Consider the following 72,089-nt stretch of genomic DNA (forward strand, 5'->3'; position numbering starts at 1 on the left):
AGAATCATCAGCCTTTAGTTAAGCGACACCACTTCAGCAGACCCTTGTGTCTTCAGGAGTACAACAGCAGGTCAACTCAAAGGCAACACCACTTCTGATCTCTTCTGATGCACTTCTGACCTTCACCTTCCTTTTTCCTGCTCCAGGGCCCTTGTCTTCCTTTTTGCACTTCCAACCCCTTTATGTCAGTACAGTGTACAGACCATCTCAAAAATACCACACTTCTGTAATATTATCTTCACAATCGTTGGACACAATTTTAAACAACTGAATTCCCATTTTACAGATAAGGAGATTGGAAAATACCTGGGAAGTCAGATAAGAGAAGGAAAGTACCTGCCTGAGGATCACAGCTGGGATGTGAACTCAGGACATTTGACTCTTATGTCTATGCACTGAACTATATTATACACTTCCTTTCACACACATATAAGTCGACTAAAAACTGTATTTCCACATGATGTCATATAAAAAAAAATGTGACTGTATGGTAAAGACAGCTGAGTACCACCTGTGGGCCTTTAAAATAAACATTTATTTTGTATCCTCATACTTTAGAAAAAGGAAAATATTATAAAAGTTATACAATAAAGGAGATGACCAACCTCCCTTCCTTCTTAATAGATTCATTCATATGCTTGGGGGTAAATATGGTTCTGTAAGTCATGCTACATGTCTGATACTAATTATATGGATAATATTATTATCATGCTTTCCATGATAATATCTGACAGCAAAGGAGCATGTTACTGTGAACATTTATATTAATAGATCTGAACATTCTTAATGGAAAGAAAACTGCTTTTAACACAAAAGTCTCCCTGGATTGCCAAAACTGAAAATTGCTAGTCCTCATTAGTTGCCTTCTGCCTAATAACCTCAAAATGAAGATCCTCTCTTTTCCCTCACCTAAAATCCTCCTCTTCCCTTTTGCTAATAACAGCAATAACAAAGGGTCCTTTTGTGGACTCCAATAATTCCACTAGATGGAACTAAATACACACACATACACACAAGCACCCTCTCTTCTATCACATTTTTCTCTTAAGAATGTTAGATTATCAAAAAATGAATAAACTGCCTAATGAAATGTGTCAATATTCACTTAAATTTCTTTCAAACAAATCACCTGATTTATTTATTATTATGATTTACTATTGGTGGCTCAGTGGTAAAGAATCTACCTGCAATGCAGGAGACCCAAGAAACACATTACCCTGGAGGAGGAAATGGAAACCTGCTCCAGTATTCCTGCCTAAAAAATTCCATGGACAGAGAAGCCTGGTGGGCTACAGTCCATGGGGTCACAAAGAGTCAGACACAACTGAGTGTTATGAGCATATATACACACACACGATTTACTATTAAAGAAACAATCATTTCTTTTCCGCTAATAGTAGCTCTACCTAATGACTCAGACAGTAAAGAATCTGCCTGCAATGCAGGAGACCCAAGTTCTATCCCTGGGTCAGGAAGATATCCTGGAGAAAGGAATGGCAACCCATTCCAATATTTTTGCCTGGAAAATACCATGGACAGAGGAGCTTGGCAGGCTACAGTCCACGGGGTCACAAAGAGTTGGATACGACTGAGCAACCCACACTTTCACTTCACTTTCACTATTAGCTTGTATACATGGCAATGCTTTTAACTCTCAAATTTTAATTCTGAAATAATCATCTAGTTACAGGAAGTAGAAAACATATATATATATATATATACACACACACATACACAGGGAGGTCCTGTGCATTCTTCATCTATCCTCCCACCATGGTAACATCTTACATAACTATAGTACAGGACCAAAATAAGGAAACTGACCCTGAGACAATCCATAGAGCTTATTCAGATTTTACCAGTTTTACAAACATATGTGTATGTATATGCATGTGTGTGTGTGCACACACCTGTCTGTGCTATTTTATCACCTATGTAGTTTCATGTGATCACCACAATCAAACCACAGAACTCTTCCATCATCATAGCTCCCATGTGCAATCTCAGTATAGCCATACCCAACATCCACACATACCCTCATCACTAAACACTGACAATCACTAAGCCATTCTCTTTATAAATGTGTTGTTTCAAGAATCTGTATAAATGGAATGACACAATTTATAACCTTTTGAGATTGACTCTTTTCACTCAGCATAATTCCCCTGAAATCCATCCAAGTTGTGTGCATCAAACAGTTCATTCCCTTTTATTGATGAATATCCCATGGTATGAATGTACAAGTTTGTTTACAAGCAAAAATTTTTGATTTTGTAAAAAATACCTGTTTTTCCCTAACAAAATCTTACATGAAAATCAAAAATCTAAATAAAAATGAAGTTGCTAGCTTGACGCATGAGTTGGGACAAGCAGAGCTAGGTCTTCTTGGCCTCCTCCCCCATGTGCCCAAGACACCATTAAAGCCTAAAAAACAGGCAGGAGAATGCATGGGAATGAATCCAATAAAATTTTTATATCTGCTCACAACAGTGAAAGTAGCAGTAAAACTCAGGCTGCTTTAAGGGAATCTACAGGAGTATACCCCATCATCTTAACTGTAACCCTATGTGATTAGAGGGGGGAAGGGAAACTGCCTGTTTCTACATCAGAGAAAGTACTGTCTGTTAACAACTACTTAATGAAATGAATTTTAAAGATGAGACTATCAGTTAGCCATTGCCAATAATACCACATAAGAAACCACTCCAAAACTCAATAGCTTAACAATAATCATTTATTCTTATACTTGGCATTAACAGTTATTTAGAGTGACACTGCTTCAGATGTTCCATTCTGAGCCCAGTTGAGGAGGCAGAGACTACCAAGGGCATTTCTCTCTGTGGCGAAAATAGAAAGACAGGAACACAAGCGCAAATAAGCAAAGGCATTTTAATCTTCTTACATATCCACTAACAACTCACTGCCAAAGCAAGGCACAGCCAAGTCCAAAGTTAAGGACCAAAGAAATACACTCCATCACCATGAGGACTGGGGAAATAGAAGGCTATTTATTACCTACATAGGGATTAAGAATTGTAACCAACACTTCAATCTACCACACCCAGAAGACTTGCTATCTCCCAAAATGTTTCCTCCATCTGACTGCGTCTTTGCTTAAGCCTTTGGTCCCTAACAAAAATGAAAATACTCCCAGGGTTAACACTTTACTCCATAACTATTTATCCATCCCTTACTATGAGTATCACACCATTTCCTATGAAGAGAGAGAAAAGGCCAATGTGACTAGGGAAGGCAAAGAATAAGGGACTGGGGAAACAACCCCAAACAAACTTTTGCAATATACAAATTTGCTGAGGATCAGAATCTATGTATTCTTACAAAATGAAAGGCAAAATGTTACAGAAATACAGTCACACATGTAGAAAACAAATGTATAGTTACCAGGCGGAAAGGTGGGGGTAGAGGGGTAGGGATAAACTGGGAGACTGAGACTGACATATACACATTACTATACATAAAACAGATAACTAAAAGACCTACTGGATAGCACGGGGAACTCCACTCAATACTCGGTAATGGCCTATGCGGGAAAAGAATCTAAAAAGAGTTTATATGTATAACTGATTCACTTTGCCATATAACTGACACTAACACAACACTATAACTATTCTCCAATTAAAAAGGAAAGGCAAAATGCCAAAATAGAACTCTACAATCAGAACACAGATATTTTTAAGATCCTCTCTGAAACACAGAATTCCACATCCCTGGCTATTCATAGTGTCACCATCCCAGGAATCTCTCTCATAACACTCTGCAGAGACTTCTACAGCACTCATTTATGTGGACACTCTAGAATCCAGATGAACATGGATTTATCTCAGCCTCTGTCAAGCAGCCTGCGCGTCAACATTATTTCTGATCTAAATGCATAAACAAAGGAGAACTATCAGACATACTTAATACTTCCTGAATACAGCCCAATAATTTATCCTTTTGACTAAAGGCTACCTTCTCTGAGTAGGTCATCTGTACATCTCTGTCCACATGACCATTGACAAATACCATTTGTGCCGTTATATACAATAAAGTACCCCGAAGGAAGAAAACTATTTACTGTGTGTAGCACTTAACAGTTTGTGATACTAGATCAGACTTCTGTGGTTAACTAATTATAATCAGTACTACTCAAATAAAATTTATCAAGCTTAGAATTAGATGTAGGTTTTAAGTAAAATGAAGTCTTGACCAACATAAATAACTCTCCCTACAAATCCCATTTACTGCCTCTCTAACACCATTCAGATCTGCTTGATTTCTTATTTCATGGGCAGACTCATAAGTAATTACTTAAAACTATGCCCATTTTTTAAAATACTGACTTCAATCAAATCATACTACTACCTACCTGAAGACTATGCACTGCACTCGTGTTGCCTTAAATAAAGACTAATTAGAAAAGTCTAGTTAGAGACACAAGTACATATAAAAACAGTAGCGATAACTTAGGAGGCATCTAAAAACTAAGGAGAGGTGATAACTGCCCTAGAAGTTCAACACACAGATCACTGTGGACGGGGCCCAACTTACGTCCAGAAAACACTAAGTGAAAAGAGAAAACGGGTCAATCATTAAGAACAGTAAGATTTTAAGAGACGCTCCTAAAAATTGTACCACACAGTATCATTCTGGAAAGGACTTTTTGTAACGCGTCCTGAGATTCTTATATGCTCTTTGACAGCAATTTCCTTCCTAAGAAAATAATGAGCAAAACAAAGATAGTTATAAGCAAAAAAATGTGGCAACAACCAACTTTAGAGGTAGGATAATTAAATGTTGGCATATCAATCTACCTACTGTCTAATGCTGTGCAACAAGAGCAAACACTAAGTGGCATGTAAGCTTATTGCTCACATGCCAAGTTACTTGAGGCTGGTTCACCAGTTCTGCTGTTCTTAGCTGGGTTTGTTCAATGTATGAGGTTGGCTGGCTTCATACAGGGTAACTAGGGCAACCTGGTCTGTGCCATCTCTTCCTCCAACACTCATCATTAAGACAGAGGCACAAGCCTCCTGAGCCCTGAACTCAGAACCTCATTCTAATCACCAAACCCAAAGAGTAGAAAGGCCCTACAAAGTTACATCAGAGGTCAACAAACTATAGACTACAGGCAAAATCTGATCCACTACCTGTTTTTTTAAATAAAGCTTTATTAGAATATAGACACTTCATTTATATATTTCCCATGGATTTTTTACACTATAACAGCAGTGTAGTAGTAACAGAGACCATTGAACCTAAAAATCCTTAAATGTTTATTATTTGGTCTTATTGTGAATTACAAGATAAAGAGAATGGACACAGGGAAGAGTAAAGAATTAGGACTATTTTTGTAATCCACCAGTGGAATATGTTTTATTAAACATGTTTTAAAAATTTTAATGGTTTAGAAAGATTTATAAAAGAATGTTAATGTTAAAGAGAAAGGAAGGTACAAAAATATACAGACAGTATGATCTCACCTTTACATAATTATATATAAGTAAATACAAATATCACAACTAATTCATGTATATAATCTTCATATAAATATTTAAAGGCAAGCCACAGACAAAAATATTTTCAAAATACATAACTGATAAAGGACCTTTATACAAAATACACGAAGAATTTTTAAAACTCAAGAATATAATTAACACTGTTGTATGTTATATATAAAAGAGTATAAATCCTAAGAATTCTCATCACAAGGAAAATTATTTTTTTCCACGCATTTAATTCTGAATCTACATGAAATAACAGTGTTCACTAAACTTATTGTGATAATCATTTCCTGATGTATATCATTATACTGAATACCTTAAACATATATAATGCTGCATGTCAATTATATCTCAATAAAACTGGAAAAAAAAAACAATTTAAAAATGGGCCGCCAAAGACAAATATCATATGATATCCTTTATATGTGGAATCTAAAACAAAAATGATACAAGCGAACTTACATACAAAACAGAAATAGACCCACAGACATAAAAAACAAACTAATGGTTATCAAAGAGGACGGGGGATAAATTAAGTGTTTGGGATTAATATATACACACTACAGTATCTAAAATTGATAACCAAAAAGGACCTATTGTATAGTACAAGGAAGTATACTCAATATTTTGTAATAACCTACAAGGGAAAAAAAATCTGAAAAAAAGATACATATGTGTATATAACTGAATCACTTTGTTGTACACCTGAAATGCACACACTGTAAATAAACTATACTTTCATTAAAAAATAGGCCAAAGATCTGAACAGACACCTCATTATATACAGAAGATATACCAGATGGCAAATAACCAATATGAAAAGACACTCATCATCCTTTTATCAACGGGGAATTGCAAATTACAACCATAAAATGCCACCATGCACCCATTAGAATAACTAAAATCCAAAAAGCGAACAAAACCAAATGCTGGCAAGGATGTAAAGCAGCAAGAACTCTCATACATTGCTAGTGGGAATGTAGAATGCCACTTTGAAAGACAGTTTGGTAATCTCTTCCAAAGCTAAACACAGTGTTACCATAACAGCCAGCATTCTTGCTCTTAGGTATTCATCCAATTGACTTGAAAACCTTTATCAACACAAAAATCTGCATACAAAAGTTTACAGCAGATGTATTCATAATAACCAAAAGCTGGTAAACAAGATATTTTGACAGGCGAATGAATAAAGTATGGTACCTCTATACTAAGGAATATTATTCAACAATAAAATACATGCACTAACAAGGCACAAAAGACAGAATAACATTAAAGACATATTGCTAAGTAAAGCCAGTATGTAAAAGGCTATACATGATTGCAATTACATGACACTCTGGAAAGGCTAAACTATACAGAGAGTAAAATGATTAGTGGCTGCCAAAGGTATCGGGTTCAGGATGAATAGGTGAAGTACAGAGGACTTTTAGAGCAGTAAAACTATTCTGCATCATACTATAATGGTGACTAGAAGACATTATGCATTTATAAAAACCCATAAAACTTTATAGCACAAAATGAACCTTAATCTAAGAAAATTTTCTAAAATCATTTAGGAAGTCAGGGGATTAAATGCAGACTGTGACAAGAGATTCTACCTGAATTACCAATATACAGAAACTTCACTGAAGATGAGTTGTGTGTTCAGTCCCATGTCCATCTCTTTCCAACCCCATGGACTGTAGCCCACCAGGCTCCTCTGTCCATGGGATTCTCCAGGCAAGAACACTGGAGTGGGTTGCCATTTCCTACTCCAGGGGATTGTCCCAACCCAGGGTCTGACATTGAGTCTCTTGCATCTCCTGTGTTGGCAGGCAGATTCTTTACCACTGGGTGAGCCACCTGGGAAGCCTATACATGTATACCGGAACTGAATAATTAGATAAATGAATGGCAGATGAGAGGACCAGAGTTTTAGGGTTTTTTTTTTTTTTTTTACTGTTGGAGTGGGAGTTTACAGATAAACAATGGAAGTCAGACGGATCCATGAGGTAAAGAATTAAAAGCTGGAGATAATATGAACTCATATTTAGCTTAATACAGATATAAATAAGTGTAAATATTAATACATAGGTTACTATAAAAGCATTTTTTTCAGTCACTCAAGGCCTGAAAGAAATGATACCCAGTAGCAACAAGCATACCTTGTGCCTATATACTGACAGGCCTTTAAAACCATTCTCCAATATATGGAACCAGTATTTCTTGGCAAAATGGCTGATTCTAAAGCAGTAAATATACAAAATGAGTCTGCAGCACCATAATTATGGTGACAGAGAAGGGGAATATGAAAGGGGAGGGAGACAAGGAATGGGGAAAGGAGAAGTAGAGAGGGAAGGAGGAGAATGGAGAGGAAAAGGAAAAAAAAACACATATACAAGCCCAATGGGGTTGTGTCAAAGGAAGACCAATCAAAAGAGCTACAAACAGCTGAAGCTAGAACATGGTGGGGTCGCTAAGAGTTGGACACGACTGAGCAACTTCACTTTTCACTTTCATGCACTGGAGAAGGAAATGGCAACCCACTCCAGTGTTCTTGCCTGGAGAATCCCAGGGATAGGGGAGCCTGGTGGGCTGCCGTCTATGGGGTCGCACAGAGTCGGACAAGACTGAAGCAACTTAGTAGCAGCAGAACAACTCAAACAGCAAAGAACAGCAGTATTAGCTAATAACCTCAATATAAACTAAGTACTTATGAGTCCATGTTGCTCAAAACAAATGACTGATCTAGTACAGATGTCCCTGGGAATCTGCAAAGGATTAGTTCCAGGACACCCCAGAGGCTCCAAAATACAAGGATAAAGGGCATAATATTTGCACATTGCTTCAAATCATTTCTAGATTTATTTAAAATACTTAATACAATGTAAAGTGAAGGTGTTAGTCACTCAGTCATGTCCAGCTCTTAGCGACCCCATGAACTATGGCCCACTGGGCTCCTCCTTCCACAGATTTTTCCAGGCAAGAACACTGGAGTGGGTTGCCATTTCCTTCTCCAGATCTTCCTGATCCAGGGATCAAACCTGGTTTAGACTCTTTACCATCTGAGCCACCAGTGAAGCCCAATACAATGTAAATGCTATATAAATCACTGTAACTTTTCCCCAAATATTTTTTTAAGAAATTTTTTAAAAGTGAAGTTTAGTTGATTTACAATGAAACACTATACTGAAGGGAAAAACAGAATGGTTGTATGGATACAGAATGACCTTAAGTTTATAGATGGTTTACCCTCATTGCTGACTTGGAGCTATGCTCAATGCCACTGATCAACAGCACAAGAGTATTGTATTGCATATTTCTAGCCCCACAAAAGATCAAAATTCTAAACACAGTTTCTACTGAATACACATCATTTTCGCACCATCATAAAGTTGAACAATTCTAAATTGAACCATCATAAATCAGTGACCATCTTTACAAGTAGAATTGCTATAGAAACACAGTGACTGTCAAACCTACTTCTAATAAGTTTGAAATATTATAGATCTTGTTTTACCAGAAGGAATCCTCCAACATGTCTCTTACCAAGGCAATAAGGCAGCTATTTCAAAATGTATCAAACTGATTATTCTCCTTAAACTACTTTTAAGTACAGAGAGATAGTGAGACTGATTTCTTGCTTTCATCAAGGCTCACCACCTTACTGCTCAAGTTAGTTTAACATGTGACAGAATTGATAAACTGAGAATGAACAGCCTACATCTGTGCTTTTTATGACACCATTTCCTGATTCCTTAATTCCTAGGATGACTCAACTGAGGCTGACCTATTTTTAAGTAAATTGGTCTATTTTTAGGAAAATTTGCCCCTATCATGAAAACAAGCCAAAAGCAGACTGCACAAAGGCCCTGAATAAGGGAAACCCAAAACTTGCTCAAAGAGTTACATTATCGGCATCCATGAATAAAATCAAATATATAGAGAACATGTGAAAAGCACACAGGAGCCAGACTGATGGCACACCCACTAGCCAATTACAGGACATGAACATCAAAAGAAAAAACTAACTCAACAAAAAGAAAATAAACAATCTGATTTTTTAAAGTAGGCAAAGGTTTTGAACAGCGATTTTATCAGTTGAAAATATACATATAACAAGCATATGAAAAGATGCTCAACATAATAAGCCATTTTGTGTGTCTGTGTGTGCCTGCTCAGTCATATCCAACTCTGTGACTCCATCAGGAAAATACAAAGCACACTATTTACTATCTATCAAAATGGTTAAAAAAAAAAAGACATCAAGTGATAGTGAGGATACACAGTAACTGAGATGCTGACACACTGCTGGTGGGAAAGCATGTGTGACTGCTCAAGTCCCTTCAGTAGTGTGACCCCAAGGACTATAGCCCACCAGGTTCCTCTGTCCACGGGGATTCTCCAGGCAAGAATCCTGGAGTGGGTTGCTATTCCCTTTGCCAGAGGATCTTCCCAACCCAGGGATCGAACCCACAGCTCCTGCACCTTCTGCAGTGCAGATGAACTCTTTACTTCTGAACCACCAGGGAAGCCTGGTGGGAAACTTTCAAAAAGGCACAAATCAACTGGAAAACAGTTAAATACACAATACTACAAAGATCCAACAATCAGATCCCTAGTTATTTATCCCAGTAAAATGAAAACCTATACAAAAATGTTCACAAGAGCTTTACTCCTAATCATCAAAACCTGGAAATTCAAATGTGTCTCAACAGGGGAATGGATAAACTGTGGTACAACCAATGTAACAGTATTCAAAATAAAAAGTAACAAACTCTTGATATATACCACACCTTAGTCAAATCTCAACTGCACCATGCTATTTGAAAAGAAGCAGACTTAAGTGGCTACATACTGTATGATTTCATATTACATATTTTGGAAAAAGCAAACCCTAAGGTTAAAAAACAGACTGAAAGTTGGCAAGGGTGAAGGATAGGTGAACAGTTTGAAAACAAAGGGGTAGGGTAGCAAAGGGAATTCAGGGGAGCTGGGGAGGATGACAGGCTTTTTTTTTAAACTGTAGTGGCAATTATAAGGATCTACACATGCTAAAATTCAAAGAACTGTAAATCAAAGCATACGCTTTACCATTTAAAAATTAATGAGTTTAAAAAGAAAAATAAAGTTAAAATAACACCTGCAAAGGATAAAGTCTTTTAATCCCTTCAAACAGAAAACTAACTTAAAATAACCCAAGGTCTGATAAGGATTTATACATGTTAAAATTCAAAGAACTGTAAATCAAAGTATATGCTTTACCATTTAAAAATTAATGAATTTAAAAAAAAATCAAGTTAAAATAACAACTGCAAAGGATCAAGTCTTTTAATCCCTTCAAAGAGAAAACCAACTTAAAATAACCCAAGGTCTGAAAACACCTGGGCTAATCAACACCATACATTTCCTGATGCAATGCAATGCAATGAGAATTGACCACTATATCTCAGGTAATCCTGCTAAAAGAGCTTAACATAACTGTGAGGAAATATCAGACAAGGCTAAATTGAGGCATTCTGCAAAAACAACTGGTTTGGACTCCTCAAAAATGCCAATTACACCTTTAAAAAAACTCAGGAACAGGTTCAGATCAAAAAAGTCCAGTAAGAGAACTCCACACAACACAATCTTAGATAAGGACTTTATTATAGACTGGATAACTGACAAAATTTCAGTGTGGTCCACTGATTAGATAACAATATTGTGTCAATGTTAATTCTCTGATATTGATTATTGCACTGTGATTATATAAGAAAATTCCTTTCTTTGAAGAGGAAAAAAAACAAGTAATTAGGGTGTTACTCATAAATGGCTCAGGAAAAAAAAAATTTTAAAAGACAAAGAAAAAAAATAAGGTTGTGTTTACATTTGGCAAACCTGAGTAAGGGTTTCCAGGAATTCTTTTTACTATTTTGCAACTTTTGTCTGAAATTAGGTCAAAATTCAATTATTTTTTAAAATAAACATCCTTCAGGCTAAAAATAACAGATCCAGTTATCTAAAGGTAAGAATCACCATGAACACATTTAATAAAATTAAGAGTCACGGGAATGCTCTTAGTACTTACTTCAAAACTGACCAGAGATTGGTGTCCCAGCACAAAGCCTGGAATTCTGGGTTCTACTGTGGCAAGGAACTAGCTTGACGCTGTTAACCATCTTAACTACTGAAGCAACTCTCTCCCCTTGACTGCTTCCCTGTTCATCAAGGGCCTTTTGCCTATAAAATAGTGACTTGACATGCAGATCTAGCTATAAAAAAATTATCATATTGCCTTAGAAATTATTCATATTTATAAACTGGGTTATAAACCAGGTTTCTGTGTTTCTGATTAATACCAGCACTTCTCAAATTATATCAACTCTGGGACATCAACAAGAGTATTTTGGGACCCATAAGCCTGGGAACTATCCTCTAAAATGGCAGATTCAGCAAGGCAGTGTAACTGTGCACACTCTCGGCTAACATCTTTGCTTTTAGCTATATTCCCTCATCTTGTCACAGCCTTCTTTCAACCAACAGATTTCATTACTCATAAAGACACAACATCAAAACAAGTAAGAAACACTAACTCTATCTCAGAAAACTGCAAGAAACTAAAATATGACACAAACATAATCACTTCAAGGACACAAAAAAGGGGGAGATTGTTTTTATTTTCATGCTTTTTGAAGTCCTGACATAGAAGAGATACAGACAGACCACAGGTAAAAATTTTAAATATGCGGACAGAAAAGAAGTCACTTTAGAAAGAACAAGGCTTTATTCATAACTTCAGGATTAAGGAGTCAAATCTTAAATAGGAAAGTGTTCCATTCAGCACTTACTCGGTTTCCTTATTTAGTGATGTATATAGAATTTATGAGTTGGCTCTTAGTTCTGGCATGCTCAGTTATCTTACTTATAGAAATAGGATCTTAAAACTTCATTTTCGGAACACTTTAAAAACCAAACCAATGCTTTCCCTTCAAGGATATGAAAGGTATTTCCTATTTAAATCTGATTCATGGTTTTATAAAGCAAGAAGATCACTTATATTATTTCGTCATCCATATGCTGGATTCTACCATTCTTTTTGATGGTGATGTGTTCAATGAAACAAACTTATAAAGACAGAATTCCTTCTCAATTTGTAAACCAAAATTTTAAAAGCAAAACCCTTGTAGAGACACGAAGACATTTTTATAACATAAGCAGCTACAACACTAAGCTGCTGGCACAGACCAAAACAATTAAGGGATAAATTATTATTTAACCTTTCAATACTCTGTTTGCTATATAATTTGTTAATATTTTAAATATACCTTCTTCTGCAACAAAAAGTAAGATTATCCCCAGCTTAACAGCTTTTGAAGATGTAAATATTATAAATAAAAAAAGGCAACTTTCCTACTGAATGTCCAATTATAAACTGAACCCCCAATTTTCCTATCCCAAGGATATAAAAATGATCTAAAGTAGATTAAAGTGCCCTATAAGTTCATACTAAAAATGACTTTTCATATGCTCTTCCACTAAACCAATCAATATAAAAAGAATGTAAAAGCATGTTTAGTGCTTGAAGGTTCAGGTAACCTCCAAGGAATCACAACTCGCAAGCTTTTAAAGCCAGAGCTATACAATATATGAAAATACTAATGTCTCATAAAAAAGGCAAGCCAATAAACTTCTATTTGTTAATGGCCTAAATTTCAGTAATAATTCCATTCTCCATAATTTTTTATCTAAAACTTCAAAGCCATCAACTTTTTAGTTCTTCAAGTGAGCAACTGAAATAGTTGCATTTACTCAGGTTTAAAACTAAATTTCTCTTCTGTCAATGTGAAGGCATAGACAGAACGGACAGTGAAAGTATTCTGTCCAACATCCTGACCCTACAGATGTGGAAACCACATACAACGTGATCTCAGGTCATCATCGATTCACCCTCACCACCAGTGGCATCTTGAGAAATGTGAAGGTCTTCAAGCATCTCAGCCAGACTAACTCGAGGTGCTCCTTCATCATCTGTGTCACTTTCCACAGGAATGGTTGAATCTATGACAAAATATAAAGAGAACTTCAAATAAATACAAATATGGAAATACGCAAATACTTGCCCTCCCCATCATTACTACTATTTAACCATATTATATCTGTAGCACTTATATCACATCCAGAGCAGGCACTTAAATATGCACTGAATGACTGAACTTGCATAAATGTATGAATAAATACCCATTTGCATAGGGGACAGCAAATTGAGGGATCATGCTAGGATGCAAACTATATAAATGTAGCAAAGTAAACAATATTTTACTGTTGCGAAAGTTTGGGATTTTTTTTTAGGGGGAAGATGGGTAAATGTTTAGAGTAGTTTTAGAACATACAATAAAAGTCGTTTATGGAATCGAAGTTTAAGATATCAAGATATTCATACTGCAGTAATTATTTATTTACAGAAGATACAACTTATATACTCCTTATTCACCAACCTCTATAAATGTTCACATTTTTTCTAATTGCTTCATCTTCTTCAAGATCTTCAAGGAAATCTTGGTATTGCCTACAGAAGGAAAAAGAAACATTTAAGTATCTCTCCTTTACCAAAAAGTATGAAGTTAATGTCTTCTTCATTTTCAGTATTACAAGGTTAAGTGTGTTCCAAGTATTAAAATTTTTAAAAATAATAACTGCAGGTCAAATATGGATCTTAAGTAAGTACTGACAGGTTTTGAAAAATATTTTCCTTCAAAATTACCTGATTAATAATAAACAATACACACTTGAATATAAGTGAAAGTTAGTCATGTCTGACTCTTTGTGACCCCAATCACTATACAGGCCATGAAATTCTCCAGGCCAGAATACTGGAGTGGGTAGCCATTCTCTTCTGCAGATCTTCCCAACCCAGGGATCGAACCCAGGTCTCCCATATTCCAGGTAGATTCTTCACCAGCTAAGCCACAAGGGAAGCCCAAGAATACTGGAGTAGGTAGCCTGTCCCTTCTCCAGCAGATCTTCCTGACCCAGGAATCAACCAGGGTCTTCTGTATTGCATGCAGATTCTTTACCAACTAAACTATCAGGGAAGCCACACTTGAATATAAGGGGACATTAAATATAAGGCAATGAGAAGACCCCTTCATACTTTACCCTCTCCCCCAAAAAATGTATAGCCAAGTTGAAACACAACCATTTTTAAGATTATAGATGAAAGTCAAATATGTACTTAAAATATTTACTTAATATATTTATACATACATACTTATTTTAAATTACACTATGAGACTATATTTTATAAATACTGCTATCTCCCACTCACATTTCAAGACACAACTTTATTTAAACTTTTCATTTTCGTAGATACCAATATTATTAATGTCATCATTAAGGCCACTCTTTCAATCATACAATAAATTTTTCTAGAACATCTTCATTTCTCCTTAAATTAAAAACCAGCATATTTGGTATCAAAGAGCTGTTTTCTTTCACACTAAGTCATAAGTACTCATTTGCTCTCTGTGATATCCACAAGGTTATCATTATACCTTGTGGATTACACTGTGGACCCACAAGAACTCATTATATTTTCAAATGAATCATCCATAACAACATTGCAATCGTCAGGTCACAAATCAGGAAAAAATAACTAGATCTGTGGTAAAGGTTATTATATCTGTTCATCCTGATCCAAACAACATATTGATAAGAAAATTAATAATGAGTGCAAGAAGCAACCGTGTGGTAACTATTTCTTGATGATATAAAAACCATAAAGATTTATCAAAAGGATTAAAGACAACATAAAAAGTATAAATGAAGTGGGACCTTTCATCGTCTGTATCCACGTTTTCTCTATCTCTTGCAAGCTCTTTCAGTTTCCAGTTCCTACGACGCTGACGTTTGGTACGGTCATAGCTCTTCTTGATTAATACCTAAAGAAATATTTGCAAAATTACAAAAAATGGGAACTAAGTAACAGGACCTCAAAAGCCAATAAAATTTTTTAAATGAAACGTTATGGAAATGTCAGAAAGACTGCCAACTGATGATAGTGATTATACCTCAAAGGAAAGGAGTAGAGATCAAGAAGTAGTGTCAGAACTTTCAACATTTTTATTAATGCACTTAATAATTTATGAGAATGCATTTAGCCTTATGTGTATAACTGCTAAATTTACTAACTGAAATCTTCCAGTGACTGAGATTTTTTATATTAAAAATTTCATGTTTCTGGTGGTTTCTTCCTTCTGTTACATCAAAGTTCAGTTTTCCGCTACCATTCATGTAAGTCATTCTGAAACATTATCAAAGGAAGACAATTTTTCTCCCTCATATTCTTAGTGACAAATACTTATAGGCTACATATATATATTCACAACTATATGTCCTAGAACAATTTAATAAAGTGGGGATAAAATAATTTCACAAATTCTTGTAAGACCATTTTAATCTTCTCTTTATGACCTCTTTGAGAAATACCAATTTAGACTTACACCTAAAACCATGTTTCTATTTCCTAATTTATTAATTAATAAAAGCACAATTGGGTGATGAGGAGGGGAGTCCTTCTTATGCCATGACTTGATTTCTGCCCACAGCTAAAGAGATTAATATTTATTTTAAAACATTAAGTTAAGCAAGCAGGAGATAGCCTTTCACATTTCACATTCACTGTTGCTCCTGATTCTTATAAACTCATGTTAAAAATTACCATTTTTTTTCCCCAGAAGTAATATCCTTTCTCTTAAGACTTAATATTGTGAAGATTATTTTCAACTAATAATTATATTCAAACCTGAATCATGGTGTTAACTTTAAATGCCTTCTTAACAATACATGAGGGACTTTCCTGGCAGTGGTTAAGACTCCACGCTTCCACTGTAGGAAGCACGGGCTCGATCACCAGTCAAGGAACTAATAAGATCTATCTGAGCTTCCACCAAAAAAATGAAGAAAAAAGGCATGAAATAAACTGAGCCTAAAAGAATGAACAGAATAAAGGTCATCATTTTTAGCTGTAGATTTATTTTTGCTCTATAGATACTATCAAGCAATTTGACAGAACGAAAATTTGGTAAGAGAAAACAAAAAACTCAATAAATCTTGGATTTTGAGATTATCAAAGAATAATCTTACATAAAGATTTTGCTATTATAACTGCAATTTTAAAAGAAATCTCCAAGTTTATTATTTTCAGAAAATGAGAACTCGTGCATCTTCCCCATAACAGTTACATTAATCCCCATCAACACAAGAAAAAGGGAAAAATCTAAAGCCTTACCACATCTGGGACTCTATCTGATTTCATTTTGTTGACATGCTCATCATTTAAGTTACAGTTGACCAAATCAAACCTGAAATGAAAACAATGAAACAATGACACACTTGCTCTTTCCGTGTTGTTTTATAAATGATCGCCTAACAGTTCCTCCTAAGATCAAGCATCTAATATGCTTTCCCACTTCAGAAGCTGTGCAGTAAATAGGCTTCTACAGATCACAGTAAAGATAATAATGCATTCTATCTCTGAGTTTCACAAGTCATCCACTATTGCCCATCCTACCATACTCTTGTAAAAGAACAAAACAGATATATATCAGTCTAAGGTAAGGATTCAGTTAGATGGCTCCATTTCATTTATAAACAACAAAAACAAAACACCCTTCATTCTCCAGTAAAAAGAACTGAAACCCCAAGAGCAAAAGTAATGTCTAAGGCAAGCTTATTACGTTCTGCATCAGAATGGGCTATCCTAAGCCCAAAAAGACTCCTTACATATATAGCTGCCATATTTTAACAGTGAAATTTATTTTAACAACAGCATATGCCTAACAAAAAACCACTTGCTCCCCAAAAAACTATACAGATAATCTTATCATACAATTTCAGGGATCAATTACTCAATATCTTGTAACAAGTGACTCTAAGATAATGGCCAAAATGGAATAATTATAAGCTTCTGTCCAATGAATAATTTATTCATCAATAATAAAGTGAGCTATATAGCTCCTAAGAACTCTTAAGTTCTTTTTAGGATAAACAACTTTATTTTAGATAGCTCTGCTGGCTCCCAGAGAAAATCTGCAATACTAGTAGGCAGTTTAAAATAATATAAAATAATACAAACCCCAACACCAGGTCTCCAGGATTTAGAAGATGTCCCAAATGAGTGCGACAAAAATACTGTTTATCTGTATTCATTTCAGATGTTTTCTGTACCCAGACTTCCCCGAGGGTATGCTTAACAGGGAAGAAAATGAACTCTTCAATAATCTAGGCATAACTTAAAAAGCATCTCATAGAAAAGTTAAATACAATGTTGATTTTGGTTTCTGATTTTCATTTTAAATTAAAAGTGTCTGACTTTCCAGATCTCTGAAACACTGTCAAAATTAACCAATTACTATGAGTAGAGAAAAACTCATAAGTAATTTATAAAATAAATATTTTTGTTAAGATTTTATTCAAGGCTTCTAGAAAACATTAACATTGTCACCTAAAAGCAGACACATATATAGAACTTTCAAAAGAAATGTATTCACAGGGAGATCACTCAACAAAGACTGAGCAGAAAGAATAAAGTCCGTGCGTCCACGCGTGTGCTCAGTCACGTACAACTCTTTGCGATCCCAGCGACTGTAGCCTGCCAGGCTCCACTGTCCATGGGATGGCCAGGCAAGAATACTGGAGCGGGGTGCCACTTCCTTCTCCAGGAAATTTTCCCAACCCTACATCTCCTGCATTGGCAGGTAGATTCTTTACCACTGCACACCTGGGAAGCCACCTACTAAAAATGCAGGGGAATCTTCATTTAAATACAGCAAATATCTTAAGTAACACCTCTGTTTTACACATACCGTTAAAAACACCAGAGTTCATAGAAAATAATCTAACAATTCCAGCAGCACCACTGCCACAACAGCATCCAAATCTTCATCAAATTAATTTTCTGAATGTCTACTATTTTGAGGCACAACTTTTTAAAAAAACTATCATGGAAACATCCTCTCAAGTTTGAACTTTTTAAGCAAAAAACCACTAAAGGCCCTTTCCAACATGGAATTTTATAAGCAACTGTAAATGACATTTCAAATTTCCTGGCTGAATTAAATACAGCCATGCCAATACCTTTTACTAACAAAAACAAACCCAAGTAAAATGGGCTTCAGAGCAAAACACTAAGAATTATAGGTAGAATTAATGAATCTCAATGAGGCAAAAAGAAGAGGTAAAGATAGAGGAAAAAACTGAAGTTACAGACAGGTTCCAGATTTATGGGAAAACTGGGGGAGGGGGGGAGAAAAAAAACCAAATTACCAGGGAAAGACTAAATTCTAATAATGTCTTTTCTGAAAACAAAAAAAAACCATATATCTAGCTTTATATACGCTGGAGAAGAAGTGGTGGTGTTTAAATGGTAAGTGTTTGCTCTTAAATACTACTTTCAAAGTAGAAGAAATAGGACTGACATGCTTGAAGAAATATCTGATTTCAGATACTGGGTAAGAACTACACAATGTGATTTTAGAACACCTAAATGTTGTGGTGTTATCCCAAAATGTAGGGATGCTTTCAAAGACTAGTAAAGAAAGTCATGTCAAAGGATATAAGAATACGCCTACAGCTATTAAGAAACTGAGTCAATAATTAATAATCTTTCAAAACAGAAAGCATCAGGCCCTGATGGATTCACTGGTGAATTCTAGCAAATATTTACGGGAGATATACCATTCCTCTAGAATCTTCTCCAGAAGGCAGAAGCAAAGGGAACACTTCCTAACTCATTGACAAGCCCAACATTACCATAAAATCAATACGAGACAAAAACATTACAAGGAAAGTAAACTATATTTAAGTAACATAGATTTAAAACTCCTCAACAAAATATAAAAGAACTGTATGTACCATTATCAAGCGGAATTTAACATATGTATGCAAGGCTAGTTCAATATTTGAAAATCAAGTTGATGGAGCTCATCAGCCATTAACAACAGGCTAAAAATAAAACAAAAATCACACAATGATATCAATAGATAAAAAGCATTTGACAAAATCCAACACTTATTCATGATAAAAACTCTCAGTAAACTAGAAATAGAGGGGAAACTTCCTTCACTTGATAAGGAGTATCTATTTAAAAATTACAACTAACATTATACTTAATGGTCAGAAACTGGGAGCTTTCCCTCTAAGTCCCCTCTCACTACTCATTTGCAATATCCTACTGGAAACCCACAAAAGATAAGGAAATGAAAGGTATATAGACCAGGAAGGTGAAAATAAAATGATCTTTGCAGATGACACAGTCATCTACACAGAAAACTTAAAGGGACCAAAAAGCTCCTGAATATATCAGCAAGGTTACAGGATACAAGGTTATAAATGAAAGTCATTTTCCTGTTTACCAATACAAAAAATGATACTTGAAATGTTAAAACACCATTTACATTGGCACCCAAAAATGAGATACTTAAGTCTAACAAACTATGTATAAGATCTGTATGCAGAAAACTACAAAACTCTCATGAACAAAATCAAAGAACTAAAACACAAAGATGTTACATGTTCACAGACAGGAAAACTCAATTTTGTCAAAATTTAAGTTCTGCCCAATCTGACCTACAGATTTATGCAATTCTGATCAAAATCCCATGTTAAGCCACACAGGTATAATACACAACATAAAGAAAACAGTCAGTCATACTGTAATACCTTCCTATGGTGACAGATGATAACTAGACTTACCATGGTGATCATTTCACAACATTATGCAAATATCAAATCACTTGTACATAGAAAATAAACTACTGTACATCAACTACATTTCAATTTTTTAAAGATCCCAATAGGATTTTTTTGTGGGTATCAACAACTGATTTTAAAGTTTAAATAGATAAGCAAAAGATCCTGAATAGTCAACAAGATTTTGAAGGAGAATAAAGTTGTAGGAATGATACTACCTAACTTTAAGACTTATTATACTGCTACAGTAATCAAGGCAGTGTGGTACTGACAAAAGAATAAACAAATAGATCAGTGGAACAAAATAGAGTCCAGAAGTGTACCCACATAAACACAGTCAACTGATCTTTGACAAGGGAGCAAAGGCAATACAATGGAGCAAAGACAGTCTTTTCAACAAATGGCCCTTGATCAAGTGGATGCGTGCATGCAAGATGCTTTAGTCATATCCGACTCTTCGCAACCCTATGGACCATAGCCCGCCAGGCTCCTCTCTCCACAGGATTCTCCAGGCAAGAATGCTGGAGTGGGGTGCCATGCCCTCCTCCAGGGGATCTTCCCGACCCAGGGATCAAACTCATGTCTCCTGCAACTCTCGCACTGCAGGGAGATTCTTTACTGCTGAGTCACCAGGAAAGCCCGATCAACTGAATATTGGCATGCAAAACAAAAAGTCAATCTAGACACAAACCTTACACCTTCCACAAAAACTAACTCAAAATGGATCATAGACCTAAGTGGAAAACACACAACTATAAAACTCCTAGAAGATAACGAAAGAAAAAAATCTAGCTGACCTTGGGTTTGGCAATGACTTTGTAAGTAAAACAAAGGCAGGATCCATGAAAGAACAGTTAATAACCTGAACTTCATTGAATTAGAAACTTCTGCTCTATGAAAGACAATGTCAAGAGAATAAGAAGATAAATTGTACTGGGAGAAAATATTTCCAGAAAACACATCTAACAAAGGACATCATCCAAAATACACAAATAACTCTTTAAACTCAAAAATAAGAAAAAAACAATCTGATTTTAAAAAATGGGCCAAAGACATTAACAGACAACTCACAAAAGAAGACATACAGAGAGCAGATAAGCATGAGCAAATACTCCTCATCATGCATTATCAGGGAAATATAAATTGACAATGAGATACTATCACATACCTATTAGGATGGCCCAAATCCTAAACACGGATAAATCCAAAATCCTGACACCACCAAATGTTGGTGAAGATGTGGAGTAACAGGAACTCTCATACACTGCTAGTGGGAGTGCAAAATGATACCATCACTCTGGAAGGCACTTCAGTGGTTTCTTACAGAATTAATTATGTTCCTTGGTATTTACCCAAAGAAGCTGAAAACCCACGTCCACACAAAAACATGCCAAGGAATGTTTACAGTAACTTACTCATAACTGCCAAAACTTGGAAGCAACCAATATGTCCTTCAGTAGGTGAATGAGTAAACTGTGGGATATCAAGATAACACTTTGCGCTTAAGAAAAAAAGCTATTAAGCCAAGACATGGAGGAACCTTAAACACACATTACTAAGTGAAAATCCAATATAAAAAGACTATACAAGTCCAATAGGAGAAGACTATATGACATTCTGGAAAAGGCAAAACTATAGAGACAGTATTTAAAAAAAAAAAAAAAAAAAAAGTGATTGCCAGGGGTTAGGAGGGAGTACAAAATGCATAGTCAGAGCACAGCACGTTCTAAGGGGAATGAAAATATCCTGCATGATACTATAATGATGGATACACATTTGTCCAAACTCATAGACAGTACAATACTAAGAGTGAATTGCAGTGTCAAATATGTAATCATTTTGTGTGATTATAACATGTCAATGTGTCCATAAATTGTAACAAATGTACCACTCTTTTGGTGGGAGAAAGGCAATGACAATGGAGGAGGCTACCAATGTGTGGAGGCAAGGGGTATACAGGAAATCTTTCATCTCCCCTTAATTTTGATATGAACCTAAAACTGCTCTAAATAAAATCCTTCTCCAGGCTATCTCGACCAAGGGATTGAACCCTGGTCTCCTGCATTGCAGGTGGATCCTTTATCATCTGAGGTACCTGGAAAGCCCCCCCAACCCCCCAAAAAAGTAAAAGTTATTAAAAAAAAAAAACTTTTTTAAAGGACAGAAACCATTCTGAAGAGGCTCCTACTGGCTACATTTGAAGCAATCTGAGTAGAAGGGAGGAAGGCAGTGAGGGAAGGAAGGAGGGAGAAGGCAGGAGCAAAGGGAAAAAATTTAAAAATTTCAACAGAGATACCTGGCTATCAAACAATCAAACATTACTTGCCTCTTGATATATCACAAAAGGTACATATCATCACCTCTGAAATGTTGTGACAAAATAAAAAAATTAACCTAAATTTAAATGAGACTTCAGATCCACTTTTAAAGGAAATACAAGAGATTACGAAGCAAGTTAAATAACATCATGAGGAAATGAGAATATAAATCCACAAAATAAATGGCCTAGTTGCCTTAGAAAGTTGGTATCATTAAAAAAAAAATTAGAAAAAGAGAGCGGGTACTATTATTAATATTTAAGAGGTACAATATTCAAATTTAATGTACAGTCAGTCCCCAGATGGGTACTGGTTTGAACAAACCATAAAAGACACTTTGGGACAAATGAAGAAATTTGGCAAGCTATATAGTTGATATGTATGATAATACTTTGATTATGTAGCAAATGTTTCTAGGTTTTACAGATGCATATTGAAGCATTCAGTAGTGATAATATATATACATTTAATTCAAAATGTTTGAAATTTTTTAAAAAGTGAAAGAGGGTTAAGCTTCTCATTTGCTCCTTCTATACAAAAAGTAAAATAAATACTTTTTCATAATAACATTTTAATATTAAAGAGAAAGAATTAACTTACCAGACAGTGTAAATCTAATAGTTTTCACCACAATCACCACATGTTAAAAGCAAATAGCATACAAACACAAAACGCAGTTTTAACTGAATGTGGTGTTAGCTTATTTGGAACCACATTTTGGAATTACTATCAAATTAAAAAAAAAAAGTGAGAGAGGGAAACTAAAACAGTAAGTTAGGATTAGGGCAAGGTGAACAGGATGGAACTTACCTTTTTTGATATCATTCCAGCACCTGCACTGCGTTTTATATCTCGGACTACGCTGCATTCCATAACAATAAACTCCTCCAGTTGTTTGGGATGGCATAAACTATTGAAAGGGTGACTCCAGAAAGTGTTCCCATCGATATCTGCAACTAAGAGGAAACACAGAACATTAAAGAATGAAAGAACTGAAGTATTTCAAAAGCCATCAAATGTGTTAACTAGGAAGAAGTTGATACGCTGAAATGGGAATCATCAGGTCAACAGAAACCAGAATGGTAACTCACAGTGCAGGGGACATCAACCCCAAATTTCCCAGAGAGTAAGAGAAATACCAGGTGTCAAAAATATCTTACGTAGCTACTAACATGTACCTTTAAAATAAGATCAGATCCAATCAGCTGTATAGCTATTTCATGTGCTGGCATTTTATTTGACACATTATCAGCCATCTTAGGTGTTTAGTTTATGGGAAATAAATTTCTACCTGACAGATGTTCATCCCAATACTGCAAACAGAATTTTGACTGAGAATTCTAATTGATAAGGATAATAAATGACTTTCTAGAAAATATCAAAATAAATTCAATGTTTTACAAAAGAAAACTTGTATTACAGTAAACATATGAAAAAGCTCAAGTAGGTGATGCAACCAAGTACTGAGAGACACCTATCCATATAGGGTCTTCTTTTAAGTCAAATGTTCCAAACTTTAAAACATACGCTCTACACTAAAATTTGATAATGAACTTAAATAATTAGTCATAAAAAATAAAAGAGGTAAATAAGTCCAGTTCAGTAAAAATAATGGGATAAGACTAATAAAAACTTAAAAATTCAAAGAAATTTTTCTTCAGAAAAAAAAAAAAATACAAGGGCAATTTACCAAAAGTGTTAAAAAATTCCAGTGTTTTAAACACCATACAGTATTAATTTTAACTAATTTTTTAAAACAATATTACTGAGAATACTTAATATTACTGAGAATACTTGATAAAATTAACATTAACAAATTATTACTGCTTTTTAAATACAAGTGTCAAGGCAGTTTCTAAAGCTTACCTTGTAGGGTATTTGGATCTATGAGGTGGATGACACTCGTTACTCGAATACACACACAAATCTGGTTCATGTTTCCCAGACTTTGTGCCAGTTTTGGAGACAGACAAACAACATTATCCTAGGAATAAGAACTAACATTTAGTGTGAAGCAAATTTTAAGTAGGAGTCTTTGATAAACACCATCAATGTAAACCTGATCAAAGTGAATTTGATCAAACCAAAATGTCATTTTTAATTCTATGCATCAACAAATGGCTTAAGAGAATCAGACCTTTCAGAAACAGAAAATAAGCTATACCTTCTTAAGATGGAGATAACTGTCTTAATAAAATGGCTTTTAAAAGTATTTTAAAGATTCTAGTCACCAAGCTGTTTAGTTCATTTCAATTTTACTGAAGTGTGAATGCTTGCTTATTATTCTATGTTAATATAGTGTGACTTCATTTACTCTCCATAAAAATTTCAGAGGAGCCGTATGTTCCTCCTTCTTGTCTACACATGTAGACATACAATGGTACATTGGTACATACCAATGTGTAATCAAAGATCTAATGTCCCCCCAAGAGCACATATGCCTATGTGTGCACCAGGACATACTAACACCAATGTGGCTATCTGTTTTTAAGCTGTTACTGAAATATAAAAGGGATCTAGATTATATTTTAAGCTGTATCTATTCACAATCATAGGCTCCCTCACTGAAAGGACATTATGTACATCCTTACTGGCACCTAGCTCAGTCCTTTTTTCTTCCCTGAAACTTACTAAGATTCTCTAAAGATTAATGGAAAAACTTCTTTACACTCTGTATTCATTCAGATACCTATATGAATCACTGAAAGCACTTAATACACAAGGCCTAATATGTCCTCTCACCTAGATTCACTGTTTTATTTAAACTGGGGGTCTGCAAAATAAGACCCTGAGGCAAATATTTGTAAATAAAGTTTTGCTGGAACACAGCCTTAGCCCTTCATTTACCTATTATCTATGGCCAATTTTGTGCAACAACAGCACAGCTGAGTAGTTGCAAAACAGACTATATAACCTAAAAACTGCAACTATTTACTATCTGGCTGTTTACAAAAAAATTTGCTGACTCTGTTTAAGCCATCATTTCATGGTACTGTACTAAATCATAATTAGTGATTACAGATTTAAAGCCTCAGAGTCACAGACCTAGGTACAAATCCTGGCTTCCTTTTGTTGTTAACTTTGGGCAAATCATCTAACCTCCCCAAGCATCAGTTTACTCATCTTCAGAATGATGGTATGATTTACTCCAGTTGTAATGAGACTAAACAGGTGAAATATACTTAAGTACTCAGAAAGCACCTTTATGTAGAATGCTCACAATAAATTATAGCACTTATCATTATTAGTGATTTAAACATGGACATGTAAGTTCCTATGGAGCAGAGACATCTAGGACACAGTCCTTAATAACAGTCTTCTATACAACAGATCCCCAATAACTTTTTGTTGAATTTTAATTCATTTATATTTTTTGAAGCAAAGTTTTACCTTAGTACAGCTAATGAAATGACAATTTTTGTCTTTAGAAAAAGAGATCAGATTTGCAACTACCAGAAGTGGTGGGGGTGTGGGTAAGGGGAAAGAGGAATTGGATTACCGTAGTCAAAAGACACAAACTTCCAGTTACAAGATCAATGACGATGAAGGATATAATGTACAACATGATAAATATAATTAACACATCCTTATGTTATATATGAAAGTTGTGAAGAGAGTAAATCCTAAGTTCTTATGAGGAGAAAAATATTTCGTTTCTAATTTAATTTTATATCTATATAAAATAATGGATGGACATTAAAATAATGATAATCTATACCTTAAGTATTATTCAGATATTTTTAAAATCACAAAAATAACTCAATGCTCTCCTTCCATAATATTCTTTAATTTTATCATGCCAAAATCCAGTTTGCACACATTCCACAAAGTTGCTCACTGATAAGTAATTTCCTATATTCAAAGTTTCATAGAATTATCACGTGTCCACTAGGACTGCAAAGTTTAAGGAATATATGCCTTAAAAACTGCAATGAGGCCTTTTAATTAGTACACCAAAAATTTATAATTTTAAGCATGATTACTCTTAAATCTTTTTAACCTGACTAAAATGTGTCAGAAATCATTAAGAAGTTATTTCTAAATGTTTAACCAATCCCAGAAGGAAATCAGGAGCTAATAATTACATATAAACCAATTAAGGACATGGATTAATTAAATGAGAAAAAGTACCTTGCATATTGGAACAATTTCCACAGAAAAAGTGCTTTTGTAATTGTATGTATTACTATGGATATCCTGAGAGATCAGTCTCTGTGAGGCTTTGTATCTGTTAAGAGAAAAAGTTAACCATTATAAAAAGGCAAAGGTCTTTATTTGTCTAATCTTGGGAATATAAATTTTCATTAAATCATCACTGTCCAAGGTCTGAAACAGCTTCCTGATGCCTGTTAGGGTGAAGTCTCAATTCATCCACTTTATTTATAAACCGTCACCAGTCTGACTGTACTGTTTTCCAGTTTATCTACTGAAAACCTTCAAAACATGCCCATGGTTTAGACCAAGCAAGTCTACATCTATCATCCATTAAAAGCCACACTAATGTCCACTCCCAGTCACTGTTCACACTAATCTCACCCTTCAGCACAAACTTTACTTTTGAAAATTCCCCATTTTAGGAGCTTAAGTTCTTCCGACTCCATAAGGTTTCTCCCCAAAGTCCTTTAACCCTGTTCTTTTTTCTTATTTAAATACATTGAATCAATGGTTCAGGACTACAGTGCTTACTATCACAGACTGAGTCTAGCTCCCCAGAGATTCTTAATGCTCTTTGGCTAACACTTCTGTTAAAAGTAGTTTATCCAACAAATGCTTACTAATTGTGTAAGTAATCCTACTATAGTTTTACATATTTTAAGGTAAGTTGCCTAAGCCTGAAGAATGGATGTCATCTACGTTCATTCCCTGTTGCCTGGATTTAATCACATGTAGGTTTCAGAACATACCTAGTGGGGACGGTACACTGAAGAAATTCTACCATCTTCTGAGCATGTTGTTTTGAGGAATAATAGAAATCCAGACCATCTTTTAAAGAAAAAAGCCATATTAAAGTAATACTGCAAAATTTTCTTCTACTAATATGACTATATCACAAATTAAATGCATGTTAAATAATTAAATTATAATTTTCTTGCCATAGCACACTAGGAATGCCGTATCACTTGACTTGTCTGACAAAAGGTCAGATAAATCAGACAAATGCAAACAAAACAAAACAAGATTCATAACTTAAACTTCAGACAAAATTCAAGGTCAAAGGGAAAAGAAAAATATTAAACAGAACAAAAAAGGGTATTTTATGTAATACATGGACAATCCGCCACGAAAACAACAGAAATGCATCTAATAGCACAGTGCTGAGATACGGAAATCATAAACTACTAAAAAGAAAAAACTGACAAATGTTAAAACATGCAATCACTGAGAGAGACTAGTATAAGACTAACAAAACCAAAATGATCAAAAAATGAAATGTGCTGTGCCAAATCACTCAGTCATGTCCAGCTCTTTGCAACCCCATGGTCTTGTGGCCCACCAGGCTCCTCTGTCCATGGAGACTCCCCAGGCAAGAATACTGGAGTGGGTTGCCATGCCCTCCTCCAAGGGATCATCCCAACCCAGAGATCAAACTCAGGTCTCCCGCACTGCAGGCAGAATCTTTGCCACCTAAGCCACCACAGAAGCCCAAACTGACTCAAAATAGGAAGGGTACACAGAACTTGAAGAAACAACTATCAAGGTTGATTTAACTGAGATTATAGAATGTGGTCCAAGAAAGAATACCTATTATTTTCAAAAAATTGATAGAATATTCATAAAATATAACATACGAAGATTAAATTTTAAAACTTTCATGATTCAGAAAACATTATTATAAGTAGGCACCACATAGCCTAACTTCAAAACATATTACAAAGTTACAGTCATCAAAACAGTGTGGTATAGACAAAAAGGCAAGTCTACAGAATCAATCCACACATACATAGTCAATTGATCGTGAACAAGTGTGCCAAGAATACACAGTGGGAAAGTGATAATATCTTCAACAAATGGCATTGGGAAAACTGGATATCCACATGCAAAGGAATGAACTGAACTCTTATCTTATATCATTAACAAAAATCAACTCAAAACAGATTAAAAAGACTCAAACTAGGACCTGAAACTGTAGAACTTCTAGAAGAAAATATGGAAAAAGCTTCATGACATCAGTCTTAGAAATGATTTCATGGATGACATGAAAAGAAAAATAAACAACTGAGGCTACATCACACTAAAAAAGCTCACACACAGCAAAAGAAACAATCACCACATTAAAAGGGCAACCTGCTGCTGCTGCTAAGTCACTTCAGTTGTGTCCGACTATGTGTGACCCGAGAGACGGCAGCCCTCCAGGATCCTCCATCCCTGGGACTGATTCTCCAAGCAAGAACACTGGAGTGGGCTACCATTTCCTTCTCCAATGCATAAAAGTGAAAAGTGAAAGTGAAAGTCGCTCAGTCATGTCCGACTCTTAGTGACCCCATGGACTGCAGCCTACCAGGCTCCTCCACCCATGGGATTTTCCAGGCAAGAGTACTGAAGTGGGTCACCAGTGCCTACAGAATGGGAAAAAATATTTGCAAACCATGTATCTGAAAAGTGGTTAATCTCCAGAATCTATCAGGAATTCATATGACTCATCAACAACAACAACAAAAAACCTGATAAGCCAGTAAGAAATGGGAATGGAATAAAACATTTCTCAAAAAAAGATGTACAAATGGCACAGATATATGAAAAAAGCTCAATGTTGCTAATCATCAAGGAAATGCAAATCAAAACCACAATGAGTTTACATTTCACTGCTTTCAGGATGGCTATTATCAAGGAAAAAAAAGACACATACTAGTGAGAATATGGAGATATTGGAACCCTTGTACACTACTACCAAGGCAAATATAAAGTACAGTCACTATGGAAGACAGTGCAGATATTCTTCATAAACTTAAAATCAGAACTATCAAATGATACAGTAATCCTTCTTCTAGGTATTTATCCACAAGACGTGAAATCAAGATCTCCTGTGTCTATTGAGGTATTATTCACTATAGCTAAGAAGATGGACATTTAGGTTGTTTCCACAACAGATGAATGGATAAACTGTGATATATACCTCCAATGGAATATTATTCAGCCTTAAGAAGGAGGGAAATTCTACAACGTGCAACAATATGGATGAACATTGAGAACATTGTGCTAAGTGAAATAAGCCAGTCACAGAAAAACAAATACTGCATGATTCTATTTATATGAGGTACCTAAAACAGTCAAAAGCACAGGGTAAGAGTGGAACTATGGTTGCCAGAGAGAAAGGAGAAATGAGGAGTGACTAGTTAATGGGCATAAAATTTCAAACAAGATGATTCAGCTAGAGATCTGCTATATAACACTATACTTACCCAACTATAAGGTATTATACAGTATCATACACTTAAAATTTTAAGAGGGTAGTTTTCATGTTGTGTTCTTATCATAATTTTTTAAAAAAGAGAAAGAACCCATTAAGAAAATGAAAATACAGCCCAGGAGAAAATATTAACAAATCTTATGTGAAAAGGGGCTTATATCTACTGTGTATTTTAATAAATCTTACAACTTAAGACAAACAACACAATCAAAACTGGCAAAAATTTAAACTGCTATTTTACCAAACAAGATACAGAAATGATAATAAGGTCATGAAAAGACAATTAAGATTAATTAAGTCATTAGCAAAAAGCAAATTAAAACCACAATGAGATACCACTTCATCCCCTAAAATAGCTATTTATACAAAGAAACAATATCAAGTGATATCAAGATGTAGAAACTGGAACTCTCAAAGACTGTTGTCAGGAATATAAAATGGTACCGCCACTTTGCAAATGGCAGCTTCTTAAAAAGATAAATACAAATTTACCATATGACTCAGCAATTCTACACCTAGGTAGGCACTCAAGAAAATAAAATAGCTTAATGTTTGCTGAGAAAAAAATGGGAAAATATAGCTTTAAGTACCAGCTACAGAACCAATATGATACTCAGAAGAAAATTTATTAACTTTAAATCTATATATTAAAACTTAAAATAAGCTAAGCTTTCAATTAATTTAAATAAAAAATACTAAAGAATGTAGAAGGGAAAAAAATTGTATAGCTATGTATGGTAATACATAAATATGCAATCAGTATGTTGTATACCTGAAATTAATATAATGTTTTATGTGAATTTTACAATTCTATTTCAATAAAAAAACTTTAAGTAGGAGGAGTTAGTAATAAAAACAAAAATTAAGTAGAAAGTAATCTTTGATAAAACTAAAGCTAACTCTAGAAAAAACTACTATAATAGACAAAAGTCTGGCAAATCTGATCTGAGTGGGGAGAGAGAGGAAGTGAAAGATGAGAAAAGACAAATATTAGCAAAAATGAAGAAAATATAACGATGAGTTATGGATGAGATTTAAGACCACAATACACAAACACACACACAGACCATGTTGAATTCTATACACACACAGACACACACACACACAGACACACACACCCCCACACACACAACCCCCCCCATGTTGAATTCTATGCCAAGTATGTGAAAAGCCAAATGACATGTATTTCCTTGGAAAATGCTATTAAAATTGATTCAAGAAGCAGTATAATACCTGAAAAAAATTAACATCCTAACTAAAGGATTTGAAAAGGTTCTCCTTCCTCCCTCTCCTCATACCAAACTGAATGGCTTAATGGGCTGGTACTTATTAAACTTAAAGATGTTGATTAACACCACGCAGAAAGATAAAAAACTCTGATTGCTTCTGTATCACTAACATAACTACTAGCAAGATCAGAGAGAAAATTATGTATGCAAATGAACCAAATACAAATCTCAACAAATATTCTATTTAGGGGTGAAACACAAACAGACAATAATCGCTGTTACATTACCACTCAACGCTATTCTCCACTCCTAGACACAGGGGAAAAAAAGAGAGGGGAGAAAAAGAGGGAATAATACCGTAAAGGAAGAAATAAAACTATCACTGTATACAAGTAATAATTTACCTAGTAAACCAAGAGTATTATGTAAATGACACAAGAATATAAACCATTAGTGATATTAAGAAATTTCAGAAAGATCAACCTATAAAATCAAGAGCTTCCCGAAAATATTAGCAATAATGACAGAAAATGTAGTAAAAACCACCATCCCCAATGACTAAAAGTATAGAATAGTCTGGAAAAAAAAGTGAGAATCATTCAAAATTTTGATGAGGAAAACTATGTTAAAGAAATACAGAAAAGAACTGAAAAAAACATGAGTATGCACCAGGTCACCTAGGGTCACACAGCAAAAACATGGTGGGAAAGAGATTCAAATTCACAAAATCTGGTTCCACAATTAATGCTCTTACTATCAACCAAGTTTAACAAAAGAATTAACAAGAGGGTAATATTATGAAGTATAATCCTATATATTGTGATAAAAGCAATGAGACAAAATAAACTAGAACTGTGGGATGTGTATAGAGGAATTTAGTATATACAAGAAAGGAGGTATTTTAAATCAGTGAGTAAAGAAGAGACTACTTGGTAGGTAAGTATCGAGACAACGCAAGTCAACTTTTTGGGAAAAAGTCATACCAGGTAAGATTAAAGATCCAAAAGTAAAACAAAAATCTACTTTAAAAAAAATCTTGAGAGTACAAAGATAGAAAAATTAAAGAAAGATAGAAAGATTCTATCCTATGTAAGATACAAAGTCATAAGCCATAGCTATAAGACCAAAATGGGATTCCCTAGTAGCTGTATGACTAAAATGGGCTTCCATAGTAACTCAGTTGGTAAGAATCCGCCTGCAATGCAGGAGACCCCAGTTGGATTCCTGGGTTGGGAAGATCCACTGGAGAAGGGATACGCTACCCACTCCAGTATTCTTGGGCTTCCCTTGTGGCTCTCAGCAGGTAAAGAATCTACCTGCAATGAGGGAGACCCAGGTTCGATCCCTGAGTTGAGAAGATCCCCTGAAGAAGGGAATGGCTACCCACTCCAGTGTTCTGGCCTAGAGAATTCCACGGACTGTAAAGTCATGATCAAAAAAAGCCAGACACAACTGAGTGACTTTCACATGTCTTCACATTGACTAAAATATGAACAGCTTAGATAAGAGAAGACATGAGACATTAAGTATCTGCTCTCTCAGCTCACACTCAAGGGCACGCTCTGCATGCTTCTCTCTGTATATAAATACACATAATGAGATTGATACCCTCTATAACAGGAAATAAATAAGGAAAAATTAGATATATAAAGAATAATTTACATTAGATAAACAGCCAATACATATGAAAATGTTAACCCTCATTAGTAATCAAGGAAATGAAAATAAGAACAAGATGCCATTACTTTCTTCATTATAACAGCAAAAATTAGAAAGCCCAATACAATCTTATACAGTACTGGCAAGTGTTTGGTAAAACAGAAATTCTCACAAGTGATAGGACTATAAACTGGTACTATTTTGGAAAACAATCTAGTTGCACATGTAAAAATTTAACATTTGCAAACTCTTGTCCAGTAATTTCAATTCTTGAACTCAGTCCCAAAGAAAAATTACTAGCTATGCACAAACATAAAGATGTTTGCTACAGTATTGCTTGTAGTAGCAAAAAACTGGAACATCTTGTAAGCCAATTAATACAAAACAACTAAATAATTAAAAACACAATGATTAACAAATACACAACCACAGAGTTAAAAATAATTAAACAGGATTATATGCAATGATGTGGAAAGGTTTCTAAATATAGTAAGATGGCAAGTCACAGAATGTTACAGAACCATCTCAAATATGAGGAGAAACCAATGTTATCACAATTGATATATAGAATAAACACTGTAATATCCTGTTTTAAGGGGCTATATCTGGGAATAACAACTGGATAAATGGGGCAGAGGTCCTTTATTTATAGAAGCTTGTTTTCTTTATAATTTTTGTAATTTTTAGAATTTTAAATTTAAAATTTTATGAAATTTTATAATTATGATTTTAAAAACACAGTTACAAGCAAACTAACAAAACATTAATTTACATCAAACCAAGAACAAGTAGGAAAAACAGATTTAATTCTGGATGAAAAAAAGGATTGTTACACTTCCAGATTTTTGGTTTTGAAAATGACTGCAAAAGTATGTCTCAGAATGTATCCAAGTCTTTTGCTACAAAATTTCAGTGAGGATATTTCTGCCATGGTGATGAACAATAATCAGAGTTTTCTGTTTTCTTTGCTAGCGTATTTGGATCCCAATTCCCAACTTACTCAAAGTTACTCAGAACAAAAGTGCATTTTTGCCAGATGGCTAGCCACAAATAGTAGACATCGTGTTAAACAGGTAGCAAAGTACTTTACCTACAATAAGTATTCAGTAAGCTACATTCCACAGATTTCGACTATTAACCTTATGTCTACTGGTAATGCACTCAAATCACATACAAAGTTTAAGAGGTTCTCCAGGTGACAAAACTGATATTTCCCCCCGCCCCCCTATTTAAGAGACCCCAAACCACACTTCTAAGTACTTTCTTCAAGACTTATGAACAACACATCAGTAAGTAAAAGAGGAACTTACACTTTTAAAATAAGTAGCACAAGGGTGAACTCCAGGAGTTGGCGATGGACAGGGGGGCTTGGCGTGCCGTGGTTCATGGGGTTGCAAAGACCCGGACACGACTGAGTGTCTGAACTGAACTGAATCATAATGCCTGGATTGCTTGCTGATTATTTTAAGCTTGATTTTTCCTACAGTGTCAATCTACTGTTGGAATGTTGGCTAGTGTTCAATAAACATATTTGTAATTTAACTAGATGACACACAGTCAGATTTTATAGTGACTCAAAGTATATCTTTTTAAGTATGGTGTTACTTTGAAAATAATTTGTTAAGCCATTGTTAAAACTGTTATTTTGAGAATTAAAAAGAATTTGGCCTAATGATTGTTTAAGCAAATTCCTGTGCTAATAACATTCTACCATTGTAAATATCAGCTCTGAATGACATTACATATTTCAGTAAAAATAACCCCCTGGTAAAAAATAAAATAAAATAAAATAAGTAGCACAAGAATTTGGTTATTCCTTCAAAAAACGCTATCTCTAAACCCGTACTGTAACAACTAGGAAAACTATGTACATGTCCTACAACTAAAAACATTCACTTTTAGCAAGAGACTGAAGTATTTGCTAAAGAATACTTATATTTTCTATTATGAAAGAAATATTCATCCATCAACTAGCATATTTAAGTATGCTACACTAATAGTAAATGCTAAGACAGAACACACTCTGAGGAGCCATTATGAAACTATGCAAATATTTTAAAATTCCATCTTCAAGAAATCTAATTATATCATTTGTATATCACTGTTTATTATTGCTGAGTTTACCCTTCTGATTCAATGTATGCATCACAAATGCCACTAGGCATACGAAAAACAAAAATATTACAACTAACAGATCTCAAAAATAATTTCCTTTCAATAAGAAACTGAATTCGGCATAAAACAAGCTTTTGATAAATTTCTACCACTTTACATTCTGTTAATGCAGTTACTGGTTTACTCATTTTGTAACCATTTAGTGTAAATATAAACTAAAATAGAAAAAAATTAAAATTTATTTAAAAAACTAAATTAAAAAATTAATCACATTTCAAATATTCAACAGCTACTTATGGCTAGTGGCTACCATATTAGTAGGATAATGTAGAAAAAGAAATAAGATTTTTATTCTTCCTAACAGAAAGTTCTTTTGGACAGTCCTATTCTAGATACTTGGAGAAGGAAATGGCAACCCACTCCTGTGTTCTTGCCTGGAGAATCCCAGGGACTGGGGAGCCTGGTGGGCTGCCGTCTATGGGGTCACACAGAGTCGGACACGACTGAAGTGACTTAGCATTCTAGATATTATCAGTAATGATAAAAGACTCCTTATTAAGATAGTTAAAATAAAATCTGAAATCATTTCAAATGCTTTAAATTTTAACTCACCATGAATCTCTTTGATACGAAGTGTATTCTGGTGCATCCCATACTTCAAAATCAACTGTTCCAGATAGTAGAAAGTTTTTTTGTGCAAAGTCTAAACATAAATGAGTCACTAGATTAACAGATGAAATACAAAAAAAAAAAAAAAAAAAGGCACTTACAGACACAGCACACTAATTTGTTTTAATTTTTATTGGAGCATAGTTGCTTCACAATGTTGTGTTAATTTCCACTGTACAGCAAAGTGAATCCACTATATGCATACATGTATCCCTTTTTTTCTTTTCAGATTTCTTTTCCATGTAGGACAGCACAATAATTTTTAAAACAAAAACAATCTAAAGATTATCTAAAGTGTGGCAGTGATCTGCTTCTAAAGGTGAATGTCCCAAAGACCTAGACTATTCTTGGTGCCTGAACTACTTGGAAAGAAGGGAAAGGAGAAGGCTTTACCCACTATTTATAATGGACAAAGGCAAAATACAGATGGAGGACTCACACATCATCTTTCTCTCATTACCTTTTGCCTGACTTGAACCACAGCCTTCCAGAAATCCTTAGCTTCCACTCTATGGCAATCACCACACATCTGGGGCTGAACAACATAATCCACCACAAACACTTGCTGAAGGATGGCACCATTCATCACCTGACAAAGAAAACAACCCACTCCTTCATTCTTTCCTTTATCAAAAGAAGATCCTTTAATATTTAACTTAAAATCTTTTTCTATGAATGCTCTGAGGACATTAGTAATAAATAAGTTATAATTAAAGTCGTTAAGTTATACTATTTCCAGAAACGTATATAGGTTTAATTCACAGGATTTATCAGATTAACATTTCAAATTTACCTTTCAGCTGAAGTGGTTGTAAGATATTCTTTCAAGATTTTTTATAGCTATCTATACGTATATATGCATGTGTGTGTGTATAAAATTCATCCTTAGGAGACAAAGAAAACTCTCAAAGAAAGAGGTCATTCCTTAATTGTTCCCAAACTTGACCAATCATCAGAAATCACCTGGGAAGCTTTATAGATTCTGAGTCTTATATCCAGGTGAATCCAGTTTGAATCAGTCACTGTGAGACATAATCATCAGCCAAGTTTGAGAAGCACTGCCTTAGCTCATGTTTTTACTTCAATCTTATTTCAAATAAAAATGACTTTGAGAAAGTTAACTTAGCCCACTAATCATGAACAAAGGCTGGTCTTACTAGTGACCTGATCATTTCTGCAGATGATCCAAAAGAAAACAAAAATTAAAATTAAGAATGTTATTTGTTTCTCTTTAAGCTGTCAAGTCATAATGTACCAATAGCCTCATATTTTCACTACCTACACTTTAACCATGCCGAAAAAATTATGTATAGCTTACCTCTTTCTGAATAGTCAGTTTAACTTTAAGTCTCTTAGAATGAGGCTCAGTCCAAACAAAGCTTGCATCTACAAGCCGTACCTTCAATAAAACACAAACAAAAAGAAACATCAGTTACCTTCGGAAGAGAAAAAAGATGAAAGAATAACTCAAAATAAAAAGATTTCAAGATGCTTATGCAATCCCGTGACTAATCTACCCAACATGACCAATTAAAAAAAAAAAAAAAAAGCCATGAGACGTATGGCAACAAAAACAGCAAGTAAAGTGAATATCTAATGACTATATTAAAGCAACTGGTATAATTCAAGCAAAAATTAAAACGGAAAACTCCTTTCCCCTAAAAACAGTAGTTTTTCTATTTCAAAGTACATTTTTTAGGAGAAAACAAAGACCTGATGACTTCATCATCTACTAGAAATCTCATGAACAAAGGTTTCTACTTTTATTATTCTCTCTATAGTAAATTTGTGGCTTAAAAAATATATATGGACATTCATTCTTCGGAGGGAGTCTCATGCACTGAATACTGAATCCACAACGGTAACACACTGCTAAATCAGCAGAGTCAGCAGAGGCCAAAAACAGTTTGCCCTAAGTGACAAACTCAATGCAGCTCATATGGCTAAAATGAGTGTTTTAAGAAAGGAGGTTGGAGAACAAAAAATAGAGGTTGTTTCATTAATCTGAGCAGGAGTTTAGGAAACCTGAACTGAGGGGCTAGAAATAGCAGCAGCAGAAGGATCTAAGCCGAGAGATATTTGGGAAATAAAATCTATAGCATTTAATAACAAATAGATATGGGAAGATTTCAGAATGATAGTCAAGGATCCAGCTTGGACACCAAGGTAATACTATTTTTCTGACACAAATAAAAAAGAGATTAAATGCAGAGGAATGTGCTATATTTGGTTTCAGACACTTAAGTTCAAGAGGATTTATCTGAGATATCCAAGTGAAGCTGTTCAGGAGATAGTGAGACATACACATTTGGTCTGGTGTTCTATGGAGAAATCTGAGTTAAAGATAACAGGTTTGAGAGACATCAGCAGGCAGATAATAATTTTATCAAGACCTGTCTGGCGAGAAGTAGATAAGCTAGTGTAGATACAGCAGTCCAGAATAAAACCATCCTCATATGACTGGCTCCCTTAAACCAAAGCTTAGTAGCCAGTAGACAAGTCACCAGGTACAAAGGGTGACAGAGAGCTGTTTATTCCCTCAGTCTCCATCTGCGGCAGTCCAAGGAAGCTCCATGGGCCTGTATAAGACTGCCCTTTCCTCAGCCTCCAATCTCCATCTGTAGGAGGGGAGAGAGAAACAGATCTACTTCACCACTCCCCAGCTCAGTCTCACCACACTATCTGTCCTCAGACAACCAGGACTAATCCAACTTACTGAGCCCTTTAACCTTCTTTACCATTACCTCAGCCACCTGCTCATCTCACACACTCCAATCTCCACGTGTAACACATACGCCCTCTTCTGTCCCATCCAACACTCCTCCCCAAATCCTGAAAACCTTTTTATTGTGGCCTCTGGAATTCAACATTCACTAACAATAAAACCTTCTAAATCCTGAATCTCTTTCCTGAACATCCCCTTCACCTCCTAGATCTCCTGATTATCTACATATATAGCTCTCCCTACAGCTAATGAGGCCGCGATGGCACAGAAGCGGCGGCTATGGTTTTTCCAGTGGATGTGAGAGTTGGACTGACTATAAAGAAGGCTGAGTGCCGAAGAATTGATGCTTTTGAACTGTGGTATTGGAGAAGACTCTTGAGAGTCCCTTGGACTGCAAGGAGATCCAACCAGTCCATCCTAACGATCAGTCCTGGGTGTTCATTGGAAGGACTGATGTTGAAGCTGAAACTCCAATATTTTGGCCACCTGATGTGAAGAGCTGACTCACTGGAAAAGACCCCGATGCTGGGAGAGATTGAGGGTAGGAGAAGCGGATGACAAAGGATGAGATGGTTGGATGGCCTCACTGACTCAAAGGACATGGGTTTGGGTGGACTCCAGGAGTTGGTGATGGACAGGGAGGCCTGGTGTGCTGCAGTTCATGGGGTCGCAGGGAGTCAGACACGACTGAGCGACTGAACTGAAATGAGAAGTAATGACTGATTTTTTTTCTCATCTTCTCAAACTTTTATCATCAAAGGATCCCAGGATTCAGTCCTCAAATTTCTCCTTCTCTAAACTCCCTAGGAAAGCTCATCCAATTTCATAGCTTTAAATACCATATACATCCCCAAATTCATTATCTTCAGTCTAGACCATGCCCTTGCTTATTCATCCAGCTCCCCACTATTTCTGCTTCCATGTCTAATGAACAGCTAAGTACCACCTGAGATGAGTTTTGATTTCTCCCACCTGACCTCCTCCTTTTGAAGTCTTTCCTACTTCACTAATAGCAACTTCCTCCTGGTTGCTCAAGAACCACAGAAGTCACCCTTGACCCTTTCAACTCATAAGCATACATCCAGCTTCATCAATAAAGCCTACTGACTACCTTCAACAACAGAGCCAGAATCAATCCACTTCTCGCTACCTCTACTACTGATTCAAATATCATTTCTCATGATTACTACAATTGCTTCCTAAAGGCCCACATCCCCCTCATATCTATTCTAAACATATGAAATTCTCCAGGCAAGAATATCCAAGTGGGTTGACATTCCCTTCTCCAGGGAATCTTCCCGACTCAGTGATCGAACCCAGGTCACCTGCATTGCAGGCAGATTCTTTACCAGACATCTAAGCCACCAAGGGAGCCCTACTCAGAGTAAAAACCAGTCCTCAAAAGGGCCCATAGGCCTGACCTACTTAGACTTTCCATGTCTTCCCTAGTTCACCCCCAAGTACTTTGTCCTCCCAGTTCCACTCTAACCATACAGGTTTGCTCCTGTCCCTGGCCTCTACACTTGTTTTGCTACCCATAGTGCTCTTCTCTAAACTGTGGCCTCCTCCCTTACTTTTAATGTTTATTCTAGTGTCACCTTCAGAGATAGCAATGGCACCCCACTCCCGTACTCTTGCCTGGAAAATCCCATGGATGGAGGAGCCTGGTGGGCTGCAGTCCACGGGGTCACTAGGAGTCAGACACAACTGAGCGACTTCACTTTCACTTTTCACTTTCATGCACTGGAGAAGGATATGGCAACCCACTCCAGTGTTCTTGCCTGGAGAATCCCAGGGATGGGGGAGCCTGGTGGGCTGCCGTCTATATGGCTGCACAGAGTCGAACATGACTGAAGCCACTTAGCAGCAGCAGGATCACCTTATCAACGAGGTCTCCTCTAAGCACTCTATTTTGAATTGCACCTCTTCCTGAGCAGTTTTTATCCCCTTCCTCAATTTTTCCTCCACAGAATTTATACCTTTTAATATACTTATATATTTTGCTTACTACCCACTCCACACCCTCCTCTTCAACCAAAATAAAAGGTCTCCAAGACAGAGATTTTCCTCCCTCATTCACTGCCATATTTCTGACACCACAAGCAGACTGGCACAAGGCTGACACTTAATAAACATCTGTGAAATGCTAATGAATTAGTAATGAACATTTGATAAAAGCCTGAGGAATCAAAGCAAAAGACCAAGTTACACAAAAAAACTGACTCCAGGGGAAAAAACAAGAAAAACTTGAGACAAATCAGGGAACAGAAGGAAAGTATAAAAACAACAATTAAACTTTCAGAAATATTCAACAGACTGAATCAAGAACATTAAAAATTCTAAACTTAAACTACTAGTACTGAAAAAAATTCATACAAAAATTGGAAGATAAAAGAAACTGCCAGGAACACATGGAAAAAAAGGATTAAAGACAACACAAGGGCAAAAAGGCATTTCACAAAGTTTTAAGCTGGTAGGGCCAACATTAGACAAATGAGAATTCCAGGGAGAAAGAAACAGGAAAATAAAGAGAGAAACTTCAAAGAACTACTACACGAAATTTTTTCAGAGGCTAAGAGAATCTGAAGGCCTTCAAACCAAAAGAGTCCATTTCAATTAAAAACATAGCTGGTGGAAATAATTAATAAAGTTCAGCACAAAGAAAACTGAAAGTGTTACGTAGAGAAACTAGACTAACAAACCCTGTTTGGTTTTTGGAGATGTTTATGTACTGACTTTAAATAATTAGTACAGGTATCTTCCTTCCAGAGAGTAATGAAAATTTTTTAAAAAACTGACAACCATAACCCTAATATTATTATAGTCTCAAAAATTATGTTTAGTGATGGTCGTATATATTTTTTTTTTCATTAAAGATTACTGCACAAAAGGGGTTCTCAAATGATCACCTAAAAAGTTTGATTCTATACTAAATCTTTTAAAGCAAAAGGACTTTCATTTCCATTAAAGAATATATACAGACTGGTTCCAAATAGGAAAAGGAGTACCTCAAGGCTGTGTATTGTCACCCTGCTTATTTAACTTATATGCAGAGTACATCATGAGAAACACTGGCTGGAAGAAGCACAAGGTGGACTCAAGATTGCCGGGAGAAATATCAATAACCTCAGATATGCAGATGACACCACCCTTAAGGCAGAAAGTGAAGAGGAACTAAAAAGCCTCTTAATGAAAGTGAAAGAGGAGAGTGAAAAAGTTGGCTTAAAGCTCAACATTCAGAAAACGAAGATCATGGCATCTGGTCCCATCACTTCATGGGAAATAGATAGGGAAACAGTGGCTGACTTTATTTTTTTGTACTCCAAAATCACTGCAGATGGTGACTGCAGCCATGAAATTAAAAGACGATTACTCCTTGGAAGGAAAGTTATGACCAACCTAGATAGCATATTGAAAAGCAGAGACATTACTTTGCCAACAAAGGTCCGTCTAGTTAAGGCTATGGTTTTTCCAGTGGTCATGTATGGATGTGAGAGTTGGACTGTGAAGAAGGCTGAGCACTGAAGAATTGATGCTTTTGAACTGTGGTGTTGGAGAAGACTCTTGAGAGTCCCTTGGACTGCAAGGAGATCCAACCAGTCCATTCTGAAGGAGATCAGCCCTGGGATTTCTTTGGAAGGAATAATGCTAAAGCTGAAACATCAATACTTTGGCCACCTCATGCGAAGAGTTGACTCATTGGAAAAGACTCTAATGCTGGGAGGGATTGGGGGCAGGAGGAGAAGGGGACGACAGAGAATGAGATGGCTGGATGGTATCACAGACTTGATGGACATGAGTTTGGGTGGACTCCAGGAGTTGGTGATGGACAGGGAGGCCTGGCGTGCTGCGATTCATGGGGTCGCAAAGAGTCAGACACGACTGAGCGACTGAACTGAAAGATGAAAACAGCATGTGTAGTAGTGTGCTTATCAACAGCAGCATTTAACAGTTATTTTGTAAAATCTACTCATACAAAGATTATCTAAAAATGAGACATTAAATCACACTCACACCCACACCCACATATACCTACAAAAACTGATTTTAGCTATTTTACCTACCTTACTCAGAGGGGCTTTGATTTTTTTCAAACACAAAGCAAGAAGATCCCTGGATTCTAATGCACACTGTACCCAAGTTGCTGGTGGCTGGAAATACCTGGGAAAAAGGTACCATATTGAAACTAAGTATCTCTCAGCAAAAAAAAAAAATCACTTAAATATGAAGACACAACAACAATTATTAACCAGATATACTACTACTCAAGGTTGATCTGAGGCACTTAACCCAAATATATTTTAATAGGTTCAGAAACTTTCAATTAGACCAGTAGTTTAGTTAAAAAGGTGAAATTATGAGTATTTGAGAAAGTCAATCTGTAATAACTTATTAAAAGGTCTTATTACTTCAAGCACCAGTAAGAATTACAACGATGACAAAATGCTTAGGATTTCCTGGTGCTATGTTCTGAAACATGGATAAAAATTCATCTCACAATAGCATTAAAATGGTTTATAGTGAACAAATAAAATGCTTAGGAACTGCTTGTTTCTCACACGCACAAAAAATGTAAATTAGTACCTAATACTATGTATAAATAAGAGCTCAAGACTACTCACGCACTTCAAATCCCTTTTCAGGCTTCCCTGATGGCTCAGACACTACAGAGACTGCCTGCAATGCAGGAGACCCAGGTTTGATCCCTGGGTAGGGATGATCCTTGGAGAAGGGAACGGCAACCCACTCCAGTATTCTTGCCTAGGAAATCCCTTGTACAGAGGAACATGGTGGGCTACTGGCCATAGGTTCACAAAGAGTCAGACATGACTGAGCAACTAACACACGAATCTTAATTTTAATTTTCAAATTTCAAATTGTAAAATTTAAAGTCTTATATAAAACATGACTAAATTAAAATCTTTTATATATGTACTTGAAGTCTTATAGCCCAACCAGGCAAGGAGTTAGGGCAGTGCTTAGCATATAGTAAATGCTCAACAAATGTTTGTTAAATACATAATACTTCTAAATGTATTATGTGAATGCTTTGTTCATACTCGTTAAGTAAATATTCTGATTTTCACTTTTAAAGGTTCACTGATAAACCTTACTTACACAGGTCCCTTTGTTGTAAGCCAAGTTTTTAGATTTAGAAAATGTTTCATATGTAATCTATTAAAGCCCCTTCATTATGAGGAGGAAATTACGGCGTTAGAGAAGTTATATGGCCAAGTTTCAGAGACCTAGTTCATGAGGAATCTAGTGTTTTTCTCACTCCACATCACTATAGAGAATAACAGATTAAGATTATAAACTATAATCTCCCTGAAACAGAATACAAGTTTCCTGTTTTTATATTTATGTACATGTTTTATGTATTTTTCCGGAAAAATGCAGCTTTTAAATTCTTAACGGGATTCATGAACCCCTCCCTCCCAAAAAAGTTACTCACCACTAGAGTCCTAACCCACTTGGGAAGTCACAGACATACCATGTTATGGGTAGCTTCAATGGGCAGTTTTGTATTACTCAATAGCAGACTAGACATAAGCTATTTATGCAACAGCTAAAGAATGTAAAAAACAGTAACTTAAGTTTGCCTTCAAATTTTTGACCATGCTAGACATGATATACTGAGCTTCTTCCCCATTAGCCATAGTCATTTTAGTTACACAGGAACATTAATATAGGATTTTTAAAACACACTGCCAAATTACTTTTAAATATAAGGTGCTTTTTATCATATATGGCTTTGAATGACTGAAGGGAAAAACAAAAACTTCATGGTAATTGGAACAGTTATGTCTTTAAAATCTGCTCTCACTCCTGAAAACATTAACTTTTATGTATTAATTATACATATCAAACCTTTTAATCCCGTAACAGAAAAAAAGCAGATTCTATCCCTTTATACTAACTTCACCACATTAGCAGGGAAAACTAGAAAACTACATTACAAAATCGCAAATTCTATAATCTCTAGCTTTGACACCATAAATAAAACTTAAATCTCAGTTACATGCACTTTCATATATGTATCTTAATCTCACTATATTCTAGTGGCTCTCTTATATATGAATTTCAACTTTAAGTAGGATAAAAAAGTATCACACTATACCTTTGGCACTGTTTGCAGAAAGATATAAAGACTTGTTTCGGAATGCCTTGGCTGATGTCTACTTTGCTTCGCAGACAAGCCACACAAATGTTAGCAGGATTTGGACTAATTGGGACACCACAATCGCAGCACAAGCTTAAATAAAGCATACATTTTTTCAAGTTACATTTCATAAGTGTACTAGTTAGATTTAAAAACTATCAAACAGGGATTAGCAGATACAAACTACTATATATAAAATGAACAAGGTCCTACTGTATAGCACAGGGAACTATAATCAATATCCTATAATAAACCATAATGGAAAAGAATATGAAATATATATATATATACAACTGAATCACAGTTATATATATAAAACTAAATCACACTGCTGTACAGCAGAAACTAACACAACATTGAAAAATCAACTATACTTCAATAAAAAATAGTAATAAAATTAACAAACCAACCAAAGTCTTCAAGTTAGGCCATAGTATCTCTGCCCTTTTTAAAAACCTGACTTTGAGCAATCTTCAAAGATGCACTAGATTTTTAAAAGTCTTAGATTATTGACGGAAAAAACAAATATGGCCACAATTCCAAAAAGCCTCAAAATATGACTGATATACAAAAGGTTAAAAAAGGTCTAGAGAATCTAAATAACTGCTAATAGTAATCATTAGACAGCTTTATAGACCAAAGGCAAAAAATTTTTTAAAGCCTCAATATAGCACCGGGACTCCCAAAATGTAAAAAGGATGGAAGAGTATCAGTATAACTGATGGCAGTGTCATAACTCTAGGTGTATTGAGAACAGAAAGTATTTAAAAATCATTGAGCTATCCAAAATAAGAGTTCTATAAGCATTAATGTCCACTGTGGTAGCCACCAGGCATATGTGACTACTGAGGATTCGAAATGTGGGTAATGGAAGAAGTGAATACTTAGTTTTATTACATTTTAATTACTTGAAATTTAAAAAGCCACATATGGCCAATGGTTGATGCCAATCTAGAAGAATGTACAGAGACTATTTTAATACTTTTAAAACAGTATTTACCACAAAAAACTTTCTAGAGAAAAAGGACCTCGTTTTTTCCAGGAAACAAGGCTTTTCATTTTTTCCACTTAAGACAAATCCCCCTAAAAGAAAAGCTTTCCCCATAGTAAATTTTAAAGACTCATTTTAACGTTTTTAAATGTAATGGGGATAGGGGAAAAGGGACGCGACTCACATATGTCCAGGTGTGTGCTTGACGGGTTCCGTCATATACTCCATTTTTCTGTACACCTTGATTTCAAGGACAGAGAACAGTGAAATTTAGACATTTTTCTATTCACTCTTTTATACAAATCATCCTTCTGCCTCTTCTGTATAAGACAGCCAAGCCTCGTACAGCCGCAAATAAGAAAAACTCATTCCACCTGCAATCTCTGGAAGAAGTAATTTCCTTAATAACAGAAGGAAGCGACTGGAGGAGGATCCCATATGCAAGACCCTCGGAGCCACGAAACTGGGCGCTGACCTCAGGTGTCACTTGGGCGCCAACCCTGGCGAACTCAAAAAGGGGCCAGAAACGGCCAGGGCCGTTCCGGACACCACCAGGCCCAAACCCTGCTGCCGACGCGCCTAGAACCCACTGCAGAAGTCCGCGGGCGGTGTCACCGGGCCTGCAGGCCACCCACCCCGACCTGACCCCGCACCCCGCGGATAAGACCTCATGCAAGCTCCTGCTGGCGGCGCACACGCCGCGCCCAAGCGGCCCGAAGTCGGCCCACGACCAGGGAGTTCGTCCCGGTCTCTTCTTAGAGACCCCCGAGACTGCAGCGCCGGACTCGGCCACCAGAACTTACTTAACACCACTGGGCCTGACCCAAACGTGCTCAAAAATCTACAGCGAAACCAGCTTCAGTAGCCCGGGGCGTAGCCGCCAGAGCTGACGCCAGCACAGCGCAGATCACGCGAGAGAAGAGTTCGAAATCCCGCGAGTCGCGAGACGAGACTCACAGCTGCGAGTCGGGGCGGAGGAAGGGGAGGGCGCTGGAGAAAGTTGGGCGGAGCGGAGGCCGAACGGGTGGGATGGATCCAAGAGAGAAGATAGGGGGCTCTCTCGTCCTATGGCTCCTGAGATTTAACAGACTTTACAACTCTCCTATTGGGTTATCATCCTTCCTTGGCCAGAACTCACTCAAAGCCACTCTTTAGATATTCCTATTGGGAACTTGCTTCTTGGTTAAATGATTATATAAAAGTTATCCGTTCACGGCACCACATTACACAAAGAAATTAGAGTAACTTACATTGAGGGCAGTGCCTTTTGTCCCTTTTGCTCACCGTTGTATGCCTAATGCCTGTCACATCATAACTGCTCCAATGAATATTTGTTGAATAGATGAGAAAGAAATGCAAGAAGTAACTGTGAAGTCTATGTTACTTTAAGACCACTTATTATTAGAAAATGCTCCCCAATAGTGCACTTAATGACTTTATACCTTGATCCTAGAGCAGCTCAGAAAGAATATAATCACTCTTTCTTATGACAGAATTTCAAATATTTGAAGAGGGCAACCATATTTTTTTTTCTGTCTTCTCACCCCAAATTTCAAGGAATAAGCAAGGTTACCTTGTGATCAGAGAAGGCCTCCCATGTCTTGTGTAGGGAACTTAAGTAGTCCCCCTGCTGCTGCTGCTGCTGCTGCTGCTGCTGCTGCTGCTGCTGCTGCTGCTGCTGCTGCTGCTGCTAAGTCGCTTCAGTCGTGTCCGACTCTGTGCGACCCCGTAGACGGCAGCCCACCAGGCTCCCCAGTCCCTGGGATTCTCCAGGCAAGAACACTGGAGTGGGTTGCCATTTCCTTCTCCAATGCATGAAAGTGAAAAGTGAAAGTGAAGTCGCTCAGCCGTATCCGACTCTTAGCGACCCCATGGACTGCAGCCTACCAGACTCCTCTGTCCATGGGAGTTTTCAGGCAAGAGTACTGGAGTTGGGTGCCATTGCCTTCTCCGAAGTAGTCCCCCATTCCTTCTTATTTCCACACCCCATCCTTCCAAGGTATAAGTTTAATCTTGTTATATTCCCCTGCTTTTAATCCTTTGACGGTCTTTCCTCTGGATTATTACCTATATGGAAAATTCAAATTTCTCTGCATAGAAAAAAGGCTCTTCAGGATCTGGCCTGGACGTAACCTGTCACATTCCTAAGCACACAGCCTTACAAGCCAACTGGCAGATCTTGCAGGAACTAATCCTTTTCTGGCCGATCTGTGAGTACGAGCCATGTTCTGAATGTCTGGGGCTGTTCCTTTTTTCTTTGTCAATACAGTGCTTCTACACTATGTATGATTTGTCACCAAGTGCCATAGTGCCAGGTTTGCTAGGCATTAGATCAACTCAGACATGGTTCCTGCCCTCATGGAGCTTATGTTTTACAGGTGAGGCTGATAATTCCAAACAACTAGGTAATTTGCTGAGAGTTCCGTAGCAAGCAAGTGGCAGAACCACGACCCAAACAACAGTTTGTCTAAGTCTGTGTCCATGTGCCACTATACTAGGCTCCCAGCCCTTCTGAGGCTCAGATCAGCTATTCTTATTCATGGGCGTTTTTTTTTTTTTCTTTTTCCCCAAGAAACTCTTTATTTTCCATCAGCCTTATTTTCATTTTCTGTTTAAGAGTATGTGAAGGAGTCGTGTAAGACCACTGTGGCTGTTCCTTCCGGGTCAGTGGCCTGAGCCACGGCAGCTGTAGACCAGCCTTCAGAGGCAGGCAGAGTGCCATGGTCCTCCAGGAGGAGCTGCAGGAAGGCACTGAGGCCACCTGTGCCTGCAGACCCGTTTGCAACTTGGGGTTGAGTAGAAATAAACTCGGGACCTGGAGTGATTCATTCACCCTGAAATTCCTCCTGAGTCTCAGCCTTATCAGCACTACCTGCTCTTCCTTTTCAGTCTCTTCAGGATCCCTGGTGAAGCAGAGACAGGACCTGACCTCACACAGGTGCACACCTGAGATGGAGCCTCGCAGGCACAGAATCCCCAGGCCAGCATGGCCACATCAGACCCCAGGAGCTTCCCTCTTGCTGTGGGGGTGGCAGTGCCCACACAGCATGGGGGAGCATCTGAGTAACCTGGAGCAACAGTAGGTGGGTTACTGTAAGATGCCTTTGTGATACTGGTGGTCACCCCAGGGGTCTGTAAGCAGAGAAGACAGGGCAGAAGGTGCCTACATCTGGTTAGTGATGATTACAGGAGTGGATGACGCACCCCACAATGGAAGTAGCTCCCATAGCAAAAGCAAACTTCAGCACAGCTTGGCCAAATGGCCAGCATTCCTGGAGCACGTGATACTGGCATCAGCTGGGCTTTCAATGTCAGCAAGAGCATGAGCTGCCCAGCAGAAGCTTCTCCAAGATTCTCTTCAGATTCACAAGGTAACACCATCACTTTTCCTTTTGTAGCTGTGCTATCCCGTTGGGAAGCCACATTGGTGCCCCCTAACTGGACTCTGCTGTGAGGGATTTGAGGACATTCTTCTCCTTCATTTGCAGGCTCTCAGGGGCTCCAGATATTGTGAAATTTTCCCTCCCAAGTTACAAGGGGGAGCATATAACCACAAGCCACAAACATGACATTCATATAAATATTTTAAAATTTTGTATCAAAATCCATAAAATCTCTTTCTTGACCAATTAAGGTAAATATAAATATTTTCATCAGTTTTGTTTTAGCTTATATTACTTTCTTGGAGACCCCGGTTCAATTCCTGGGTCAGAAAGATCTGCTGGAGAAAGGATAGGCTACCCATTCCAGTATTTGGGGGCTTCCATTGTGGCTCAGCTGGTAAAAACTCCGCCTGCAATGTGGGAGACCTGGGTTCGATCCCTGGGTTGGGAAGATCCCCTGGAGAGGGGAATGGCTACCCGCTCCAGTATTCTGGCCTGGAGAATTCCATGGACTGTATAGTCCATGGGGTCACAAAGAGTCTGACACGACTGAGTGACTTTCACTTTTCTTGGAGACAACTTAAATAAGTGTTTTAAAAGTAGAGTTTTCTTAATTTTAAGTATCTTCTATACCTAGCAACTAATAACTGCTCAATAGCTGTTAGTGAAATTCTATACAAAGCTTTCAAATGCAGAGTATGGCTATTCTTACCCCATGTGATAGCACGTGTGTCTCATTATCCAGAGATTAGTGTAGGAGAGGTTTATTATGGAGCACACTTAGAATCAACACCTGTGGAAGGGGAGGGAGGAACCCACAGTTGGGTAGGGAGAGAAGATGTGGTGCCCTGCACTCTGATGTAGGCCTCACCAACCATAATGCCAGAAGATCTGAAGCTGAGATGAGTTCAGTTTTCCCCAGGGTGCTGGGCCATGGTTCACTGATGCGTCATTGGATGATCATTATTCCCTTGGTCAGGAAGATTTCCCTGGAGTAAGGAAATGGCAACCCACTCCAGTATTCTTGCCTGGAAAATTCCAAGGATAGAGAAACTTGGTGGGTCCATGGGGTCAGACATGACTGAGCATGCATGAATTCCCTTCCACGCTGGACTCTCAGGTCCTTGCTTCATGTCCCACGGCTTTTAGACCCTCTGCCCCCAAGGAATTGCTTCACCTCTTTAAGCCTCAGTTTCCTTCTTTCTTTTTTAAAAAATTTTTATTGAAATATAGTTGATTTAGAGTGTTGTGTTAGTTTCAAGTGTACTGCAAAAGTGATTCAGTTATATATCCATACTGTTGTTGTTTAGTTGCTAAGTCAAATGCGACTCTTGCAACCCTGTGGACTGTAGCCCACCAGGCTCTTCTGTCCGTGGGATTTCCCATGCAAGAATACTGGAGTAGATTGCCATTTCATTCTCCAGAGGATATTCCCAACCCAGGCATTGAACCCACATCTCCTGCATTGCAGGCAGATTCTTTACCACTGAGTAACCGGGAAGCCCATGTATATATTTATGTGTGTGTGTGTACACACACACACACACACACACACATATATATATACATACACACACACATATATATATTCTTTTTAAGATTCTTTTTCATTATTGGTTACTACAGTATATTGAGTATAGTAGTTTCCTGTGCTGTACAGTAGGTCCTTGTTGGTTCGTTCTTTTTAAAACTGTATAATTATTTGTCCCTCATAAAGTTGTTATGAGAAATGATTAAGATAAGGTACGTAGAAATATTAGTAAGCTGTAAGCTACAAGAGGAAGTGTTTAGTAAACTGCAAAAACTATTATGGATGGAGGTATTCATTCTCAGCCAAAGTTCCTTAACAGCAATTGAGTTAAATGGCAAGAAATGGTTAGTATTTGATACATCCATTGTATAGAATTTCAGATATCACACTTGTAATCTTGCTTCACTATTAATTTACAAGATAAAGAAATTATAAACAAATAAAATTTGAGTGTTCATTCTTGTGAAATGCATTCAGCTATAACATCTGTGCGTATGTCTGCATGTGCATTTTACTTCAACAAAAAGTTTTAAAAATACAAATAAAGTTGTACATAGAAAAGCTTAAAAAAAACAGATAAAATGATAAAATCAAAATAATAATATTTGAGAAATTTCCCCACTTTTGCAAAGTGGGAAAATAGGTATCCTAAAAGAGAAGATGAACAATGAAAAAATAGAAGTGAACAAATTTAGATGTACCAAAATAACTTTCAACAACAAAACAAAATATTGTATAGCACAGAGAACTCTACTCCATGCTCTGTAATGACCTATATGGGGAAACAATCAAAAAAGGGAGATATCTATATATATATGTAACTGATTCCCTTTGCTGTACACCTGAAACTAACACAACATTGTAAATCAACTAAACTCCAATAAAAATAAAAAAATAAACTTTATCTCCACTGGGTCCCAAAGATCTAAGAATTTGGGGATATGAAACTTTTTCCTCTCATCTTTCTTTTCAGTAATTGCTACCATGTCAGTGTCTCATTCATCCTAAAAGCCTCATCTCTTCCTCTCAGATGATCTCAAAGATGTTTGGTGTCTGTTTTTTATTTCACTCCTGTGGAAAGAATGGAAGGGACACACAAAACTGTACTTGTAATGACCAGTCAGTCTGGAGGTAATGGGGAGAATTTTTCTGCCAAAACTGTTAAGAAGTAAACTGACTTTGCCTATGTGGGCATTTTATATCATCTGAAGTAGAGTTTCAGGGGAGATTTCAAGGATATACAGGGAGTGTATGTAGGCAAATTTGGATGTTAGATAGAAGCACTTTCTAAAACTTCTGGTTATGTAGCTGATTTACTTTAGGATACTTATCTGTTAGTTGAACCATGGCCTCCCAATTAGTGATGAAAAAATCCTAAAAGTTTCCGGGTAGGAAAAAACAGGTCTCCAACAGAGGCTCAAGATCAGAATAGCTTCAGACTTCTCAAAAGCAACACCAGATACAAGAAGACATACTTTGAAATTTTTGAAGAAAAATTGTTTCCAACCTTGAATTCTATACTAGACTGAATTATCAATAAAGTGTGAGAGTTGAATAAAGATAGTCTCAGTTTCACCTGTCTGAGGAAGTTACTGATAGATATAAATCAAGCAGAAGGAAGACACAAGACTCAGGAAATAGGAGGAAAGCAAAATCCCAAAGTGATAGTTATACGCTATATAAAGAGGACTTCACTCTGGATTGGAGCTATCAGATGGCTCTGAGAAAGATTTCTACAAGAAACTAAAAATTGATGGCATATAGGGTTTCTGAATATCTTAAAGAGTTTGGTAACTGGCACATAGTTGGATATTGATAAGGGAATACTATGAAAAAATTCCACACAAAAATTTGAAAACTTATTGATAAATAGATCAATATCTTAAAAAGCACAAACTACCACAACTCACCCCAGATGAAGTAGATAGTTTAAATAACCTGATAACTACTGAAATTGAATTTGTAGTAATTTTTTTCACAAGGCTTCAACACTTTTCTTCAGCAGTCGGCTAAGTAACCCCATTCTCATTCCCCTTCTCCCTCTTTACCACTAGCAGCAACCACGAGGCATGACTTTGGCCAACAGGTTACAAAGGGGAAGCCTATTGGGCAATCTTCCAGAAAACTTTAGCTTTCTTAATAAAAAGGCACAGACTCAGAGGGTATGCCATTTTGCCCTCATTCTTTGCTCCTTTGCCCTTTTGTCTGACTATTGTCTGAAATGCAAATGTGATGTATGGAGGCACAGCGGCCAACTCCTAACCATAGGCAAAGAACAATAAGGGCAAAGGCCAACAAGCAGAGGGTGAGGCAGAAGAGAGCTAGAAAGAGCCTGTGTCTGGGCTGTGTTATTATATGGTGGCACCAACCCAGGAGTCCTTTCCCTTGAAGGAGAAAAAAAAACCACCACTTTATTTGTGTAAGCTACTACTGGCCAGATTTTCTATTATTTGTCACCAAACACATTTCTAACAGATTCTTCACTCACAGGAGATTCTCAGCAGGACTAATACACTACAGCTACCTTCTAAGACTATTAAAGGTTGAAAAGTCTGATAGCTGCTTAATATTCTCTGTTTCAGAAACCAAATTGCTGACACTGCCTTTTCCTTTCTCCTTTCTCTACAATATTTTCTGTTTCTTATTCTTCTCAGCTTGGCCTGAATTTGTATTATAATTAGACTCTTGCCAGTCATTCTCCTAATTGGATTGGGCTTTTGTTCTAGCTCAGACAGCTCAGAATTTTTTAATGGTCTTCCTAAACCATTCCAGCCCAGGGCAGTCACTCACTTCTTTGACCCCATAGCTCTTACTGTCTGCACTTCCCAACTGCCAATTCATCATGCAGCATCCCGTGACACTTCTCATACAGCTTGCATAGAATAATCGATGTTTAGAGCTGGAAGGGACATTAAAAATCAGCTTCTCCAGCCACCTCAGAGAATGTGAATTGTGGCTTAAATCTTGAATTTTTCTTTACCTCGTCATGGGTTTACCACTGATCATCCCAACTAGATCTTAAGCTCCAAGGGAAAAGAAAAATGAATAAATATTTGTTACGTTACCTGCTATAAATCAGACACTTTACACTCACTGTTTAAATTTAATTTTCACAGCAGTCCTATGAAATAGGCATTAATCCCCATTTGCCAGGTGAAGGAACTAAAGCTCAGAGAGGGGTTACTTAGCAAAAGTGCTATTAGCCTAATTTTAGAAACTGAGACCTGATTCAGATTTTTAAAAATGCTCATTTGGGGTTGGTTAGGACTGCCTCCTAGGACACACAGATCCAGGATGCACTTGAATTGTGTTCTGCCAGACTACAAAATGAGAGAGACTGTAAAAGGCAAAAACTGCAAGGCTACGGTTAATTACATGAGTTGCTTACTAAGAATTATAATTGGAGCTGGCAAGAAGTAAGGGTGATTGTTAAGTAAGGATTGGTTGAGGTCTGAAATAGTTGCATAGCTATAAGGGGAGATCTTGAGAACATAAGATTGCAGTTGGCAGGATTTGTTTTAAATGCAGCTGCTAGTTGTGTCCCTATTGGTTTAAAGAATGTTTAAAGAATGTTCAATTCTTAGTAGTTGAAGGGACATGTCTCAGAAGTTTAGGGACATGGCCACCCAACTCCATTTTTGTATACCTAAACTGTGATCACTCCACTATAATTTCAGTTTGTCATCAGTACAATACCTAGAAAGAGGGGAAGCCTATTCTGGCTCAGGTCTTAAGAAGTTTACGTGTCTTTAACCTCCCTCTAGGCTGTTAAACCACTTGAATGGATTTTGTCTTTGGGGGTTCTGCAACCTATAAACTTCAAGAAATTCTGCATTTTCTTCCCAGGCTTTCTCTCTAATAAGAGATTTAAAATATATCTGTGATATTTTGCCATATAATAAGAAATATCTGTATTTGGTCTTTATCTCAAATCCCTGACACAGGACTCCTGAAACCTTTGTAAATGCCTGAGCACAGGGAGCAACTTTTTTCAAGGAGACTCTGGGTGGGCTCCTGGCTGGCTCCTGCATGAAGGATGATCACCAGAAAGACCAAGCCATGATTAGAATTTTTGAATTTTCATCTCTACTGCCCATCCTCCAGAGAGGGGAGTGGGACTGGAAGTGGATTTAGCAATTGACCATGGCTACATGAGGAAGCCTCCATAAAATCCCAATAGTTAGGGGCTCACAGAGCTTCCAGGTGGGTGAACATGCACACACCGGTCGGTAGACACACCCCACTTCATGGGGACAGAAGCTCCTGTGCTCAGGACCCCCCCAGGTCCCTCTGTGCATCTCTTCATCTGGCTGTTCATCTGTACTGGTAAATGTGTTTCCCTGAGTTCTGTGAGCCACTTTTGTAAATTAATAGTACCTAAGGAGAGAGCTCGGAGAAAGGCATGGCAATCCACTCCACTATACTTGCCTGGAGAATCCCATGGACAGAGGAGCCTGGCAAGTAACAATCCATAGGGTTGCAAAGAGTCAGACACAACTGAAGCTACTTAGCACAGCACAACAAGGAGAGAGCTGTGAGAACCTCCTGATTGCAGCCAGGTCTGAAATTGTGGGAAACCTAGAGACCCAGGGACTTAGGACTGATATCTGAAGTAAGTTGGGAGCAGTCTTGTGGGATTGAGCCCTTAAGTAGTGGAATCTGACACTATCTCCAGGTAGACAGTGCCACAGTTGAATTAAATCGTAAATCCACCTGGTTTCCTGGAAAATTGCTTGGTGTAGGGAAAATGCCCTCACATTTCATGACCAGAAGTGTCAGGCATGTTATGAATGTGACAGTAGTGTGAGAATAAAGAGAAGCACAGGAGAATTATAGGTTTTTTCCAACTCAGTGTATCATAGCCAAATAAGATATTGGTTCTTTGTGTTTAATGTAACATGGTTAAGATGCAGTGCTGATAGAACAAAAATATTTTACTGTTTTGTTTTAGTAAAAAAATTGTTAGCTATCCATCATGATAAAATCTTATAACAAAAATACATATATTGTTAAGTTAATGTGGAAAAGTTTTTGTTCTATCTGAACAGCAGCAAACAAAAGTGCTTTGTAGAGAATAGCTTTGTAAGCTATTTGAGATAATTCATACCATTAAGAAAAAAATAATGGAAATATTTAGAGAAATGAAATTTAGTAGTTCCAAGTTTCATAGAAATGTCAGCAATGTTTGATTCCATTCAGTAAACCAATTGTATCTTTATTTTTATCTGCAATATTCCATACTTTAATCTGGGCCTCGCAGGTTTTTAATTTGGAGATTGGAAGTCTTTCAACTGTGTTACCTTTTTATAGAACTACCTTAATGCTAGATTGGCAATTAAAATGCAGGTGTATGAGGAAACCAGAATTGAAAGAGAGATGTGTACCCCAATGTCCATCGCAGCACTGTTTATAATAGCCAGGACATGGAAACAACCTAGATGTCCATCAGCAGATGAATGTATAAGAAAGCTGTGGTACATATACACAATGGAGTATTACTCAGCCATTAAAAAGAATACATTTGAATCAGTTCTAATGAGGTGGATGAAACTGGAGCCGATTATACAGAGTGAAGTGAGCCGATTACAGAGTGAAGTAAGCCAGAAAGAAAAGCACCAATACAGTATACTAACGCATATATATGGAATTTAGAAAGATGGTAATGATAACCCTGTATGCGAGACAGCAAAAGAGACACAGATGTAAAGAACAGACTTTTGGACTCTGAGGGAGAGGGAGAGGGTGGGATGATTTGGGAGAATGGCATTGAAATATGTATACTATCATGTAAGAAACGAATTGCTAGTCTAGGTTCAATACAGGATACAGGATGCTTGGGGCTGGTGCACTGGGATGACCCAGAGGGATGGTATGGGGAGGGAGGTGGGAGGGGGGTTCAGGGTTGGGAACTCATGTACACCCGTGGTGGATTCATGTCAGTGTATGGCAAAACCAATACAGTATTGTAAAGTAAAATAAAGTAAAAATTAAAAAAAAAATTTTTAATAAAGAATTTTAAAATTTAAAAAAAATGCAGGTGTAATTTTCCTCTAATGCCATCGCTATTGTTTAGGTAACAAGAAAAATCTTAGGTAATTGTCTTTGAAGAGTGCAATCCTATATCTGTCTTCTGTCTCTGATACAAAACATATTTGATTTTTAAAGTGCATAGATAATCTCTTCATTTTTTAAAAAAGTATAAATTTACATGTCTGCATTTTAAAAAGACTTTGGTCATAGTTTTAGATGCCTGATTTAATTAATGTGCCTGCCACTTTGGGGAACATGCCTTTGCCTTTATGAGTTTATTTATAACTTTCTAATTATATTATATACCGCTTAAGTATATAAACTCAAGACATGCAATGAGTATCAAACTTTTGAAAATACCACAGGTTGTGGTAATTGGTTGTACATGCTTAAAACATTAACCAAAAATAAATAAGCTAAAATATATATATATACATATATCTAATAGGTGTCTATGTGTCACAAGGCCACACAGGCTTCTAGTCATGTGGATGATTATTCCTATTAAGCATAAGCCTCAACAGACAAGGACTATACCTTGCAGATCTTTATATCCATCAGGTCTAATACAGGAGAGTCTAATAAACATTTGAAAGATGAATAAATGTGTTTCCTTGAAGGCCAGTCAGGTCCATACTTCTTTGAGTCTCTTCAGATTGTTAACACCTTGTTTTGTCCAAAGTAAACAGCATTTACTAATTGGAATTAAGTGTTAAAAGAATGAAAGGGGAAAGTCTCCTTTGTCTTTCTCTTCAGGCTACCTGATTGCTCTAAATATTATGGAATATAATATATTCCATATATTATTTTCCCATCAGCATGTTATGTCAGGAATTCAGGCAAACAAGATGTGCACTATGACCCAGCCATTTTACCCCTGAACTCTGTCTTTTCTTTGATCTGGTAACAATTTGTTAAAGAGTACTTAATAATTATTACCCTGTTAAAATACTCTCTTTAAAAAATAGGATGCTAGGAGAAAATGAAGAAACCCAGCTTGCATGAATTGTTCATATTTCTTTTCCCCTACTTTGTTTATGAAGAAGTTTGCTATTTATTCATTTATGTATTTAGCCATACCATGTGGCTTGTGGAATTTTAGTTCCCTGACCAAGGACTGAACCCTGCCTACGGCAGTGAAAGCAGAGTCCTAACCACTGGACCATCAGGTAATTCCCAGGAGCTTATAATTTATAAGGGAGGACTCAAAGTGATGTACCATCACAAAGCCAGTCCATGGGGATTTTTGGTATCCTACATTGGCTTTTAAAAAATTGAATGAATAGTTCAGTTCAGTTCAGTCGCTCAGTCGTGTCCGACCCTTTGCGATCCCATGAACCGCAGCACAACAGGCCTCCCTGTCCATCACCAACTCCCAGAGTTTATCCAGACTCTTGTTTACTGAGTTGGTGATGCCATCTAACCATCTTATCTTCTGTTGTCCCCTTCTCCTCCTGCCTTCAATCTTTCTCAACATCAAGGTCTTTTCAAATGAAATACTATGTTCTTAATTATAAGCATGAGAAACTAACTCTGGCTTAGTTAGCAAAAGGAATTTGTGACATACTCTTGGTAGGCCCCAGAATCCAAAGGAAGGTAAAAGACAAGACTGAGGGCCATGCAGCCAGGAACACCACCCGAAATCACACAGCAGAGCTAACATATTCAGTCAAAACTGCACAGATATCACTATTGCAGTATATACATGGCAGCCTGCCCTGCAGACACAGCTATTGCTGCTAGAACCTCAGTCCCTGCTTCCCTAGAACTGTGTGTGGCCATTATGAGGCTTCCTGCTGTCCTTGATTCTTTGCATCATTAACTCAGAAGTTAAGGGCAGAGCCTACATCATGTAAGCAGATTGAGACTGGGCAGTAACTAAAGATGCACAGAGAGTTTGAGCCACTGACCCCTGTAGTCCAGTCCTATTCATGCTAATTTTCCAAGAACTACCTCCTACTCTCCTACTTTTGCCCTTTCCAAGTTTAGGATCCCTATACCAGCTTAGCAATTTGCACATTCATTGCCAAAATTAACACAGTTGGGTGCATTCAGTTAAGAAGTCTAATAGCCAAATGTTCTTGGTAAATGTTTATTGGGCTATTTTTAGACAGTAGTGATGTATTCAATTAATATTTGTGAATGTAAAACAGAAAGCCCTAAATGGTCGTGACTGCAGTCTTCCAATATTCTTTTAAACTTCAGAACTAGCTCTTGAATAGAGTCTGTAAGTGCCTTGAGAAACCAATTAAAAACTTAATCCCTGTTGGAATGATTTTCTTTCTCTTCATTACTGTGCAGTCTTGCTGCTTGCTGATCCATCAGCAGCACTGTCAATGACAGGCCCTCTCTAATAACCTTTAATCCGTCTAACAGACTGAGCAATCAAACAGCTCAGTGAAAATTTACTTGAGTTCAACAAATTCTTGGTTACACTTACTAATTTTTTCAAAAAGCTTCTAAGAGGGTAAGTGGTGGCCGGGAATATGATATTGATTCATGAGTTGCTTGGCATGTAGCTGCAAGTCTTAATTTCATGTACAAGGAAATGCTTTTAGCTGCAGGCACTTTTACATCTGTTGACAAGACAACAAACTTATCCTCTAAAATCCTAGCGATGAATTTATTGCTGAAGTTTAGAGACTTTTCAGTAAAACCCATCCATGTCAGTAAAATCTATAGACAATAAACAATTTTTTGCACATGCGATATTTCAAGAGACTAAACTGATTTAGACTCAATTTATGTTTATCGAGCACAGACTGTGTGTCAAACACTGTTTAAGCCAACGTTACAAGCATTCTCTACACTGTTGCTGCAAACTCATAAGGGTAATAGATTAGATCCCACTTCACTGGTGAGGGAAACAAACTCGAGCCCCATGGGACTTACTGGAGATCACAAGTGTAGTAGTTGGTAAACCCAGGGTTTGAGCCTGGCTCCCAATCTAAATCAGCTCTTTGCCTCAGTGGAACCATCCAGGGTGAGTAAAGGTTTCAGCATGACTGGGTGGTTAAGGTAGATTAAGCTTTAGGCAGAGATGTGTAACATCTAGCAATTCTTCTTGGATTAAAATGCCATGGGGGCTTCCCTGGTGGTCCAATGATGAAGAATCTGCCTGCCAACACAGGAGACGACAGTCCCAGGTCTGGGAAGATTCCACATGGCATGAGGCAACTAAGCCTGTACACCACAGCTACTGCAGCCCAGGCACCATGGAGCCTGTGCTCCACAGTAAGAGAAGCCACTGCAATGAAAAACCTGAGCACAATGACAAAGACCCGGTGCAGCCAAAAAAAAAAAAAAAAAGTCATGGATTAAGCCAACGATGACCCCAAATTGCTGGGATCTCATTGTGGCACTGCAGTTTGGCATCCTATTATTCAAAACTGAGTTGAAAGGAAGGACACCATCCAAAGCAAATGGGTGTTTCACCTGGTAAAAGGATGTCCCCAGATGATGGAGGATGGCTAAATAGAAACCTCCTCACATTTCACTGCATAGGTTTAGAAGGCAACAAAAACAAGCAAAATAAAAGCACATATAAAATAACGATGTAGAGTGAAGTAAGTCAGACAGAGAAGGACAAATATATGACATCCCTTGTATGTGGAATCTAAAAGGAAAAGATACAAATGAACTTAGAAAACAGAAACGGACTCATAGACTTAGAGAATGAACTTGTGGTTACTGGGGGAAGGAATGGTGGAAGGAATAGTTAGGGAGTTTGGTATGTACATGTACACACTGCTATATTTAAAATGTATAACCAACAGGAACCTACTTGCCGGGGTCCAGCCCCGGTGGATCCAGGGAATTCGAAGGGTGAACGGCATAGGCGAGGAAAGCTTATTTATTTAATTAGAAATATAAAATAAATTAAGAAGAAATAGTATAGTAGGAAAATTTAGTGGAGAAAAGAGGCTGAATAACTTGATTTATGTGGAAAGCCAATAAAGTTCCAGGCAAGGAACTTGCACCATCTATGTTAGGCCACCGGCATCCTCTTGAATAGCAGCGGGTGCCCCGCCTTGGGCTCCCTCTCTCGTGGATCTTAGAAGCCGGAGCAAGTAAGTACACATGGCGAGCCTCCAAGCCCCAGATGGGAATTCAGCCTGAAAATAGAGTAAAGAGGAGACACGGGGAAACCAGTCCAGCGACTGGCCCCTCCTCTATTGTCCAGAAAGGCCTTTTATACCTTTTTTTTACATAGAGATCAATGGATAATATATAAAATTATGCAGTGTCAGCAGCCCTGACTCTTATCGAGACCAGGCTTTCTCTCTGCATACCTAGTTGTATACACAAGTCAGGTGATTTACATCATCTTCTGGCCAGAGGGCCAATTAACATTTTATGGCCTTTTTTTTTTTGATAAGGGTTTGTCAACCAGAAGACTTATTTATGTTGTTCTTCCCAAAGTCTGGTGCCGCTGTCAGAAAGCACTAAATAAAGTTACATTCTTACATAGCAAGGACACAAGAGGAGTGCAGTGATATATAACAAAGAAAAGTAATTAACTCCAAAGTCTGGGGTTGCTAACATCAAAACTACTATATTCCTATTTCTATATCCCAATTACATTGATTAATATCCTTTCAGGTGTCTGAAAGATAAAGAATATGGAGGCCTAGCAGCAGTCATTGACTCAACAGTGAAAACCCGTCACCAATATAATTTTTAGCTTTTTAGAAGAGGCTCTGTATCTCTGAGATGCTCTAAGCTTCATGCCTCTCGTGGTTGGGGGGGTTGTAAACAATTCACAAGTTGTAAAAAGTCCAGGGGAACCTGTTAGGCAAGTTAGAGAGCCATCAGAGGGGGTTTGAGCTGAAACATTCCTTTCTAATGCAGAAGACTGAAGCCCTAAGTTAACTTTTTCCAGGAGTGTCAGAAGAGTGGAAAGCACAGTACAATAAAATAAGGCCAACTCTGGCTTTAGGGGGGTAGATGTTCAGGAAAACTCAGGGGGAACCCCTGAAGCCAGATCACGCCTTTGCATTTTGTTGGGCTTCCTTCCTCATGACCTTTGCCATGGACGGGATTCTTCACGCTGGCTCCTGGCACCTACTGTATAGCATATAGAACTCTGCCCAGTGTTATGTGGCAGGAGGGAGTATGGGAGAGAATGAATATATATATATATATATATATATGTGTGGCTGAGTCCTTCACTGTTCATCTGAAACTATCACAACATTGTTAATTGGCTATACCCCAATGCAACATAGAAAGTTTAAAAAAAATAATAATGATGATAGAAATAATAATAGAAAATTGTCTTGCAATGTTTAGTGACTACATGATTGGATAGTCTATCACTAGGGCATGTATCAGAGAAGGCAATGGCACCCCACTCCCGTACTCTTGACTGGAAAATCCCATGGATGGAGGAGCCTGGTAGGCTGCAGTCCATGGGGTCGCTAAGAGTCAGACATGACTGAGCGACTTCACTTTCACTTTTCACTTTCATACATTGGAGAAGGAAATGGCAACCCACTTCCAGTGTTGCCTGGAAAATCCCAGGGATGGGGGAGCCTGGTGAGCTGCCATCTATAGGGTTGCACAGAGTTGGACACAACTGAAGTGACTTAGCAGGGCGTGTATTTTGCAGTCTTTTTTTCCTTATTTAATCTCATGATTCCTTGTCAACATAACTTTGGACTTGTTGATTGGATCCTAAAACTGGTCCAAGGGTGATTTAGCATGACTTCCAGAGCCATATGGGTAACAGATTACCCATTACTCTGGTTCCATGACATGGAGTTCAGAATTACATCCAGCTCATGCTGTCATAGTTTGGAGGGGTTAAAAGCAATGAATAAAGAGTTAATTTAGCAGTACAAGTACCATTTTGGAGAAGGAAATGGCAACCTACTCCAGGGCTCTTGCCTGGGAAATCCCACGGACAGAGAAGCTTGGCAGGCTACAGTCCATGGGGTCACAAGTGTCAGACATGACTTAGTGACTAAACAAACAAGGTGAGTATGATATACTCCTGCAAATCTGGCATGGGTCCTATGATTCCCTGATACTTGTGGTATACCTGGCCAGGGTGCATTTGTCTCCAGCAAGTACCCAAGCAAGACCAAGACATCCTGGACTGCTTTAGCATTATGTATACAAGACTAGGTCTGACAGTCCTAGTCTTTGAAAGGTCTGATGGGAGCCTCATTTGCTCAGACTTACCATCCCCAACTGTGTATCTGCTGGTGTGGCCCCCTTGATGGGTTCTCAAGTAAAAGCACTTCTGACTGTTAATAGGAAATGAGAGTTGATGTCTTTACTACCCAGCTAATCTGTTCAGACTTCATGCTGCACCTTCAAATATGTAAACCTTGTTTGATTTACCCAAGTGTTGTTTGCTTCTGACTGTCCAGTCAGTGTGAGCCTATTATTCACATTTATCAAGTTGGTGTGTGTGCAGAGCTAAATGTCTAAAATAATTCCCAGATCACTGATTTGCTGATTATAGACTCTTTGCAAAGGAGATGGGTAGATTTATGGTGAAACTGATACTCAGTTATGGTTCTTATCCTTACAAAATGTAACAAATGAAACTTCAAGAAAAGATTTCTATCACGTCTATCTAAAATGAGTACTCTTTTAGATGTATCACATAATCTTAAACTAAGTTCTGCTAAATAACTCACATAGAAAGGAAAGTCTAGGGCAAAACAGACATCAAAATTTATGAAATGTGAAATGTGCTGTAAAGCAGTAAAGCTTCTAAAAGGAGAGTCTTCAGGTAGCAACAGAGTCTAATGTATTTTTGTATGTGATATTGTGATATGGAAGGAGAAAGCTTTCAAAAGTAATTTGAAAATAATTTGAAGATCTAGGTATAGGTCTGTAGGAATTAATAATCTCTGGCAAACATTTTTATCTGCAACATACAATGTTAAATTAACTTCCACTCAACAGAAAGCTGCTCCTTCCACTGGGTTTACGGCTGATGGAGCCCTCACTCCATTTCCAACATCCATTTAACCATTTACCCTTATCTTTTACTGAGAAGTACTCCTTCCGTTTTATTTTATTGGCTTGCGGCTGTTTTCTCTCTGTGGATCCAGGCCAGATGGGGAAAAAATGAACAAGGTTATTATTATGTCTCTGAAAAATCTTTAAAAGGCTATATCACTCTTAACAGAGTCATATTTTCAAGGACCAAGTAAATTATTGGGGGATATATTGCTCTCTGTTACAAAACAGCTTCATAGAGTTTAGCTATTTTGAAGGTTAGTATAGAGATTTGGTAAGCTTTGTGTTTCATTAATTTTCTGATTTTTGTAATCCACTTCTATTTGTAGTAGAAAGTATTGAGTCACAAAAGGAATAAAATTTCTTTCAGAGGCTCTCATGATGAGACAGTGGGACTCCATTCATCAACCTTCTGGTTTCTACTCTCCTACTCCTTCAGTGGCCTTCCCATGTGGCTCAGTGATAAAGACTCCACCTGCTAAGCAGGACACCTGGGTTTGATCTCTGAGTCAGGAAGATCCCTGGGAGAAGAAAAAGGCAGTCCACTCCAGTATTCTTGCCTGAAAAATCCCATGGATAGAGGAGCCTAGCAAGGCTACAGTCCATGGAGTTTGCAAAGAGTCAGACATGACTTGGTGACTAAATAACTCCTTCAGTTATAGATAATTAAATTAGCCAACTTAATATTACCTCAGAATTATCAGTTAGGTCAGTTTTACCTTTTTAAATCTAGGGAGTAGACTTTTTTTTTTTAATGTTTTAAACCCTGAAATGCCACATCCACAGAAAATCACACAGACCTTAAGTGGTACAGTTTAATGAATTTTCACACACTGGACACAACTATGGAGACTGTGCCAACTGAGGAAAAGAACACAACCAGAACACCGATTGTCTCCCTTGCGCGCTTACTCCATTCTCCTGACTTTGACACTGTAGACTACTTTTGTCTGTTTTTGAATTTATATAAATGGAAACAAACAGCATGTATTCTTTTGCTATGCTGTGCTTAGTCACTTAGTTGTATCTGACTCTTTGTGACCCCATGGACGGTAGCCAACCAGGCTCCTCTATCCATGGGGATCCTCCAGGCAAGGATACTGGAGTGAGTTGCCTTGCCCTCCTCTGGGGGATCTTCCCAACCCAAGGATCGAACCCAAGTCTCCCGCATTGTGGGCAGATTCTTTGCTGTCTGAGCCATCAGGGAAGCCCATGTATACATTTGGGTCTGGTTTACTTCACCTTTATTAAATTCGTCCATGTTGGTACATGTAACAATAGTGTGTTCATTCTTATTGAATATTATATGATTTATTTATCTACTCTATTATTGATGACTTTGGGGTTGCTTTTCATTCAGGGCTATTATGAATAGTGCTGCTGTGAACATTCTTATACATGTTTTTGATGAACCTAGGTGTTCATTTCTGTTGGGGATTTATCTAGGAATTAATTGTCGTAGATCTCATGTGGTATTGGCAATCTTTTCATTCTGGTAGGTTCAAAGGTATGTCTGAGTTGGCTCAGACCAGCTCTCAGGGACCAAAGGTTAAATTTGTAGTAATTTTGGCAACTGGTTGTTAAAAATAACCATTATTAAAAATTAACTTACATAAACACAAATAAGTTATATTAAAACAAAAGTATTCAAAATCTATCACCTCCTAATTACTGTGCTACATTTAACTATCATTCTATGCTATTGAGTTTATTTATAGTAATTTTATCCATATGATGGAAATACTATATAATACATAATATTTATGCATCTCTTTAGCAATATCTTCTAGGTAGTATGAGATTGACCACAGTGGAATATTTATACTATGAAAACTGGGACATGCCACTAATCAGGGCTTGATTTATACAGACTTCAGAAAGTGATGGGGGAAATATTTATAATGCAGATTAAACTTAAAAGTTTCATGTATGTAGTTGGTATCTTGTGAATAGCTTAAAAAATTATCAAAGCATGGTTGAATTACAGCCTTAGAAGGATGCAAAAGTTCAGCAAAAATCAGAAAGAATTCTGTAAGAACCAGTTGGCTGTATGGAATTTACAGTAAAGAGTATACACTGTATATTTTATTATTTGCCAATTTGTGATACACACACATACACACTTTTCCTCCTTCTAGAAAGCCGATTGTCGAACATTTACCAGGATACCTCTGGTTATAGTGCTGTCACATTGTGATGGAATGTTTTCTTTCCCTGATGACTAAGAAAGTTGAACACATTTTAATAAGTTTATTAATCAGTAGATTATCTTTTTTTTATAAAGTCCCTATTAATTTTAAGTCATTTTTCTTCTGTGTTCATTTCTCTATTGATTTGTAGGAATTCTTTATGTATTTTTGATAAAAGTCCTTTATTGAACATATGTATTGCATAGGTCTTCTAGTGGTGTTTTTTAAATAGAGAAGTTCTTAATTTTCAGTTAGTACGGTCTTTGCTTTGTGGTTAGTGCTGTTCACGTCCAGTTTGAGAAATATTTGCAGTCCCTGAGGTGGCCGTGTTTTCTTCTAGAAGCTTTGATGTTTTACCTTTCACATTTAGATCTGCAATCTACTAGGAACTGATTTTTCTTTAAGGTATGAGGTAGAAGCTAAGATTGATTTGTGTGTGTGTGCAGATGGACATCCAATAAGCTCAGAACCTTTGTTGAAAAGATCATCTTTTCACCACTGTATTTTAGTATTCCTTTTGTCATAGCCAAGGGACTGTGAGCCTGTAAGTCTTACAGGACACTTTTAAATCAATGAAACACTGAATTTCGGCATTTGCCAACCATCTTAGCAATTCATCCAGAAGAGATTTTATTTCAGTTTGTTAGGGAACAATTTGTCTCACCTCCAGTCAACAATGTTTATTGATTTTCACTGTAAACAAGACTCTGGGCTGGCCTCTGAGAGCGTAATCTCCTGCTCCTGTGACCATCAACTCTATACACAGTCCCTTCATTCTTTTATCTTTTTCTCAAACACCTTGACCCTGAAAGTCATAAAATAAGAATTTCTGTCAACATCTTATTTTTCTAGAGATTTGACATTATATCTTTTGGCTTTAAGTAACTTTCTTTCTTTCTTTATCTTTGGCTGTTCTGGGTCTTCAGCGCTGCGTGGACTTTTGTCTAGTTGCAGCGAGGGGAGGCTACTCTGTAGCTCTGGTGTGTGGGCTTCTCATTGTGGTGGCTTCTCTTGTTGCAGAGCAGGGTCTCTAGGGTGTGTGAGCTTCAGTAGTTTCGGCATGTGGGCTCAGTAATTGTGGCCCACTGGCTCTAGAGCACAGGCTTAACAATTGTAGCGCACAGGCTTAGTTGCGCCACTGTATGTGAGATATTCCCAAATCAGGGGTCAAAACCCCGTCTCCTGCATTGGCAGACCCTTCACCGCTGAGCCACCAGGGAAGCTCTTTATCATTAGATCTTTTCATAACTTTGCAAATTACTTTCTCTCAAATATTTATTTTATAAAATTAAATTCTGATAACACATTCAGATTATCTGTTGAACAAGTCAATATTTACTTTATAAACTTGTGAGAAAGAGTATATTTGTCATAAAGAGTGACTTCTTTTTTTCCCCCAAAATCGGAAACAACAGATTTCCTTGACAGAATGATAATTTGGTTATTCGAATTTACAGAAAAAAACAACTTAGAAGTAATTAAAATAAATAAAATTCATTCAGGAAGAACATATGAATGAGAACATAATTTATTATATAAGTCAATTAATTTCTTAATTCTGTTATTGATTTTATTGTTTAGAAAGAAAGCAAAAGCTCCACATTGCAATTGCCATGTAATTTTGGATAGATTTTCTGTTCTTTCAGTTTGATTGTAAAATGTACCTAACCTTTCACTAGAGGGCATCTTTACTCCATTTGGTCTTTTGTAAAAATAAACAACAGCAACTAATATTTTGCTTAATGTTGTCATGTTACCTTTCAACCTGACCCTAAGGAGATCCTGATCCTGATACTAAAAGAACTCTCATAAACACACAATTTTTTTAACAGTTCTATCATATAACTCTTACTATTATGAATAGCAATTTTCCTTTACCCTTCTAGGTTCTGTGATCAGACCCCTTGTAATAAAAGACAGATTAAAAAGAGGAAAACATACAGAAGTTTTATTAACACATATATATCATGTATACATGGGAGATACCCACAAAAACAGTAAAATACTCTAAAATGGCCCAATCCATGACTTGAAATACTATCTTCAGCTAAAGACAAAAGAAAGATGTTGGGGACTAGGTGGGGGCAGTTACAGGAGGTTATCAGGAAAAACACAGTAAACCGGGTAAGGTTGTTATGCAGATTTAAGCCAGCACCTTCTTCATGGATGAGTTTTCTGATTTAGAGTCATTCTCTACCTGGTACAGAGAGGAAGACACGGTAATCAGTGGAGATTTCCATTCAGTACAGTTCAGTTCACTCGCTCAGTCATGTCCGACTCTTTGTGACCCCATGAATCGCAGCACACCAGGCCTCCCTGTCCATCACCAATTCCCGGAGTTCACTAAGAAACGTCCATGGAGTGAGTGATGCCATCCAGCCATCTCATCCTCTGTCGTCCCCTTCTCCTCCTGCCCCCAATCCCTCCTAGCATCAGAGTCTTTTCCAATGAGTCAACTCTTCGCATGAGGTGGCCAAAGTACTGGAGTTTCAGCTTTAGCATCATTCCTTCCAAAGAACACTCAGGGCTTATCTCCTTTAGAATGGACTGGTTGGATCTCCTTGCAGTCCAAGGGACTCTCAAGAGTCTTCTCCAACACCACAGTTCTAAAGCATCAATTCTTCGGCACTCAGCTTTCTTCACAGTCCAACTCTCACATCCATACATGACCAAAGGAAAAACCATAGCCTTGGCTAGACGGACCTTAGTCGGCAAAGTAATGTCTCTGCTTTTGAATATGCTATCTAGTTGGTCATAACTTGTCTACCAAAAGGTAAGTGTATTTAAATTTCATGGCTGCAATCACCATCTGCAGTGATTTTGGAGCCCCCCAAAATAAAGTCTGACACTGTTTCCACTGTTTCCCCATCTATTTCCCGTGGAGTGATGGGACTGGATGCCATAATCTTCGTTTTCTGAATGTTGAGCTTTAAGCCAAATTTTTCACTCTCCACTTTCACTTTCATCAAGAGGCTTTTGAGTTCCTCTTCACTTTCTGCCATAAGGGTGGTGTCATCTGCATATCTGAGGTTATTGATATTTCTCCCAGCAATCTTGATTCCAGCTTGTGCTTCTTCCAATCCAGTGTTTCTCATGATGTACTCTGCATATAAGTTAAATAAGCAGAGTGACAATATACAGCCTTGATGTGCTCCTTTTCCTATTTGGAACCAGTCTCTTGTTCCATGTCCAGTTCTAACTGTTGCTTCCTGACCTGCATACAGATTTCTCAAGAGGCAGGTTAGGTGGTCTGGTATTCCCATCTCTCTCAGAATTTTCCATAGTTTATTGTGATCCATGCAGTCAAAGGCTTTGGCATAGTCAATAAAGCAGAAATAGATGTTTTTCTGGAACTCTCTTGCTTTTTCCATGATCCATGGATGTTGGCAATTTGATCTCTGGTTCCTCTGCCTTTTCTAAAATCAGCTTGAACATCAGGAAGTTCACGGTTCACGTATTGCTAAAGCCTGGCTTGGAGAATTTTGAGCATTACTTTACTAGCATGTGAGATGAGTGCAACTGTGCGGTAGTTTGAGCATTCTTTGGCATTACATTTATTTGGGATTGGAATGAAAACTGACCTTTTCCAGTCCTGTGGCCACTGCTGAGTTTTCCAAATTTGCTGGCATATTGAGTGCAGCACTTTCACAGCATCTTTCAGAATTTGAAATAGCTCAACTGGAATTCCATCACCTCCACTAACGTTGTTCATAGTGATGCTTCCTAAGGCCCACTTGACTTCACATTGCATGATGTCTGGCTCTAGATTAGTGATCACACCATCGTGATTATCTGGGTCATGAATATCTTTTTTGTACTGTTCTTCTGTGTATTCTTGCCACCTCTTCTTAATATCTTCTGATTCTGTTAGATCCAGACCATTTCTGTCCTTTATAGAGCCCATTTTTGCATGAAATGTTCCCTTGGTATCTCTAATTTTGTTGAAGAGATCTCTAGTCTTTCCCATTCTGTTCTTGTCCTCTATTTCTTTGCATTGATTGCTGAAGAAGGGTTTCTTATCTCTTCTTGCTATTCTTTGGAACTCTGCATTCAGATGCTTATATCTTTCCTTTTCTCTTTTGCTTTTCACCTCTCTTCTTTTCACAGCTATTTGTAAGGCCTCCCCAGACAGCCATTTTGCTTTTCTGCATCTCTTTTCCATGGGGATGGTCTTGATCCCTGTCTCCTGTACAAAGTCACGAACCTCATTTCATAGTTCATCAGGCACTCTATCTATCAGATCTAGGCCCTTAAATGTATTTCTCACTTCCACTGTATAATCATAAGGGATTTGATTTAGGTCATACCTGAATGGTCTAGCGGTTTTCCCTACTTTCTTCAATTTAAGTCTGAATTTGGTAATGAGTTCATGATCTGAGCCACAGTCAGCTCCTGGTCTTGTTTTTGTGGACTGTATAGAGCTTCTCCATCTTTGGCTGCAAAGAATATAATCAATCTGATTTCAGTGTTGACTGTCTGGTGATGTCCATGTGTAGAAACTTCTCTTGTGTTGTTGGAAGAGGGTGTTTGCTATGACCAGTGCATTTTCTTGGCAAAACTGTATTAGTCTTTGCCCTGTTTCATTCCGCAGTCCAAGGCCAAATTTGCCTGTTACTCCAGGTGTTTCTTGACTTCCTACTTTTGCATTCCAGTCCCCTATAATGAAAACGACATCCTTTTTGGGTGTTAGTTCTAAAAGGTCTTGTAGGTCTTCATAGAACCGTTCAACTTCAGCTTCTTCAGTGTTACTGTTTGGGGCATAGACTTAGATTTCTGTGATATTGAATGGTTTGCCTTGGAAACGAACAGAGGTCATTCTGTCATTTTTGAGATTGCATCCAAGTACTGCATTTTGAATTCTTTTATTGACCATGATGGCAACTCCATTTATTCTGAGGGATTCCTGCCTGCAGTAGTAGATATAATGGTCATCTGAGTTAAATTTACCCATTCCAGTCCATTTTAGTTTGCTGATTCCTAGAATGTCGATGTTCACCCTTGCCATCTCTTGTTTGACCACTTCCAATTTGCCTTGATTCATGGACCTGACATTCCAGGTTCCTATGCAATATTGCTCTTTACAGCATCAGATCTTGCTTCTATCACTAGTCACATCCACAACTGGGTATTGTTTTTGCTTTGGCTCCATCCCTTCATTCTTTCTGGAGTTATTTCTCTACTGATCTCCAGTAGCATATTGGGCACCTACTGACTTGGGGAGTTCATCTTTCAGTATCCTATCATTTTGCGTTTTCATACTGTTCATGGGGTTCTCAAGGCAAGAATACTGAAGTGGTTTGCCATTCCCTTCTCCAGTGGACCACATTCTGTCAGACCTCTCCACCATGACCCGCCCATCTTGGGTTTCCCCGCAGTCATGGCTTAGTTTCATTGAGTTAGGCAAGGCTGTGGTCCTAGTGTGATTAGATTGACTAGTTTTCTGTGAGTATGGTTTCAGTGTGTCTGCCCTCTGATGCCCTCTTGCAACATCTACCATCTTACTTGGGTTTCTCTTACCTTGGGCATGGGGTATCACTTCACGGCTGCTCCAGCAAAGCACAGCTGCTGCTCCTTACCTTGGATGAAGGGTATCTCCTCACCACCGCCCTTCCTGACCTTCAGCATAGGATAGCTCCTCTAGGCCCTCCTGCGCCCATGCAGCCAGCACTCCTTTCCCTTAGAAAAGGGTAAATTCCCCTTAGAAAAAAGATTTCCCTTAGAAATAAAGATTTCCCTTAGAAAAGGGTAAATTCAGCTCTTTTTTGGAGCTTCTCCTGTGCCTGCTGTTTCTTAAAATAATAATAATAACAATCAGCTCAAAATAATCCTTATGCCAAAGAGGTATATTTTGGAGTGGCATATTCTGCTACTTTTCATTCCATCTTTTGAAAGTTCCCCGCTAAGTTTCACAGTCTTTGTGAAGTCGGTAGTCTCTCTGAACTAGTCTCTTAGTACTGAGAATAGGTCAGTTCAGTTACAGAGTTGTGTCTCACTTCAGAAGGTGGTGTAAGGGAGGAAAAATAATTTCCCCTCTATCCTCGCAGGTTTTTGGCTGAGACCCACCTGTAATAGAAAGAGTAATAGGAGATAAACAAATGTAATTATATGGGAGTCCCCTCCCCCCATCCCCCTACAAAGACATGAAACTCAAAGTGAGCAAAGCAGGACACTTTTATACTGTTGTAGCCATGTGTTCCAGGAAACAAACTCACTCAGAAGGACAATGCAGATAGTGGAGTGCAGTTTATTACACCAGCGGGCCCAAGGCAGAGTCTCCTCTTAGCCAAGGACCCCCACCAGTTTTTTGAAAACCTTATATACCCTAAGTGTACATGCTCAAAGCCACCTCCCCAAATTCTCTGAAACTAATCCGAACAAAAGAAAGATACAATCAAAGTTAACCCGTGATTCATGTGACTTAAGCCTGGGTAGTTAACAGTAGACAATTATCAATAGAGCTGTGGTCATACCCCAATAAGCATAAGAGA

The 72,089-nt window shown here is 37.3% G+C and overlaps 1 protein-coding gene across 1 annotated transcript; it reads right to left on the reverse strand.

Moving 5' to 3' along the window:
• On the reverse strand, positions 12,109-46,420 carry NMD3 (NMD3 ribosome export adaptor). The gene is made up of 16 exons (XM_005675374.3): positions 46,294-46,420; positions 45,675-45,730; positions 44,458-44,592; positions 42,401-42,497; positions 36,930-37,010; positions 36,072-36,200; positions 35,555-35,645; positions 27,436-27,514; positions 26,663-26,759; positions 24,398-24,515; positions 23,342-23,487; positions 17,599-17,711; positions 16,753-16,825; positions 15,297-15,403; positions 13,961-14,031; positions 12,109-13,523 (listed from the first exon to the last, which is right to left on the reverse strand). The coding sequence occupies exons 2-16, from the start codon at positions 45,716-45,718 to the stop codon at positions 13,393-13,395; spliced, it is 1,512 nt and encodes a 503-aa protein (XP_005675431.2). The 5' UTR covers positions 45,719-45,730; positions 46,294-46,420; the 3' UTR covers positions 12,109-13,392.

This window comes from Capra hircus, chromosome 1, assembly GCF_001704415.2.
Source record: "Capra hircus breed San Clemente chromosome 1, ASM170441v1, whole genome shotgun sequence".
NCBI classification, from domain to species: Eukaryota; Metazoa; Chordata; class Mammalia; order Artiodactyla; family Bovidae; genus Capra; species Capra hircus.

What these genes read in the sequence shown, in the direction of transcription:
- NMD3 (XM_005675374.3), bottom strand. Translation starts at nt 45,718, where the DNA reads ATGGAGTATATGACGGAACCCGTCAAGCACACACCTGGACATAT. An exon ending in TGGTTCAAGTCAGGCAAAAG is followed by an intron (nt 35,646 to 36,071) that starts GTAATGAGAGAA and finishes ATTTATGTTTAG; the next exon opens with ACTTTGCACAAAAAAACTTT. An exon ending in CAGATAGAGTCCCAGATGTG is followed by an intron (nt 15,404 to 16,752) that starts GTAAGGCTTTAG and finishes ATATTTCTTTAG; the next exon opens with GTATTAATCAAGAAGAGCTA.